The sequence below is a fragment of the Nuphar pumila genome, chromosome 7 (assembly GCF_984573655.1).
Source record: "Nuphar pumila chromosome 7, dmNupPumi1.hap1.1, whole genome shotgun sequence".
Classification (NCBI taxonomy): Eukaryota; Viridiplantae; Streptophyta; class Magnoliopsida; order Nymphaeales; family Nymphaeaceae; genus Nuphar; species Nuphar pumila.
Window position 1 is genome coordinate 10,569,128 of NC_143255.1, and position 66,483 is coordinate 10,635,610.

The 66,483-nt window shown below is 38.3% G+C and overlaps 1 protein-coding gene across 1 annotated transcript; it reads left to right on the forward strand.

Annotated features, from left to right (window-relative positions):
* The first annotated feature begins 8,122 nt into the window (after window positions 1–8,122).
* LOC149831114 (senescence-induced receptor-like serine/threonine-protein kinase) lies at window positions 8,123–53,669 on the forward strand. Its single transcript, XM_090013673.1, has 13 exons — window positions 8,123–8,232; window positions 15,217–15,751; window positions 17,687–18,156; window positions 18,248–18,386; window positions 19,239–19,310; window positions 19,395–19,466; window positions 19,545–19,625; window positions 20,111–20,238; window positions 22,940–23,139; window positions 23,240–23,363; window positions 24,638–24,709; window positions 24,818–25,010; window positions 53,010–53,669. Exons 1-13 carry the CDS (start codon window positions 8,151–8,153, stop codon window positions 53,374–53,376), a joined length of 2,535 nt encoding a protein of 844 aa, XP_089869799.1. The 5' UTR covers window positions 8,123–8,150; the 3' UTR covers window positions 53,377–53,669.
* Window positions 53,670–66,483: the final 12,814 nt, after the last annotated feature.

A 66,483-nucleotide genomic window follows, 5' to 3' on the forward strand; every position in this document is an offset into this window, starting at 1 on the left:
TAGTAGAAGTTCTATAAGGCTTTGCTTGGGAGCTTGCCTTGGGATGGTGGAAACGTTCAAACTCGTGAAATAGGCTCAACAAGCTGAATATGAGTGCTCAACAAGCTGAATATGAGTGAGGTAGTCTTTTTCCAGTTATTGAAAACAAATTAAGCTCCAAAAAGATAGAGAGCCTAGGTTAGGCCCAGACCAAAAGTATGTTCAAGCTCAAATTAAGGAAAAAAGTTAACAGTGCTAGCACAGTCTCTATGCAGACATTATGCATCACTAAGCCAAATTTCTTGAAGTAGATCCAGAAAAACTAGGCCTAGGTTTGAGCCCCCATGAAGATGGGGTGCAGCCTGCCTTGGTTCTGATTTTGCCTGGTCTCGGTTAGGCTGTTGGAGGATTCAACCAAACTTAGCCCAAGCCAACATGTTCAAACCAAGGCACCCTATTTGATGGTTTTTGGATGAAAACGGGCTGTGCGATAGGATTTCATACCTTGGCATGGCTGGCTCGGGCTCACGTTGCACCCATCCGAGCTCGATCAACAGGCTATGAAGCCCATACCAGCTCATATCCAGCTCGAGCACTTACCAGCAGAGCCGGACCTGTAAAGAGGCCAATGAGGCTTGGGCCTCAGGGCCCCTGGTCCAAAAAAAATTTAGGGGCCCATTTTTAAGACGAATGAGTATTGTCTAGGTAGTTTATATAAATATTTTATATATTTTTATTTAATATAATATAAATATTTGAAATATTATATTTGTTTAACGTGAATGCAAATTTTATTGTTATTTTGATTCGGAGGCACTGCCCCCAGAACTCACTATTAATAGGGGGCCCATTTTTTCCCTCCGCCTCAGGCCCCATGAAACACAGGTACGGCTCTGCTTACCAGAAAACACCTTCAATATTTATGCGAGACCGTTGGGTAAATGTTTGCAACTATTGAAGGTACTGTACCATTGAGCTGGAAGTCATAGGTGAAAGTTATCAATTTAATTTGGCAACTACGTGATAGGCCCAGTTTGTTTGCTACCTTGAATAATGTTCTTCCAAGGTACAAAGCCAAGTTTTTGGGCCATGGAATTTTCGTACATTGTGGGTTTGTTGATTTTTGAAGTCATTGGGAAAACCTATTTATACATTTCAAACACATGATCCAGTCTTCTGCTAAGTAAACCGTGTAGATTACATCTACAGGGCCTGATTAGGTGACAAAAGGTTTACATGAAATAAAAAATATTTGCTATATCCTCTTGGGCAAGAAATCTTCTAGATCATAGAGAGATTGTTTTGACCAAATCTAATCCATGGATGTGTTCAGCATAGTAAAAAAATAGTAGAAATTGACCCTTAGATTGTATTTTTTTCAACGTAAAAATATAATTTTTGGATGGTTGAAAATCCAGTACGCTGTTCATTTTTTCAATTTCCCAAAAAAACAACATACAAATAAAAAAAAAAGCTCCCAACACTGGTTTCTACTAGATCAAATATCAGTAATGATGTGGTGCTCTCGGATCACCTAGTCCCACCTAATTGAAGCTTTAAATTTTTAAATCTACGATCATTATTTAGTGGAAAACAAGTTTTGAATCATGCGATTATGGTATACATGTAGGTTTTTTAAGATCTTCAAAAATCAACGGCTCACAATGTACCAAAATTTTATGACTTGAAAAAACCTTTTTGATGTCCAAAAAATATGATCTAAAACATAATTCCTATCAAATAAACTGTGTTAAATACATCTATAATTGATAAGATGCAATCGACAACTATGATTTCTTGTAGGTGGGAGTAGGTGCTCTCGGCGTAGCATTGCTCATCCAATATATAGATCACATTTAGAGGATCGGATGTGCAAAAAAAAAAGTTATGAGTTTTTCATTGGAAGCCTTACACATGAAGGCAGCAAATATTATGAGAAAGGAACAAAGGGAGAAAGGAAACCTTATGAGATTCAAGACTTCGTCTTGAGTCAAGACGCAAAGCCCTTTGGTCTTAACTCCTGCATGTTCGTTAAGTTCAACGGAACATGAAATCCCCATACTCATGTCACCCTGTTCTTAGATGCTTGTTCATTAAGGTGCATTGAAAACCTGCCTGCATAACACATAATCAAGGCTCAGGTTATGCTGGGTCATCGACATGGAGGGTAGATGTAATTAAAAGTTATTTACATCATACACTTTGTTTTGAATTATAGCTGCAAGCTTATAAACCTACCTGAACATATTTTAGGTTTAGGTAGATCCAAATAAAATTTATCGTTTTTCTACTCACACTGCAATTGGATTGGATCGGATAATCAGCACATATCTGATCCATTTATAATAGTAGGCTCCATGCTTTTCCCAGCAAATAGTTTATAACATCATGATGATTGATAAAGTAACAAAAGCTACCGCCAGCGTAATAGAAGAAACCGAAAAAGGTTAAGAGCCTTATTAAGGGTGAAAAGATCAGGTACAATATTATTGCACAAAAAAATTGTGCATTAAGCACCTGATCACCGTCCAGTAAGGTGTGGGGCCCAAGACCTGACGGAGGGCGATCAGGTGCTTAAGACACATTTTTTGTGCAATCATATTGCACCGACTCTTCCTAAGGCAACAAGACTGGACTGGAGCAAAGTACACATCGAAGTCAAAGCTCTCTCATATACACGCACCGGACCTCCATTACTTGTAATTATATAGGGGTGTCAAAGAGTCCGTTTTACTCGAACCCGACTCGAATCAAACCCTATAGAATCCGAGTATGGTGATAAATAAGAGGACCCCATCAAGACTCAGGTCCGAACTCTAAAGTCAGATTAATACATGGACCCAGGTATAGTTTGTGAAATTTTATACCAGACCTGGACCCGACCCGAATTTTGATTCAGACCCATATTTTTTAATGAAAAAATGATAAAAAATATAGTTTTACCAGGTCTGGTTCATTAAGTTCTTATCAGGTCTGGGTATGAATTTTCTTATAGTAGACCCGATTAGACATGAGTCTGAACCCGATATCATGTATACCTAAAAATTTGGTCCAAGTCTGATTTCACCTGAGTCTGAACCAGATATCATGTATACCTAAAAATTTGTTCCATGTCTGATTTCATCTGAGTCTGAACCAGTTGACACCCCCCCCCCCCTACTTGTAATACGGGGTTAAATTCTTTGTATTCGAGTGATTGAGCTTGCCAATATTTAAAAAAAAAGGTGTGATGGCTGAAAAAGGAGTGAGACAAGGCATAGTAACAAACGGTAAAATCTCGTTTTTCAAAAACTTGCAAGAATTTGAATTTTTTTTATAAATCTTGCATTTTCCGCAATTTCTTGGAAATAAAAAATTTATTTTTTATAAAAAAAATATTTATAAAATTTATTTAAAAATAAAAACACACGGTTTCCACAATAATTAGCCGTTTAAAACGTAAATATCTCATGGTATTTTATGTTTTTTCACAAATCTCACTATTTTTAAAATCTCACAAGAAATTATCGTTTTAAACTTTCAGACAATTTCTCACGGCGAGATTTTTCAATAAATATCGTGATATTTGTACACAGGTAGAGGTAGAATGAATGTAAGTTATATAGGAAATGACGTGAGCAGCCCTCTCATCAGTATCCTTGCCCGCAGCTACGACCATCAGAATTTGGACCAATTGCAAAGATTATTAATCCTTTCAGTGCACCAAAATTTCAATTTGGTAGGACCAATCCACGCATCAAGACGGAAGGAAGGAAGAACCTTGGACGTGAATGTCATTCATCGTGAAGATAAAAAGCACCCAGAACCTCTCACATGCATCCTGATTTAAACGAATATCAGCCATCTATTCCTCAGCCAATGATGTCAGTCCCCGTTTGGAACCCGTGTTGGAGGGGAGGAAGAACAACTATTAGATTTTAAACAAAATGAATTTGTGAGGAGTTGTGGATTCTATCAATTGTTTGGAAGCATAAACAACTACTTTAAGGATTCAGCCTCGCAACTACTACTGATTCCTCACCATGTTTTGAGAACCCGTAGCTATCATATGCTTGTTGGAGGGAGTTGCAAGGAGGAAGAACAACTCTTAGATTTCAAAGAAAATGAATTTGAGAGGAGTCTTGGATTCTGTCTTTTGTTTGGAAGCATAAACAACTATCATATGCTTGTTGGAGGGAGTTGCAAGGAGGAAGAACAACTCTTAGATTTCAAAGAAAATTAATTTGAGAGGAGTCTTGGATTCTGTCTTCTGTCTTCTGTCTTCTGTCTTCTGTCTTCTGTTTGGAAGCATAAACAACTGCTTCAAGAATTCAGACTCGCAACTACTCTTGATCCCTTACCATGTTTGAGAACCAGGTATTTGAATAGCAAAGAATGTAAACAACCATGACAAAAGGCTTGCCAATATTCAAAAAAGAAAAGAAAAGTGTGATGGCTGACCCCAGCTTGCCAATAAGAAAAGAGTGAGAGACAGGCATAATGACAAACGTTAAAAACGGCAAAATCTCATTTTTTAAAAGCTCGTGAGAATTTGAAAATATTTCATAAATCTCGTATTTTTTTGGCAAAATCTTGTCAATAAAAGATAAATTAAAAAATACAAAAAAGTTTTTTATAAGAAAATATTAATAAAAATTATTTAAAAGTAAAAACACATGGTTTTTCATGATAAATAGCCATTTAAAACATAAATATCACATTTAAATCATGGTATATATATATATATATATATATATATATATATATATATATATATATATATATATATATAAATCTCACAATATTTTGAAAATCTTGCAAGAAATTACAGTTTTAAACTTTCAAGCAATTTCTTGCGATGAGATTTTCATAAATCTTGCGATATTTGTCACTATGGACACAGGTAGAGCTAGAATGGATGTAACTGAACGATTGGTTATATAAGAAATGATCTGTGCAGCCCTCTCGTCAGTATCCTTGACCAGCTACGACCATCAGACTTTGGACCAAGTCATGCGAGACTTCATTTTCAAAGATTATATTAATCCTTTCAGCCATCAGTGCACAAAAATTTAAATTTGGTAGGACCCGCCAATGTTTACCAATCAACGCATCAAGACGGAAGGAAGGAAGCTTGGACATGAATGTCATTCATCATGAAGATAAACAGCACCCAGAACCTCTCATATGAATCCTGTCTTAAACGAATATCAGCCGTCCATTCCTCAGCCAATGATGTCAGCCTCCCCTCCCTTGGAACCATTGTTGGAGGGGAGGAAGAACAACTATTAGATTTTAAACAAAACGAATTTGGGAGGAGTTGTGAATTCTATCAATTGTTTGGAAGCATAAACAACTACTTTAAGGATTCAGCCTCCCAACTATTACTGATTCCTCACCATGTTTTGAGAACCAGTAGCATGGTATTTGAGAAGCAAAGAATGTAAACAACTATGTTTCCAATACTAAAGCATATGGTATTGTGTCAATCCAGATCATAAGACATCAAACTGATTGAGAGACAAAAGTGTGGCAATAAAAAGTAAACCAATGTCACACAGACATGAGGATGCTTGAGGTGGCAAAGTTGGATTTTTTTTTTAAAATAGGACATGAGGACACGGACTTTTTAATTTTTTAATCAATAAAAATACGTCTTGGTATTTTAATATAAAAATGAAATTTTATTGAAATAATACTTTTTTTTTTGTCACCCTGTTCTTAGATGAAATCACCATACTCATGTCACCCTGTTCTTAGATGCTTGTTCATTAGGGTGCATCTAAAACCTGCCTGCATAACACATAATCAAGGCTCAGGTTATGCTGGGTCAACGACATGGAGGGTAGATGTAATTAAAAGTTATTTACATCATACACTTTTGTTTGAATTATAGCTGCAAGCTTATAAACCTACCTGAACATATTTTAGGTTTATGTAGATCCAAATAAAATTTATCGTTTTTATATTCACACAGCAATTGGATTGGATCGGATAATCAGCACACATCTGATCCATTTATAATCGTAGGCTCCACGCTTTTCCCCAGCAAATAGTTTATAACATCATGATGATTGATAAAGTAACAAAAGCTACCGCCAGTGTAGTAGAAGAAACCGAAAAAGGTTAAGAGCCTTCTTAACGGTGAAAAGATCAGGTGCAATATTATTGCACAAAAAATTTGTGCATTAAGCACCTGATCACCCTCCAGTGGATGCAGATCCGGTCATGCTGAACATGAGTTTTTTTTGCTCATGCCAACATCGTGGCCGTCCGATTTGTATTTTGAAAAGCTAAAAAGTCAGCAAAACTACGTACGTGGCATTCATCCAAAATGCAAACAGACGGCCACGATGTTAGCATGAGCAAAAACGCTGATGTTCAGCATGACCTGATCTGCTTCTCCCTCCAGACAGGTGTGGGGCGCAAGACCTGATGGAGGGTGATCAGGTTCTTAATACACATTTTGTGCAATCATATTGCTCCCGATCAGGACTCTTCTTAAGCCAACAAGACCGGAGCAAAGTACACATCGAAGTCAAAGCTCTCTCATATATGCGCACCGAACCTCCATTACTTGTAATTAAGGGTATCAACGGGTCTACTTTACTCGAACTCGAACCAAACCTTATAGAATCCGGGTATGGTGATAAATAAGAGGCTGACCCAATGAAGACTCAGGTCCGAACTCGAAAGTCATGGTTCCAGGTATAGTTTATGAAATTTTATACCAGACCCAGACCCAACTCGAGTTTCAATTCAGACCTGTATTTTTTAATGAAAAAATGATAAAAATATGGTTTTACAGGGTATGGTTCGGGTCTGGTTCATGAAGTTCTTATCAGGTCCGATTAAGATTTTTCTTATAGTGGACCCGATTAGACCTGAGTCTGGACCCCATATGATACCTAAAAATTTGGTCCAAGTCTGATTTCACCTGAGTCCGAACCAGACCCGACCAGTTGACACCCCCTACTTGTAAAACGGGGTTAAATTCTTTGTATTCGAGTGATTGAATATATTGTGCCTAACGAACTTGCCAATATTAAAAAAAAAAAAAGTGTGATGGCGGACCCCAGCTTGCCAATAAAAAAAGAGTGAGACAAGGCATAGTAACAAACGTTAAAAACGGTAAAATCCCATTTTTCAAAAAACTCCCAAGAACTTGATTTTTTTTTTTTTTATAAATCTTGCATTTTCGGCAAAATCTTGGCAACAAAAAATAAATAAATAATAAAGAATTTATTTTTTATAAAGAAAAATTTATAAAGTTTATTTAAAAAATAAAAACACACGGTTTTCCACAATAAATATCTGTTTAAAACTTAAATATCGTGTTCAAATAATGGTATTTATGTTTTTTCATAAATCTCACTATTTTGAAAATCCCACAAGAAATTGCCGTTTTAAACTTTCAGGCAAATTTTCACGGCGAGATTTTTCATAAATATCGTGATATTTGTACACAGGTAGAGGTACAAAGAATGTAAGTTATATAGGAAATGACGTGAGCATCCCTCTCAACAGTATCCTTGACAAGCTGCGACCATCAGACTTTGGACCAAGCCATGTGAGGCTTCATTTGCAAAGATTATTAATCCTTTCAGTAAACCAAAATTTCAATTTGGTAGGACCCGCCCATGTTTACCAATCAGCGCATCAAGACGGAAGGAAGGAACCTTGGACATGAATGCCATTCATCATGAAGATCTGGCGTGCAACTACTCCTTTGAGACCCATAGTGTTTGAGTAGCAAAGAATGTAGCCATCAAATTGATTGAGAGACAGGTGTGGCATTAAAACGTCAACCAATGTCATAAAGATACATGGCCATAAGATGCTTGATGCGAATTCCACCGGCAAGTTGGATTTTTTTTTTTTTTAAATGGGACATGAGAACATGGACTTTTTAATTTGTAATCAATAAAAATATGTTTTGGTATTTTAATATAAAAATGATTTTTTATTGAAATAATACTTAAAAAACATTAAAATTTAAAATAATAGTAAAAATTTAAATTGGCTCTTAAGTCATGGAAGACAGTGGTTTTGGGCATTTGGTCCCCAAAAAAAATCTCTGACTTTTCTCTTCAATTGTACGTTTCAATTATCATCACTCGGTTCTCTTGTTTATATTTATATCCTCCACATCTCCCCAAGGAAGGGGAATACAGAATTCAGGATCAGTGAGGATGATGATGACGATGAATAGATACGGCCTTCTCTTTCTCCTCTGCTATGCTGCCCTTCATTTTCTAGTAGGAGGACAGCAAGGTAAGGACACGATCACCATCCTTATTCACAGTCTAAAACTTCTGCTTGCGTTTTTATTTTCCCATTAAAACTCATTTTGCATAACAAACATCAAGTCTACTAGGAAAAAAAAAATATACAGATGTGGGGGTGACCGGAGGTCGCTCCAAACGACAGTACGGCAGAATATATAAAGACAACAAATAGGAAACAGAGAAGTTTGAAACAAAGAAGCCGCTCTTCTTCCTGCCAGCGACGCCGGAGGTGGAGACTGCTCCGATGGTGGTGGTGCTGGTGGCCGAGGACGAGCAGGATGTCTGAATGTGGATCTCGTGGACGTATCACTTTACTCTGTGGTGGCCATGGGAGAACCACTCATCCTCGTCACTGGGCGAGTTTTGAATCATGTTTTTTCGACAAAAATATATATTTTTATGAGCCAGAAAAAATTGATGCCTTCATAGCTATTGATTTTGGATCACCGGAAAACCCAGATTACTGTGATCCGAAAACTGGTTTCCAATAAACAAAACCTATAGATCGCATCTATGATGTTAGATGTGAGTAAAAAACACAAAAAACTATGATTTTTGAAGGGGCTAAAAGAGCAGAATGAGAAAAGGGTGCAGCACCAGCACATTACTATATAAATATAATATTGGGTACTTATCAAGGTAATGTAAAGGTGCAAGGTGTATCGACTCAATCTAACCACATAGATGTTTTCAGCATGATTGTTTGTTAAGGATCAAGCCTAGGATCATATGTAAAAATGTGATCTTTCGAGTTATGAAAATTTGGGCCGTTGATTTTTTTACCCTTTTAAAAACTTAATTACTTGTTATAATTACATCATTCAAAACAAGTTTTTTACTTAACAAACCATGTAGATCACGTATAATTTCTAGCTCATTAGTTTTGCCAATAAATATATATATAATGTGATTTTGTTGATAAGGCCCCCAAAAAAACAAAAAAAAGTATTCCATGAGCTGTGCTCAGCTGGGAGGGTGACTTGTTAACGTCACCAAGTTGACAGCCATGGGTGGCAGGCATCCCTTGTCATAAGGTCAAAGCTGGGTGTACTATCTGGTGGGTAGGGGTCCTTAATGGTTTCACGAACCTGAGGCCAGCCAATGTGTGGTCAATGATGGGGTTTTTCTCTGGCATTATCCAAAAAATAAAAATTTGTCTATCCAGGTACCCATGCAAATCGAGAAAACGAAATGGGTAGTTGAATAGATGCTATCACAAAGTTGGCACAACCATAAGTGCAAAATTTCAAATTAATGGTAATTTATTGTGCATGGATTAATTATGCTATTTTGAAATTATTGTTTTTTTAATTCTTTATAGAAACTAAATTTTTATAAAAGACAAAATTTTTCTATATAAATAAGGTTAAAAACAACAATAGATTAGAGATGGCCTCTTTTTATGTAGGGAAAATGTCGGCTACCCTAATGGGTTATAAACCCTCTAATCGAAACCTACACGGTAGGTAAATCTGACCCTATGGATGTGTTTGTGATGGTCAAAATGATAGGAACAAACTGCTGGATTGGATTTTTTTTTTAAGTAAAAATATGAATTTTTGAGGGTTTAAAATTCAATACATTTTAAGGTATTGAGTTTTCAACCCTATTCTCAAAAAGGAAAAAAAACAACCCTAGGAAAATCTGAAATACATGATACAAAAACATACTAAAATCTGACTTGTGAAAAAAACATGATCCCAAGGCCAGTTTCTATCAAAACAAACATGTAGATCACATTTGGAGGGCCAGATGTGCAAAAAATAATCAAAACTTAAAAAGGAAAATCTCACTATAGGGTTTGGAACCCAAGAGGGTAGAAAGCATTTCCCCTTTTTATGTTTTTCATGGTTCAAAGAATACGAAATAAGGGAGAAAAGAGATTCATGAAAACAGGGCAGGACTCTTTTTAAAAGCTAAACTTTAAAAATGATGAATCTTGGTTATACTAGCGACGTTACACTGACTTGACAGCCTGGATTGGATTTTTTTTTAAGTAAAAATATGAATTTTTGAGGATTTAAAATTCAATACATTTTAAGCTATTGATTTTTCAACCCTAGGAAAATCTGGCATACATATCACAAAAACATAAGAAAATCTGACATGTGAAAAAAACATGATCCGAAGGCCAGTTTCTATCAAAACAAACATGTAGATCACATTTGGAGGGCCAGATGTGCAAAAAATAATCAAAACTTAAAAAGGAAAATCTCACTATAGGGTTTGGAACCCAAGAGGGTAGAAAGCATTTCCCCTTTTTATGTTTTTTATGGTTCAAAGAATACGAAATAAGGGAGAAAAGAGATTCATGAAAACAGGGCAGGACTCTTTTTAAAAGGTAAACTTTAAAAATGATGAATCTTGGTTATACTAGCGACGTTACACTGACTTGACAACCTGGATTCTAATTCTGCTGTGCTGGCTTTTCTGCATACTTGTGATTGTCATACCCCATATGTTCAATTTGGTTTTTGCTAGTATGTGTATGGGATGTGATGTTTGCAAGTATAAAAAATCACATGTCTTGATTTGAGTATGATGATCCAATAGTCGATTTATAAACTGGTATGAACCAAGATTGTCACAGGTTTCTTGCAAATCTAACCCATGCAGATGCATTCGCTGTGATCCATTTGCTTGAAATCGATTATTGAATCATCATAATTAAATCAAGATGTGATTTTTTATACTTGCAAACATCACATCCAATAAACATACTAGCAAAAACCAAATTGAACATATGGGGGTATGACAATCACAAGTATGCAGATATATGTATGAGAATGAGATTATGCTGTCACTTTTTACGTAAGGTTACCATTAGGACCTTCCAAAAATCATAGCTTTAGATGTTTTATGTTAGATTTAGACCATTAGATGTGTTTATCATTGTTTATTTATTAACAAACAAACTTTGTTTTGAGTGGATGTGATGTAAAAATGTAAATATTTTATCATCAAATTTTAGTATAATATCAAACATTGATTTTTTTTACCTCTTTAAAATACACAGATGAGCATAAAGATGCTTAATCAAAAACATGTTTTCTATTAAATAAGCAATGAGAAACACATCTAATGGTTGATCAGACCTATCATAAAACACCAAAATTGTGATTTCTGGAAGGTCCTAATGGAGACATAATGAAAAAACTACAGCATAATCTCTCTCTCTCTCTCTCTCTCTCTCTATATATATATATATATATATATATATATATATATATATTTATATATTTATATATGGGTTAATATTGGCTACTAATGAAGGTACGGTACTTATAATGAGCTAGAAATCATAGGTGCAAGTTGTATTAACTCAATCTAACCATATAGATGTGATCTACATGATTTGTTTGCTAAGGATCAAGCCTTAGATCGTATTCTTTTGATGTAAAAAAATGTGATCTTTTAAGTAATGAAATTATCAGATATTGATTTTTTGACCCCTTTAAAAACGTAAGTACTTGTTATAATTACATGATTAAAAAATATTTTTTTACTAAATAAACCAAGTAAATCACATCTTTGTGGCTAGATTGAGTTGATACAACTTGCACTTATCATTTCTAGCTCATTAGTACACTACCTTCATTAGTCGCCAATATTAGCTCTATGTGGGTTAATATTGGCTACATATAGGGTGAATATCGGCCACTAATTAAGGTATGATATTAATGAGCTAAAAATCATAGGTGCAAGTTATATCAACTCAATTTAACCACATTTGTTTGCCAAAGATCAAGCCTTGGATCATTTTTTTTTTAATGTAAAAATGTGATCTTTTGAGTTATGAAATTTTGGGCCATTGCATTTTTGACCCCTTAAAAAACTTAATATATATAAGGGGGAAACGTCCAAGCTAATGAACGTCCAAACCGTGCAAACCACTTTTAAAAATCAATTCTAAATGCCTAAGTGCTTGAATGTGATCTACATGGTTAAAAACCTAAGAACCATCACTTGGATCAAGTTTTTTGATGTGTAATAGGATTTTATAATTTGCTAAAAATCAAGGGTTGAGAATTTTCAAATTATTTTGGACTATTAAAATCCTAATTTTGAAATTAAAAAATTGGGAAGACCAAATTCTACTTTCTACCTCACGTTAAGAGTGTGGACGGTAGAGTCGTGCACTGTTTAGTCATGTTTTTAACGTTTCCATCAAATGTTTCCTACATGGATTATGGTGGTCTTCTGCTCATTAGCACCTCCTAAATTAGGAGAGCAAATCCAGTCATTGTGCAAGGTACTTGGTCCAATGAAAAGTTGCCATGCGTGCTTTTTCTAAGAAGGCATCTCTCTCTCTCTAAGCGTCTATGTTGGCAATTATTTCTTTAATTTTGAAAGAGGATGCTGCCACTGATATCTCTAGGTTTCGCCCGATTTCTGTTATGAGTGCTCTTTATCGGATGATTGCTAAGGTATTGGCTAATAGGTTGAAGGTCGTGGCTCACCAATTTTTTTTGAACTCTCAGTTCGCCTTTATCCACAATAAGAGGATTCACCACTCATTCATCTTGGCCTCTGAAGTCATTCACTCCTTACATCTTAGTGGTCAGCCCTATTTTTCTCTTAAATTAGATTTTCATAAAGCCTTTGATTCTGTGCATTGACCCTTCTTATTTCAAATGTTATCCAATTTTGGCATTGGTCATCGTTTTTCTGGGTGGGTGAGAGAATTGGTCTCTAATGCTCATGCCATGATTAAGATTAACAGCACTAGAGGTGGCCGGATCAAGTTGGGGCAAGGATTAAGGCAAGGCTGCCCTCTCTCGCCTTTGTTGTTCAATGTCATTGCTGAGGGCCTCGTGGTGTTGCTCAAGCGTGCTGCGGAGAAGCGCCTGATAGATCCTCTAGATGTTCCAGACTTTTCGGACCATATTCTTATTTATGCTGATGATATGCTTATTTTTGAGTGAGCAAACGTGCAGCAAATGCTTAGATTCAAGCTTATTCTCCAGTTCTTTCTTTCTCTTTCTGGGTTTTCCCTAAATGATAGCAAATGCTCTCTTACTATGTTCAATGTTCAGTCTCCTATGCTTGCAGTGGGTCAACAGATTTTTAATTGTGCAATCTCTGAGTTGCCGATGACGTATTTGGGTCTGCCGTTACAAGTGAAGCGCCTCTCTTCCGCTGCTTGGGCTCCAACTATTCAAAAAGTGAAAAGCAAGTTTTTTTCGTGGCAGGCGTCTAATCTCTCTATTGCTGGTCGTTTGACTTTAATCAAACATGTTCTTTCTTTTATCCCTGAATTCTTCATGTCAATGTTCGTGATGCCTGTGGGCGTGGAGAAGCAAATTTGTCGTTTAATGACGGATTTTCTTTGGTCTGTGTGTCAACTTAAGAGTAAGCGCCATTTGGTTGGTTGGCGAATGGTGGTGTTACCTAGGCATATGGCTGGCTTAGGTGTTTTTGCTCCAAAACAGAGGAGTATTGCTCTTGTGGCCAAGCAATGTTGGATGGCCCATCAACCAGGCTCTCCATGTGCTCGCTTGCTTCATGCTAAATATGGTGCTCCTGATTCATCTCATTTTTACCATAGAACCCGGGGGTTGGCGATCTCGCACTTGCGAAGCATGTGGTTGAGAGCCTTATCGTCCTTCAAAGATCAAACTGGGACTGCTGGAAATTATGATCAGTGGTTGCAATGGGCGATTGCACCAAATGATGCGTTCCACACCCACAAAGTGTATAGATCGTTGCTCCCCCTAGGGGCAGATTGGTTTCCTGAGTGTGCGTTATGGGGTAAGGGCCCTTCACCAAGATCTCGGGTCTTGGCTTGGTTAATTTTGCATGATAGGGTTCAGACTCACAGTTATTTAAAGAAGTTGGGCTTTCAGTTTCCAAGTTGGTGTGTGTTGTGTCAAGCTACTGAAGAAACTACTTTTCATTTATTTTGGTCCTGCCCAATCTTTGTGGCCCTATTTAATAGGACGTGGAGATCTCCGAACGTAATTGTCAAAGAGGAGTCTTTTGCGCTTGATCTGCTCCTGGGCCTATTGAAATTAGACGATGCAAGCGGTGGAGACTGATCTGGAAGACATGGTTGCTTACTACTTGGTGGTTTGTTTAGATGGCACGCAATGATGCTACTTTTCGTCAAATTTCGGTCATCCTTAATCATCTTGTCCATAAAATTCTGGTTGACGTATATGCGATTTTATGTATGCATCTTAGAGACATCTCCTTTCATCTGAACAACGTTCACTCAACGGTGGTTTCTTCTAATCCAGAGGATCCTGGTTGAGCTGGCTTTGTTGTTTGTTGCTAGCTGTCTGTAGTTTCTTTTTCTTTAGCTTTTGTTTTTTCTATATTTTAGTTTTGTTTTCTATTTTGTTTGGTTCATGGGTTCAACATTTTGTTGATCTTCATGAGTATTAATGTTGATCTTCTTTCGTGTCTCTCTCTCTCTCTCTCTCTCTCTCTCCTAAACTATAATTCTTTGTAGATAACCAGGTAAAACCACCCCCCTCACTTGGAAACTCATTGGTGGATGAACCCCAGGCCCCTTGTCAACCAGGGATTATACGCCATGGAAGGGATACACATTGATGTTTTTCGAACTCGTGGCAGCCCTTCAGCTTTACATCAAGACTTTATGACATCTAAACATGTTTTTTAAAACGTTAAAATTGAATGTCTCGTGATGCATTTAAAATTTTAATGATACAAGGTATTGTGGACGTTAATTTTTAGCACTTAAAAACATCTAAATATCAAAATATCACAATCTAGAACGTGTTGCTTACTAAATAAATGCTAAAATCTAACATATATATAGAGTCCAATCGGTGAAAAACTCGAATGTATCATTGATTGATTGATTGTGTGTGTGTGTGAGAGAGAGAGAGAGAGAGAGAGAGAGAGAGAGAGAGAGAGAGAGAGAGACGAATTAATTTTCATACCTTTAAGCTAGCTTTCTTCCTTTAAAAAAGAGATATATAGGATTGGCTCCCTTCTGCAGGATTTATTAGCATTGACTGTGGGTTGCAAGGTGACAACAGCTATAGGAGTGAAGTGGGTCTGGACTACGTTTCCGATGACGATTTCATAAGCACGGGAGAGAAGAAACCGATTGATTCTAGTGTTGCGAGCAACATCCCAAGGATCTACACGACAGTAAGAGCATTTCCACAGAGCAAGAGGAACTGCTATAAGCTACCTTTGGTCGTGGGGCAAAAGTACCTTGTCCGAGCTTTATTCATGTATGGCAACTACGACGGACAAAACCAAGTGCCCAGTTTTGACATCTACTTGGGCATCGACTTTTGGCTTACAGTCGAGTTGGACAACACAACGCATGCCCTTTGGGGGGAGATCATGAGCAACACCAGTGCCCAATCCATGAGTGTTTGCCTGTTAAATACTGGCAAAGGTACACCTTTCATCTCTGGTTTGGAACTTCGACCGATTGAATCATGGACGTTTTACCCTGCCAACCAGACAGTTGCTCTTGCAACAGTCATGCGTGTTGATGTTGGTGCAACCAAAGAGACAAGGTGAGTCATTGATTCATTTGTTTTTGAGATCTGAGTGTTGCGGGTGCATGGATCCACTAATAGAAGTGATCACCTTTGGAGGCGATCGCGGCCTTGGAGATAATATGTAACGTGATTACACAAAAAAATGTGCCCATTTTCCTGAATGATACCTGTCTGATGGAAAACAGGTCATGACCAAATCAAGATGCAAGACTTAGACCTGGGAGTAGGCCTTGGAATGAACTGGCTTGGTTGGCTTAGGTTGGACAGATGATGGGCCTTTTGTGCTCAATAAGAAATCATGCCCCGGTCGAGGCCAGTAGAAAACCTGGTCCAATCCAGGCTTGCCAACTACCAAGTTCAAGCCTGGCCCATGCTGTTGGGCCCATTCAAAAGAATATACAACCAAATTTGGATGAAGCCTAGGGATGGCTTAACAGGTTTGGGTGCAAACCAGTTGAGGTCCAAAAGAGTGGGGTCGATCCAATAGTTTGGGTGAAGCCTAGGTATGGGTTAACAGGTTTCGGAGTAAACCATGTCAGATCCAAACGAGTGGGGTCTTAAACGGACTTGTTTACCTAGTTGGGATTAAAAGATAGACCTGAACCCAAGCCAATTTGATTTTGGTCTGGTGTTCGGAAAGGGTATGGTTAAAAATTGCAGACCTATTTGGGTTAATGGGTTCGGATGCAAACCAAGCACAGTTTCAAATGGGACGGGTCTTAAGTAGGCCTATTGTAACCTTGCCCAATGCAAATTGGGCCATCAGCAGATCCATGCATGTTTGGAGTCCTTGAGTCATACAGATTGGAATACATATAATAACAAGACATGCCCAAATAAGGTAGAGTCTGTTTGGGCCATTACGTATTAACTCAGTGCAAGTTAAGCAGAAAACTGGACTTGTAGTGCAGGCCTTAGGATCTACTCACACTTTGTCTAGGAGTTCATACCGTCTATTTGGTTATACAAATTGAATCAATACGTTGGATTCTAAATACTATCTAAGCTTAGTGATTAAGACAACATAGTAATTTATGTTTAACAAGAAACATATTGTACACAACTATTTGGATTGGATATGAAAAGGTCTGGCATGATACACAGTGTAGAACAGTCTGCATTGGGTATGAAATGGGTTCAGGTGCATATCGAGTTTGGTTGGAGATGCTTCAGCAATAGATTGCATAGAACCATTTGGATCAGGTATAAAAGGGGTTAGATCCAATTTAGTTTGAGACCATTATTTTCCATACCTAGGGGTGGCAATCGTGTCGGGTTGGCGGGTCGACCCGGGGGTTGGCGGGTCAGCATACCTCAACCCGAACCCGACCCGTTTATTAAACGGGTCGGCTGTGGCAAACACGAACCCGACACGACCCGCCAACCCGTTTAATAAATGGGTTGGATCGGGTAAACGGGTTCGCGGGTCGGGATGGCGGGTTGGCATACCCGTAACACGAACCCGACCCATTTAATAAACGGGTTAGGCGGGTGGACCCGTTTATTAAACGGGTTCATTTTTTCCAAACCCGAACCCACCTAAGAGGCGGGTCGTGTCAGGTTTTGCCACCCCTATCCATACCCAAGAACCAACCCGTTGTTGCAACAGGCCTGAATTCTATACTGGACCTGAACCAATGGGTCCATCAAGATCAGGCCCGGCCAGGTTGGATCTAATCAATTCGGGGCATCGGTTTTCCCTGATATATCTGACCCAATTATACCCCTACTTAGAAGTTGAGGCTTTTTGAGGCATCGAGGTTGGGCCATTGCACACCCATTCAAACATAACAAGATTCAGAAGTGGTTTCTTGAATCCAACAAACGAGCTAATTCTTTCTACACAGGTATTCAGACGATCCTTTTGATCGCTTATGGACACCAAACTATGACACATACGGTATTCCTTCCAGCATAACTACAACAAACGAGCTAATTCTTTCCACACAGGTATTCAGACGATCCTTTTGATCGCATATGGACACCAAACTATGACACATACGGTATTCCTTCCAGCATAACTAACAAAGTTAAGGAAGAGAGGAGCTTTCGGCTTGGATTACCATCCACTGTAATGCAGACCGCCGTCTATGCACCCTACCCAAGCAACATAACCATCACTTGGGCTACGGAGGCCACTGCCAAATACCACATCTTTATGGACTTTGCAGAGCTATTGCAGCTTCGAGCCAATGAAACAAGATCCATCATGATACAAATGAATGGAAAGCAATGGGGCGGTCCATATCTTCTTGACCACCTGAACGGCTTTGTAGTGTACTCAACGGTGCCTATGACTGAAAGCCAATTTTCATTCACAATATCTGCAGCTCCCAATTCCACCTATGTTCCAATGATAAATGCCTTTGAGATATACAAAGTAATTCCGGTCTCTTCGTTTGCTACATACAGCCAAGACGGTGCGTTAATTGGAACTTCTAATCTTTCTTTTCAATCATCTGCCAGTTATTCTCACCAACACCACAATTTTTTTTATTGTTTGGTTTGTAGCCGAAGCAATCAAGGCGATAAAAGATTATTACCATCTGAAGAAAAACTGGATAGGTGACCCTTGCCTTCCTCAGGGTTTCTTTTGGGATGGCTTGACATGTGGCTACGATAATGCTTCAGCACCAAGAATAATTACTCTGTGGGTGGCATTCCTCACTCTTCCTTTTTTTTTTCCTACACAGAATTGTTTGCTGTTGTGTTCTTTTTTTTCTTAGTTTATTCACGTAATATAATGGAACTTTCCCATAATCATCTCTACCTTATGAACAATGACAATAACCTAAAACATTCCTAACCTATTTAAGGGCACGTTCACTTTTTAGGTGAGGCCCACTTACTAATCAAACACAACATAAGTTCTCCTCACGCGACTTTTACCCCCCTCAAAAGTACTACCCCCATCTGCCACCCTAACACCCCCCCCCCCCCCCCCCCCGATCCTGAATCTTGTCGGGTTACTGTGTCTTGTTTTTTAGTTTAGTTTTGTTTTCTAGGCTTCTAGCCATGTCTGGGGCCTTTTTTGAGTTTCCGGGTTCAATGTTGGTTGAACCTTTTTAGTAATGTTGATGGTTATACTTCGTCTCTCTCTCTCTCTTGCAATCTCTGTTTTCTTTTTTTGTGTTTAACAATCAAACACCAGGGAGTTTTTTTTATCATGAAAAGGTTCATCCAGGGAAAGTTGCCAGGGATTCTTTTATCAGGGATAACTACTCCCGGCTGTCAAACGCACCCAAATATTCCAAAATCATCTTTACATTTTAAAATGTTTGGACAAATGCATCCTTCTATCTGTCATGTGAAGTCTAATTACCTTAGGGATGGTTTTGCCATGGTTGGCAAAAAAGGAGGGATGATTTTGAAAAATGAGATGAAGGAAGCATGGCTTTGTGTTTGCCTTATAAAGGAAGAACTATTATGGAAAAAAAAATCTAATATAATCATCCACATCCGCCAAAAGCTCATTAGCTTGACCTTTGCACTCATTCTGTAGGAATCTTTCTAGCTGGGGACTGAATGACTTCATAACAGATTATATAGCTGATTTGGATTCGATCAAAACGCTGTAAGTACGCCGGGAACATCCAAAGATTGATATTCTAAGGCTTTGTTTACTTGTATTTCTCATGCCACGCTCATGTTCAAACAGGGATTTATCAGACAATAACCTGGAGGGTCCCATCCCTGATGTTTTGGCGAAACTACAGCACCTATCAACACTGTAAGTCTAATTCTGGTTACGAAGTAGAACTTGTGATGGAAGCAAATAAGAACTTGGAAAATCATGATATGGATTCAGGGACTTGTCGGGCAACTATTTGACTGGATCAACTCCACAAGCCTTGCTTGAAAAAGCAAACAAAGGTCAGCTACAATTAAGGTCTGGTTTGAACTCCCACAGCCATATACTGTATGCATCTTTTGCGATGTTTTCAAAAAAAGATACTATACTTACGATAATAAAAAACATACCTAAGTTTTTTATTTGTTAAAAAATACACCTAAACTTTTTCATGGTTAATTAGAAAACTAAGGTTTACTTCTGTCAGAGTTGCTTTAAATGTAACACTGTGTATTTTTTATTATCACCAAAATTTTGGGTGCGTTGTTTAAATCCTTTAATAAAAATCCTTGTTTTGAGGGTTAATCATTAACTTTTATTCCATTAAGTCACCTTGAGTTAACGATAACCCAAGTTAATTTAATCAAAATGTGTTTTAAATTAATAGAGCATAAATTTTGCTGTGTTTTTTATTATTGCCAAGACTGTAGGTGTGTTTTTTAGAATTTCTTTTTCTTTTTTCTTCTTGGACCAATACAATCTAAAAGATGAGATTACCTACTTATCTGCACTGTGTGCTGCAGAGTTGGCAACCAAAAGCGAAAAAAGAAATCTCGTGTCTGGATTTGGATCCTGGCGACTACCGTTCCGATTGTCATCTTAATATCTGTTCTGATAATCGCAATCAAGTTAAAGAGCAAAAAGAAAGCAGGTTTTATGCTCATCTTAGCCTACAGCCTTATGGGTGTTTGAACGCATTTATTTGATTATCCAAATTGCCTTATATTTCAAAAAGTTGGGACTAGGGGCGGAACTAGAAAATTTATAGAGGACGGTATATATATATATATATATATATATATATATATATATATATATATATATATATATATATATATATATATATAACTGATAGTTAATTATTCATTCCCTAAGACTTCAAACACCACAACTTGTTATATTTGAAGCAGGGCAAGTTTGGTTAAAAAACATTTGCTTTATAAAAAATACAAAAATGACTAAGAAATCCTTTGGATTATAGTGATATTAACTTATTTTATCATTAAATTAGGGTATCTTCCTCCATTTTATGAACGCAATTTTAATTGCTTGAGAGAAGAATTTGCAATCCTTTTTCGAAGGCTAGTAACTATTAAAGCATCTAATGTGAAAGAGAGAGAGATATGCCCCAATAAAAAAGCTGGATAAACCACTTTTTTTTTCCTGCGGGGATAAAACACTTACATCTCCAAATTTCTTTTAGAAAATAATGAACCCACACTGATTCAGACATCAACAAAGAACGAACAGAATGGCAGACACCAACAATAGAGAACGAGACAAATAGGTAAAATTCCAACGAGAAGTAATGATTTCTAACTCGTTCTAATGTGGCTAATGCTAGGTACAGAAACACCACAAAAACAATGTCAAAGAAAGAAGCAAAAGGGAGATACACCTGAAATGGGAAAATTCTAATAATCCATTGCAGTTTCAATGATAAAAAATGTTCTCAATCTTTCTAATTTGACCGTGCAAAGATGGAAATCAAAACCAACAATCCAATAGGCACCAACAACCAAAAACAGAATAAACCAAAAGAATTCCCCCCAAAAAAGATTATTTCTCGCTGGTTGAGTTGGCTTAGACCCATGTAACTTATACGGGTCCAGGACCCATATAAGCTATATGCATATCTATATATTTTAAATTCTTGGGGGCAGGGGATCCAGGGCTCCTGCCTGCCACCACTTGGTTCTATCCTGATTGTGACAAATGCCCTCTTCTATCATGTGATTTTTACTCATGTTAAGGAAGGTTTTGCCATGGTTGGCAAAAAGGGAGGAATGATCTCGAAAAATGGAATAAGGAAAGAACGGTTTTGGGTTTTGCATGATAAAAAGCGTTTGCATAAGCTTTTAAGATGCGACAACACACTGAATTTAGTTGCACTCAAAATAATACAATGTTCTTCCTTGCCCCATTTTTCATGGAGAGCAGATCCGGTCATATCGAATACGGAAAATGAGTCCTTGCAAAATGGCACGCTTTTAGAAATGTCTACCAATTTGATGAAATCTCTCTCATATTCAAAATTTTGATTTTTTACATTTTTTTAGCATTTTGTCCCTATAACACAAATAGGGGTGGCAATGGGGTTAGGTTGGTGGGTCGGCAGGTCAGCATACCTCAACACGAACCCGACCTGTTTATTAAACGGGTTGGCTGTGGCAAACACGAACCCGACCTATTTATTAAACGGGTAACACGACATGGTTAACCCGTTTAATAAACGGGTTGGGTCGGGTAAACGGGTTAGCGGGCAGGTTGGGTAAACAGGTTGGAGGGTCAGGTTCGGGTAAATGGGTTGACCCGCCCGCCTAACCCGTTTATTAAACAGGTCAGCCGGGTTGGCATACCCCTAACATGAACCCGACCCGTTTAATAAACGGGTTAGGCAGGTCGACCCATTTACGACAAGAACCCATTTAAGCCAAACCAGAACCCGGCTAAGAAGCGGGTTGGCGGGTCGTGTCAGATTTTGCCACCCCTAAACACAAATATGTGAACGTCTTTTAAATAAAAAAGAAACACGAGTCTGCAAATATAACACGACGATCTTAACTCATTGTTGTGAATGTCTCCAAAATGTGCATAACTCTTTTTACTAAAAAAAAAGAACATATAAGAAGCACAGGCAACAGGACATTCACAAGTATGACATTGTGAAAGTCTCCAAAATTTGCAAACCTCTTTTTACTAAATCGCATATGTTCACAAATGTATGGGGGACATTCACATGCGAAGGTCAGGCTTGATCTTGCTTGTACCAAGCATGACAAAATGGGCGTGAGGTCAGGTGTAGATGTTGTGCTCACCTCCTAGATGGGTCCCCTAAACTTTTTTCAGTTCTGTTGATGCACTACATGAACGGCATCTTGAGAAGGCATACTGAAAATAAAGCTAAATGGTGGTGGTGTTTGGGATGCCGTTAATCACAAGGATCAATGGCATCATAGTGACCTTTTACGGCAATGCATCAGGAGTACCCCTGACCTGATCTCGAATTTTAGGGTTGCAAGTTATTTGGTTTATATTTCGAATGGAGCAAAACTTTTTAATTAACTGGACTGCTGATTAGACAGTGAGCAAGAAAACAATATACTCAATAAAAACCCAGTTGTGGCCAAATTCAAGAACAGTCCCAAGACTGATTAGGTCATTCTGCCTGCACTTGAGCCATGTAAGAACAAACACAAGGACAAGGAGGTAAACGAATCTGGGTGTGCTATGAGTCTCAATCTTGTGCTTGAGTCGGATCTGGTTGTGGTCACGACAGATCCAATAACCCAGAAATATTTCAATCATTTTTATATGACATTGGATTCACTTATGTCCCTATTCATGCCTAGAATGTCCTCACATGGGAAGCACAAGCTACGCAAGAGGTAGGAATTTCACTTACTCGGAAGTGGTGGAAATGACCGATAACTTTAAGACAGAGATCGGTAAAGGAGGGTCTAGCACTGTCTACCATGGATGCCTCAAAGATGGACGTAAAGTTGCAGTTAAGAAAGTGACTAAAGATCCAGAACAAGAATTTGCTAGTGAGGTTCGTATTGCTATGAAAATGCATTTTTATTAAAATAATGAACATCGACAAAACACTCATGGATGGTGGACAAATAATGAAGCCTTACATGTCAACGCAGGTTCAGTTGTTGATGCAAGTTCATCATAAATACATAGCCCCTCTTGTTGGGGTATGTGACCAAGAAAATCATCTGTTCCTCATTAATGAGTACATGCCTAGAGGAGATCTTCGGCAGTTATTAGGTAAGTTTGCAAATGCCAACTCTGGTTCTCAATCTTGCAATTGCAAATGAGCAAAGATAAACACACAATGGGTTGCAGGATATAAACTTCTAACAGTGGTCTGCACGTACATCTCTTTTTCGTTTAATGAGTAGCTGAACAATCTGGTAAATTGTATCGGCATGTTTTTTCCTGAACCAGATCCAAGGCTTGCTTGAGTGTCCATCTCTATGTGACAGACTAAACACATGACAGCATGCCATGGGTCCCACAGGAATAAAATGCAGTCCCCACTCTCAGAATGCTGTGATGTGATTGGCCGGTGTCATAAGCCCGCACTTGAGCCATCCTTGTATCCCTGCATGTTTTTTTCCTTCATGGAGGACACGGATACCCCCGGACGCCAGACCCTGTAGTGGGTACACGGATGCCACACATCTCACCCTCCGCACCCCTCTCGCAAGGGATGTGTTGTATGCAGTGGTTGGATTGAGTACCTTTCCAAAGGTACCCCGTCCAATCGTGAAAAGATCAGGTGCAATATGATTGCACAAATATTTGTGCATTAAGCACCTATATTTTTTTCAAGGCCACTGATGCTGACATCTAAGGTTTTCAAAATGAGCGGCTGAAAAAATAGTTCCTCCATGGTATTTGTGATGCTGTTCATCACATGGATAAATGCTATGAACGGCATGTGAGCAAGCTTTGCTCAGACCTGATACGCACTGTGCTTTAGCTGGTTGGCTTATAGGAAAGTTTAAATTCCACATAACTTTAGCACCAAGCAATTCTTAGGGAAAACTCGTTTGTTGGTATCAAATTAGGTGGTCCTCTATCGAAAAATTGATGGCAAATCTTCTCATGAATATTCTCGGTTACCTTAGTAAAGAAGTTGGAAAAGAACAAGCATACGGCCAGGACTTCATAGAAAGGTTATCTAATATGCAAGCCACTGGCTTGAATTTAAAGCTAGTATAGACAACATGAGCAATACTCCAACAAGTTGATTACTGAGAATTGTCCTACCGAAGTATCAAACTAAAACTAAAAGAAAAAGGAAAATGGCATCCTAAATTCATTTGTCTATGCAATAACCAACCTAGAATAAAAATCTGGCTTCGGCTTGGGAGACAGTTCGAGTATCGTATCCTAGCAGACTCGTATCAAAAGGATAAATATATTCTTTTAACAATTTGGCCATTTAACTTGTTTGCATGATGCTTGACATAATGTGAGAGTCAAGAAATCCAATTTCAAGCTTTCAAAAAAGTTGAGTACAGTACATTTTGCAGATAAAAAAACAGAAAGGCCCGTTCTGTTGAATTGGCAACAACGATTGAACATTGCTTTGGGTGCAGCAAAGGGTCAGTATATGATTACCTTAACGATTTTATCTTTGTCTTTCACTTGATTTAATCTCCGTTTTCCTTCTCTTACTATGACATATTAATGGGTACTAATTTGGAATGCAGGGTTAGATTATTTGCATTCAGGATGCAAACCAGCAATCATTCATAGGGATGTCAAGTCTAGCAACATTCTCTTGAGTGAGAATCTTGATGCAAAGATAGCAGATTTTGGTATATCCAAGACAGTTATCTCCGAAGAAATGACACATATTACAACTAAGGATATTGTCGGCACTTATGGATACTTAGATCCTGAGTAAGTCACTTTTCTCCCACCAACAAGATTAATTTGTTATGAATACTCTCTTAGATATGGGCAAAATCAGCCATGTTAGCTCTCAACGAAGGTTTAGACAAATATATCGTGACTGATGTATCTGATGATAGATCCTAGAACACACTAGGCTCGATAAAATATTTTCAATAAGCAGTTCAGATGAATAGTTGCATAGTGTTTGGTTAACTCGTATAGCAGATAAAATGATAGAGGCATGAAACTGTAAGCTCTTTAGATGTAGACAGTAGGACTTGTGATGTCATTGCTGACATTGGAGTCGGGTGACTCGAACCAGCTTGCAAGCTAGTTCACCTATAAAAGACCAATGAATGGCTATATGAGCAGCTTGTTTATCTGCTGTTTTTGTTGACAAAACAAAAGGCCAATTAGTGGCCACGTCAAGCAGCCGGATAAGCTGCTTATAGTCTTGGTGTTAGTGAAGTGCTGGCCAAAGCAACTTGGTGAGCTACTTGAGTCTTCATGGTAGTGCAGGCTACTACATGGTCAAGTTCTTTTTTCTCTTCTTTTTTTTTTTATTTCAGCAGCATTGCAAGCGGCTTGTGTTCTCATGCAGTTTGGATTAAAATGAATATGGATAAGCTGCTTGTGTTTTTTTATAGGCAAGCTGGGGTTAGGTGGACTACTACCAATTCATTTCTAATACAAGGCAAGGTCAAGCCAAGGTCAACTTTACTAGCCAGCTAGCTTATTTAGGGGAATTGATTAACTGTAAAAAAAGTGAGCAGAAATGAATAACAAGAATGCTTAATGCATCCACAAGGTCCAATAATGGACAAACACAAACCCACAATGGGGAACAAAGAAATAGTCCACTAAAAGACAACAAAAAAAACCAAAGAGGCAAAACATAAAATAAATACTCTTTACTGGATGAGGGCTTAAAAAGCCATAAGTTATATAGGGGAATACCCCTCTATTTATAAGCAAAGGAGTGAGAGAGAGTGTGAGAAAAGAGTGGAGAGAGAGGACATTGGGAGGCCCAAAGAGGACTCGTTGGGCCCCCAACGGTCACATTTGTAACCGTTGGGGGTCCAACGACTCCTTTAGTTGGGACCCCCAATGCAATGCATTTTTTAGATTTTAAATTTAAGAAAATAGAAAAATGAAGAATAAAAAAAGGAAAAAGAAAAGGAAAAATAAAAGACAAATAAAAATACTAAAATGCCCCTATTGGGCAAAATTACAAAAATACCTTTTATCGAGTATGATATATATATATATATATATATATATATATATATATATACATACTATGTCACAGGAATTCTGCCAGACAAGTGCCGCACCCGCATCGACGCGACGCGGGTGTGCGTGCAACACCTGGTGCGGTCAACCCGACTCTGGGTGCGGTCATTTTGGTCTATTTTTTGAATTTTTAAAAAAATAAATAAATTCTGCCTGATGAAATGGGCTACGAAAATAAATAAAAAAACTTGGGGGGTGGGGTGGCAGCCCCCTTATAACCCCCCGCCAGGGGGGAACCCCCGGACCCCCCTTCTATACAACAACAACAACGCCTTCATCCCAAACAATTGGGGTCGGCGATATGAACCAAAAGGAAAATCATTTTGGGTCCTCCACTTGAATCCTTCTCCTCCAATCATTTCTATCCAATGTCATGTCATCGGTGAGGTTCAAAGCATTCATATCCTTTCTTATCATCTCCATCCAAGTCTTCTTAGGCCTACCCCGACCTCTTTTAGCTACAAGATTTTCCCATTTCTCCATCCTTCTAACCGGACCCCCCTTCTCTCTCTCTCTCTCTCTCTCTCTCTCTCTCTCTCTCTCTATATATATATATATATATATATATATATATATATATATATATATATATATATATATATATATATATATATATATATATATATACACACACACACACACTATGTGGGCTCATGGGTTGGGTGGCTGAGAGTCAATGTAACTACAAGGGTAAAATGAGAATTGTACTTGGGCTAAGGTGGCAAGGGTAGAAGGGATGAGGTGGCCATGGGTCTATAAATAACAAAGTCTTTGTACTTGTAATTCATTCATGTGTGTAATCTCTTTTGAATTCTCAATGAAAATTGAACTCCAAGCCACATTGGCTAGAGATTTGGCTCTAACTGAATTGGTTAGAGATTCTCCTCTCCCTAACCACCCTCCATAACTTCTTAACCTCCCCCAACTCTCTCTCTCTCTCTCTCTCTCAAAGTAGCCCCCCACTCCCTTCCCATGCAAACCGCCACCTTGTCTTCCATTGCTTCCATTCAATACCAATCTTACCTTGGGTAGGTATCATGTTGGTATCAGAGCTACAGATTCCAAAAGGACTGTGGCTTCCCTTCATTCAGTTCTCCGAAGGTGCCATTTGGAGATTAACACATTGATGCAATAATTGTTCTTTCACAACAATTAATTGTTAAAAAAAAAAACACATTGGTGCAAATACACCATTCAAGCAAACCGCCAACCTCCAAGGAAATTTTGGTAACATAGCATCAATTCTAGCCTCTACAATCTTCAATTGCTGAGAAAAGCATCTCATACCATCAATCTTGAAGAAAGATCCGAACCCAAAGCTCTTGAGTGGTGGTGTTAGTGAATTGAAGCATTAAGAAGCCGATTTTTCAAGAAGTGATCAAGAAGCTTTGTGGGTGCAAGAATCTGGTAAGATCACACTTAAATCATGTTTGGGTCGTGAATTTGTGGTATTAAGCATTTAAAGGAGTGTGAATTTTGACTGAGATCAAACCCATTCTTGTTGAGATCCATGATGAGCCTACCAATCTCACGTGAAACTCCAAGATCTTCTCTCTAAAGTGGCGATAAGTGGGTGTAGAAAGATTACATTTTGGGTCCAACATATGTTGCAAATTTGAGTGATTTACATGTTTGAGAAGTGTTAGAAGGGTTGAGTTGTGATTTGAAACTACTTGAGTGTGATTCTTGTTGAGATTCACGTGAAAGAATTTTATTCCCACATGATACTCCAAGAACCCCATGCAAAGGTGGAAATAGAATCCGAGTTTGAACCAACGGGGGTTCCACTTGTCTGGTAGGATAAGTTAGTGTTGTAACGCCCCAAAAATCCAGGACTTGTAACTTTTTGAATAGTTTAGAAAGCTTTAAAAGCATACAATAATCAGAGTTCAAATAGTACTTCAGCGGAAAATGATATTTTTAAAACCACAAGTCGATGGACCTTGAGCGCATTACAGCGTAAACTTTGCTTTGTCAAATTCCGCACAACTATTGAAAACAAATGGTTTCGAAATGCATTTTCAATAATTGAGAATTTGTTCATGGGATTTTACAACTCGTTGTATTTGTTGAAACTAGAAGAAGTTTACTAAAACAGTTTTAGTAACTCAAGGTTTAATAAAAAGAGAAATTTTGAAATACACTTTATACCAAATTTACCAACATGTCCTCAGGAGCGAAACGCCAGGGAAAGAGCTCTATCTTGATCTCATCACGTCATCGTGCCATCGCAGAGTGTATCACCTATACATCACCTGCCCATAAAATGGGCTAGTTTCACTAAAAACTGGTAGGTGCACATACAGGACAATATTGAACATAATTAGGCAGAATATTTTAATATGTCAAGTAGACAGGCAATTATATAACAATTTAATTCCACCAGATTCACGGAGCAACTATCATGAGCACAATGCTAAAATTAGTACAAGCATTTTACTGGCACAAGTAGGCTCACTGTTACAAGCAAAGAACTGCATAAGAAATTTAACTAGCAAAATACAAGGCTTCATTAACCACACACACATAATTCCATAAGTATTGAACCTGTTGTACACTATAACTTTCATACGCATATAACTCAACAAATTGTGTGATCGGATTGGAATTATGTTTCGATATTAACTGGCCAAGTGGGTACGCACAAGGCACGACTCTAGAAACAACCTAGACTGGTCCGGGGGTTTATTATGCTATGTATTTTATGATAACCCGGATAGTTGACTGAGTCCGCACCTAAGGGGACGGTCGGTGACCAAGAGAGAAATCCCCAAAGCAGCATAAACAATGGATGCATCCCAAACATGGAGAGCTACCACCTAGGATAATTATGGTAGTACCATTCCCCTAACTCCGATGACTGAGGAAGCCGAGTCTTTTGCTCGTAACTGCCATTAATGGCCTGTCCATCAAAGTTTTGTACCTTTCTGTCATCTCTCCTGACAGGAGTCAGCGATTCGAATGAGTACATCAGGGGTAGTTAACTGAAGACCCATTCTACATACTCTGGTCTTTCGACCAACTCGAGTATCTTGCCGGTGAAGGCGAAAACATCACTTATTTAGGTGATCACAACATTTTGTTATTTGCACTCATCGAGGTTGCCACAACCTACTCATCCAATCATCGCAACGTAAGAAGACGTACTTGTCAAAAAGTACGGTCGTACTTGTCAAAAGTACGACTATGATGAAAGGGAAATGGTTCCACAAAAGAAACCCCAATAGATATTATCTGCAAAAGAGTTAATATAACACAGCCTGGCAAGATAAGTCTTGAATTCACTTCAACAACATTTTTCATATTTCATGATGCAAGGTCATCTCGGATCTCTCGTCCGATCAACAAAGTACTTAACATGTTGTGCATGTCTAAAAGTACGCTATACTGAACCAGGGAGGTGTGTGGGCTTCTCAAAAGGAACACCCAACACACAACTTCATAACGATCCAAAAAATAAAGGAGTGCTCATTTGACATGATTCATCCTTAAAAGCCATAATACCACATTAAGTCATTCACGCAGGGCACAACACTATCAATCTTGCATCCAAAATTTATCTTAATATCGACATGATTCGCACGACACGCGACGCTAAGTTTAATAAATGAAGAATGGGTCCTTCAACAGAACCTCACTCAATCATAGGCTCCTGCCCCCAATCGGGGTTCTTCAAATTAAGCCGCAACTTGAATCAAGGTTATAAAACATTTCTCCCAAGTGTGTGGACTTGGGAGGGGCCAAATATGACTTCACAATCCTGCAAAACTTAATCATACTTTGCAAAAGTTGTGCATTTTGAAGAGCACCGGGTTCGCAGAAGGAAACTCGTTTTTAGAGAACTGAAATGCACAAGCACAACTTCTAGTGTTTTGAAAACAAGTGAAATCAGGATGGGCACAAGACTACATTTATGTAGGTACATATTTACCATAAGTGTCAACATATGCAGGTTATAATATGACGACAAACAACTCTCGACTTGTGATGCCGCACCTCAAGCAAAAAGCACATAAGTAACACACGAGGTACCAAAACCATACCTTGGCCACTTAGATAGACAAACACATAAGGTCATAAGTAATACATGAGACCCGAAGTCGTACCTCACTTAAAGGAAATGTGCAGGCAAAAATATATGCAATCAAACAATGGCATAGGTATTGCAAGAAGTACGAAACCACACCTCAAATTCATAAACAACTACACAAAATAATAATCGAAGAATGAAATTGTACCTCGACCCATGAGCATGCAAACAAGAAAATATGAACTGCAGAAGCAATATAACTCTAAACATGTCTAGCATGGGCATCTTAATTATTTCAACTTAATTAAGTTCATCTATTACCCTTTGTGCGACTTTACCCTACCTCGGAATGTTGTGTAGCTGCGTACGCCTATGCGTGAGGATAATACGAGAGTCCGGCCGCGGAGCACGAACGGGACCTATTGCGTAAATCTGCAAGAGTGTGAGAGTTATGATGACGTAGTTGACAAAAAGAACAGAAGGGCAGTGGTAAGACTTGCCCTGTCGGCGGAAAAGAGAGAGGCAGCAGGGGTGTGCCCCTGCTGGCTGAAAACAGACAAGCGACAGGGGACCAGCCCCTGCCAGCCGACAATAGCGAAGCGATAGGGGATGAGCCCCTGTCGAAGACAGCGTGGCAGCAGGGGGCCAGCCCCTGCCGACAGCAACGAGGCGACAGGGGTCCAGCCCCTACCGACAGCAATAAAGCAGCAGGGGCTGAGCCCCTGCCGACAACACCGAAGTGGCAGGGAGCCAGCCCTTGCCGACAACATGAGACGGCAGGGGGGGCCAGCCCCTGTCGACGGCCACGAAGTGGCAGGGGTTGAGCCCCTGCCGAAAGCATAGGACGGTAGGGGGGCCAGCCCCTGCTGACGGCCACGAAGCGGCAGGGGGGCCAGCCCCTGCCGATGGCCACGAGACGGCAGAGGCGAGGCCCCTGCCGACAGCACGAAGGTGGCAGAGGCGGGGGCCCTGCCGACAGCACGAAGGTGGCAGGGGCCAGGCCCTGCCAACAGCCGAGAGGCGACAGGGGGCCAACCCCTGCCGACAAGGAGAAAGAGATCGGGACGGGAGGTGACAGGGAGGGCAACCGACCTCCCTTCGGTTTCCCTATCACCCACAGGGTGAGGGGGGGGGGGGGCGCAGGGGCCTCGGTCCCCTGCCGGCACTCCGGCGAATCCCCAGATGAAAAAGGGAACGACAGGGGCCCCATAGGCCACCTGTCGGGCCCCTGATGGGCACAGGGGAGGCCGCAGCAGGGGCTGTGAGCCGCCTGTCGGCCTCCCGGCGAGGTGACGGAGAGGGGGGGTGAGGAAGAGAAGAGGGAGGAGAAAAGGGAGGAGGAGGAATGGCGTACCTGGGAGGCGGTGGCCGGCGTCGGCGTGGGGCGCAGCGACGGCGGCAGTGGCGAGCACAGAGAAGGAGGACGGGGTCGTCGCGAGGAGATCGAGGGCGGTGTGCTGGGGGCGAAGGGTTGTGTGCCCTCCCCCACCCCCCTACAGTGCTTTTAAAAGCCTCAGGGGGGCGATGAATGGGGAAACCCCGATGGGTTTCCCCTAATCTCCCCGAAATCGAAGGTGGAGGGGGGCAAGGTGTTGCGGCGCTCGGGAAGGGGTTTTCTCAAAATCCCCTTCTCGAGTCGGGTTATCTTAAAACCCTATCGATGGCGGGCCCGGGTCAGGTCCAGACTCGACCCGGGCCGGGTCCGATAATTTTTTTTTTAAACGTGGGTTTTACATCCTACCCCTCTTAAAAGAATTTCGTCCGCGAAATATTTATTAAAAGATTATCTGTAACAATTTGGTTCTTAGTTAATCGCTGTTAATAAGGATGTACTATATGTGTGAGTGATCTGAAACACGTATGGTATTAAAGTCGTCAGGACAACACATAAAAAAAATTCCTGAGAAAGGTTCGAAGCCAACAACTCGATCGAACAAAATGTGAGTGATTTTGTTAATAATTTATGTCTTCGCAAGAGTTTAAATGGAGTCACCGGGAAAGAGAGAGCTAACTAAAATGAGACCAAGAGAGAAAAAGAGGGCAAGAGTTAGAGAGCTCATGGAAGAGTGAAGAAGAGAGAACTTGAGTTGATAGAAATGAGGAGGGCCTTGGGTATATATAGGCCCAAGCCCCAATCGGCTAGGTAATTAAATGCCAACAACCAAGAATCCATGCACCTAGGTGACAACGGCTAAGGGGCTAGGCATGGTCAACGAAACATACAAAAAGGATAAGACTAGGATCTAAAATAACCATGTTGAGATCAAGAATGTCCAAAAACTAAGGTGTTGGTCAATAGTCAATGAGTCAAAATTAAAAGGGGTGACTACTGAATATTTGGCCATAAATGTCTGCATGGAAGGACATTAGACCAAGTCAAGGGTGGCTCTCTTGTAAAACATCTCATAGTTTAGAGTTCCTCTCAAGTACTTTAGGTCTTGATGGACATCCTAATACTCCAGCCCTAGCCTGCTAGTATATCAACTCAATTTACTCATGTGAAAGGTTATGTTTGATCTAGTTCCATTCATAGCATACATGAGGCTTCCAATGATACTTGCATACTCTAGTTGGGTTATGCTTCTTCTATTGTTAATTGACAATTCATCTATAAGGTCAAACAAAATTACAACAATATTATAATTATAATAATTATATTTTCTCAATATGGTAGGATTGTGTTATTGCATAACCATTTTCATGTTTAGTCAATTTAATACCAGTATAACATCAACTAAGCCTATGTTTTTTATGTTAGAATTAGATGAAAGAATACTTTTGGTATTATTTACGTATTCTATACTATTGCCTATGATTAGCATATCATCCATATATAAGCAAATAATTATATTATTATTTTCTACTTTGCTTTATATGTATTTATCAAAGTCATAAATCTTAAATTTGTCTGATATGATCACATTATCAATTTTTTTATGCCACTACTAAGGTAATTATTTTAAACCATACAAAGACCTTTACAATTTTCAAACTTTTTCTTGGTTTGATCCTACATAGTCTTTAAGTTATTCCATATATATCTCATCTTCTAGCTAAAAAAAACAATTTTGACATTCATTTGATAAATCTCAAGTTTGAAAATTGAGGCCAAAGAAATCATGGTTCTCATAAATGCAATCTTACTTAGAAGATCATAGGTGTTAAAATAAAATAGTCCAGGTTTTTGCTTAAAACCTTTAGCAACAAGTATAGCTTTGAACTTCTCAATAGAACCATTAAGAATAAGTTTTCTTTTGAAATTTATTTTGCATGACAAAGGTTTAAAACCAAAGGGTAAGTTTACTAAAATCCTAGTTCTGTTTTAAAAGATAGAATCCATTTCACTCTCTATAGTCTCTTTCCAAGAAGGGGCATTAGGAAAGGTCATAACTTCTGAATGAACTCTATCTATCATGGGTCTCTATCTATTATGTATGAATGAAAATCACGACCAAAATCTTTTATTTTTTTCAATCTATTTTGTTTTAAATTTCAGGATTTTTAGGCTCACAAACTCTTTTCCTTGAAATTTGCTCATTTCCAATGTCTTTAAAAATTTCAAGAGATTTTAAAGTTAAATCTTCTCTAAATTCAGCTTAAATAAATTCTATAATAACTTTGGTTTCAATATCCATAAATGTATAGGTTTTGATATTCTGAGAATATCTAATGAAAACATGTATAGGTTTTTGGACCAAGTTTGGTTAATTTTGGTTTGATTAGCATTGTATAAGTAATGCAACCCCAAACTTTCAAATAACTCAAATTTGGTTTTCCACGTTTCCAAAGATATGACAAGCACTAAGCAATGCATCACTCCATAGATTCTATTCCATTCAGAAACTTATAAGAATGGTATTAGTCATAGTCTTATTACTTTGTTCAGCTACACTATTATGTTGAGGAGTATATGGAGCAATATTTTGTCTATGTATCCCATGAATTTCACAAAATTCGATGAAATCACATAAAAAATGTTTACCACCTCTATCATATCTAATAAATGTTATTTTGCAACTCTAAAAAGTTTCAACCTCGGCTTTGAAAATCTTAAACTTTTCAAAAGATTCATCTTTACTTTTTATCAAATAAACATAGGCATATTTCAAAAAATCATTAATAAAAAATGTAAAATAATTGTTACCCCATGAGTTGGAGTATTTTTTAAATCGCACACATCACTATATATTAAACTATGTAATTTTGAATTTCTTTCAACAATTAGAAAAGGTCTTTCTACAAATTAGGCTTGAATGCAAACATCATATTTTCATATATGCTCAAATTTATACTAAAAAAGAAGTCCTAAGTCACCAATTCTTTTTAGATATTTATAATTAACATGTCTATCTTAGAAAAAAAATCACCCATTTTGTTGATCACTTAAAGAAAGTCAACTTTCAAAATAAGGTTCATAAATACAGGGCAATACAATGCATCAACTATTAGCTCCTCTCAAAAAATACATCAACTATTAGCTTATCCTAGGAAATCTCATTGTGCTTCTAGGTAGAGAATTTTAAAGGGACTAATAGTCTATGTCAACACGTCATGTAGGCAATTCAAGAAAACTTGTTGATGGCCACAACAAATACAGTTGTATTTATACAAATAAGTTTTAGAAATATAACATTATAATAACATGCTCACAAAATAGTAACCTGAGTTCATGCACTTCAAATCAATGCTCGATGTTGTTTTCTTCTTTCCTTGTGCATGTATGCACACGTGTGCATGTCCTTGTGATATGATGATGATGTTGCATAGCTTTTAATTGAAAATGTCGTATAGAAACTATAGTTGTTGTTGTTATGGAGCAGTATTAATACTGATAGTAAAGTAGTAGTAATAGTAGCAGTAGATGGGCATTTAGAATAGAAGAGCAAATACTGCCCAGAAAAGCAACTAATTCCATTGCAAAGAGAAGTTCAAGTCAATGCATTGGTTTCTTATCACAATCATTTTGACGAATATAATAATTTCAAAACTATTCGTATGAGTTTTTTGGCAAACATACTGCACAAGCACTTATAGTTGCAGCATATTTTAACACATGAAACTAGATTCATCATAGTGAATGACTAAATAGATATGTAAATTCAAATCAAACTAATTTGGCACAGATCTTAATGCATATCAAGCAGAATGTATGCTACAACTAAACCTACAATTATTGCAGCTAGAATAATCTGAGCACCTATATATATATATATAAAGATCCATGTACAATTACGCAGCAATAGGGAAAAAATTTCTTGTAGTTTACTTTGTGTGTGTGTGTATAAACTGTGCTTAAATAAGGAACAACAGAAAATGTTATATTCAATAAACAGAGAAAAAAACAAAAAAATTTGAGCTAAAATATGAAAAAGAATACCAAAAGACTCAAACACCAAACTTTAGAGGAAAAAACGTGAAGAAAATCAAACTATTGGTGGGAATAGAACAAGCCTTTGTTATAAAAAGAATGGAAGAAAAACAATCTAGATAAACTCTAGGCAAGCAGAATTTTTAGCACTCAGAATATCAGCTTGTATTGTCAGCTATGAATTTTCATCAGATTCTATGATGAAAAGGAGAAAAAGGCAAAATGTGAGAAAAAAAAACGCACCTTACCTCTAGTGAGATAAAAAGAAGTAGTAGATGTGCAGTCCTTGACATCCTTAATAACACTTTTAATCACGATTCCGGCTTCTCTCTCAGAAAAACTGATGGAGATTTCTTCTTTTGATTAGAAGGAAAATCCTAGAAAAATGATCTGGTTAAAAAGGAAAGTCTAGAGAAAGAGAATTGAGTCAATCAACAGATAGAGAAGGCAAATATAACCAATTCTCCTCTCTGAATGCCTTCCAACAATGGAAGAAATGTCATATTCTTGTTCTGCTATAAGAAGAAATCAGAGAAATAGGCAAATGAATTCTTCCTAACCTGAAACATATGAAAGAGGCAAAGGAATTCTTCCAGACTTCAAATCTGAGGCAGAGGAAGAAGAAAAAGTGAGGAAGAAAGAAGGGAGAGGAAGAAGAAAGGGGGACGATGATGAGACGTCAGCAATAGGAAGAAGAAGGGAAGAGGGTACCAGGGGTTCATGGGAGAAGAAATGAGAGTTAGACCACGAAGAACTAGGTTCATTTATTCTCTCTTGTTCCAAAGCAGGTTATATGTCCCCCCCCGAACATGGCCGGTACTGAGATCTCATGTTCGGGGCTTCCAAATAGCGCCACGTATACGATCAAGACCGGCATGGTTCCCGATGACAGTCTGCATCATACTGCATCGTAATTTGGTGCCGCAACAAAGACTTAAGTACCCTTTACCGCCATTCGCTTCATCTTCCTCGAACGAACATAAATGCCCTCCTTCTAGAAAACTGAACCGTCGGTTCGTGAAAAGGACAAAACTGCCCTCCATCGTTATCGCGCCAAAACGTTCCGCAGAGTTTGCGTATGTAGCAAGCGTTATGTTGTAGGATTCAAATAGTTCGAAACAATCCATTCTCGCTCTAAGCACTCTACCGGAGATTCTTTGCTTTCATCTGGAGTCGTCGGAGCATCCTTTCCCTTTGTTCCGGAGCATCTGTTTCCGTCTTACCACTGCTTACTCTAAAGTTGGAATATCTAAATTCCCATCGTTTTGGTGAGTTTCGTGTAAGGTTTCTTTCTTCAATCTGAACTTTGCTTCTTATACAACGATTTGTTTCTTATGAACCAAAATATTCTGACAATTTCTAATCATGATGATCGTGTAATGTTTTGTGCAGGTTAGCAATGTCTGCGCCTCATCAGATTAGAGATACCCCGTCGTTCTATGGGTTTTCTATTAGAGAAGTGATCCGCCAGTCCCATCTGTCTAAGGTTTTTGAAAGATACCAAAATATACTTAAGATTGAGAACGATAAAGACAGGAAAAAAGCCTTGGAATCGTATTATGCGGAGGATTATCCATCAGATATCGAGGGTGCGGATCAAAGGAAGAACTCTGAAGGACGAAAAATGCAGAACAAGGATGACGAAGAGAAGGCAAAGGCAAGAAATATTGCTGAGAATTTGAAAAGAAAGCTGAGGATTGACGCACTGGCGAGCGAAAAGATGAAGAAGAATGAGGAGCAGTATCAAAGTTATGTTAGATATTTAATGGATGAAACTGCGGCACAATGTAAGAGGAGAGACTTGGAGCGTAGTGCAATACGAAACAAGGCAAGGCTACTGGAGGAGGAGGAGGAGAGGCGATGGCAAATGAATAAGGAGGATGAAGAGAAGGAACAGAATATTCCTCAATATGAGGAAGAAAAGGAAAGGCGAATGAGGGAGACGGAGTTTGAGGAAGCTAAGGAAATGCAAAGGCAGGAGAAGGAGAATGAGGAAAAGAAGGAAAGACAATGGAAGGAGAATGAGGGGGAAGAAGAGAAGGAAAGCGAAAGGAAGAAGCAGGAGGAAGAATTGGAGGAAAGAAGGAAACAAGAATTGGAAGAGAAAGAAAGGCGGCGGAAGGAGAAGAAGGAGGAAGAAAAGGAAAGGGAAAGAAAGAAGCAGGAGGAGGAAGTGCAGGAAAGGTTAAGGAAGAAGCAGGAGGAAGAGGCGAAAAGGCAGAGAGAAAGGAAGCAGAAGGATGAGGAGAAAAAGCAGAGAGAAAGGAAGGAGAAGGAGGAGGAGGCGAAAAAGGGGAGAGAAAGGATGCAGGAGCAGAAAAGGGAGACAGAAAGGAAGCAGAGGAAGGAAGAGGAGAAAAGGGAGAGAGAAAAGAAGGAGAAGAAGGAGGAGGAGAATAGGGAGAGAGAAAGGAAACAGAAGAAGGAGGAGGAGAAAAGGGAGAGAGAAAGGAAGGAGAAGGAGGATGAGAAAAGGAAGGATAGAGAAAGGATGGAGAAGGAGGCCGAGAAAAGGAAGGCGAGAGAAAGACATGCGATGGTGGAGCCGGTAGAGATGGAGATTGAAAGTCAATTGGTGGCAGTGGACCCACCAGAAAGTCCCAGGTTGGAGGGAGAACGAGAGAAAATAGCGACCAAGGTAAATATATCCGTTCTCTGTGAAGATTTAATAACATGTTTAGCGATTTTGGTATAGCGATTACTGTGTTAGGTATTAATATGTATAGTGATTGCTGTGATAGTCTGTCTGCAGCCAATATTATTTATAGCGGTTAGTATAATAGTATTTATAAGTACAAATGGAACTAAATTACAATTGGTAGGAATAATATGTTATTTTGTGTTACAGGCAATTCACAGGAGAACTAGAGCACCAGGTGAAAAGCTCGGAGGTCAGTGTCAATGACCTGTAGTTCTGTCGTGGTATGGTCAGCTGAGTGCATATCAGAAGGACCGATTACGAAATATGCACTTCGGTGGCCTTTTGGACCAGCAATATTTTGAAACTTGCTAGAATACCATGACCCACCTGGTAAATAAATGGAATGATAAGACGAACACATTCCAGTTTGATTCTTTTGAGATCACCATGACTCTAGAAGATGTGGCGAGGATCACTGGCCTTAAGTGCGATGGCAGTGCTGTCCTGTTACGGCATTCAAACTATAACGCAAGGGAGAAATGCACGGCCCTGTTAGGAATGTCGATGAACGAATAGAGTCAATGTATTTCTGGTGGAATAAATTCCACATTAATGAAGGTCTCATTTTTTCGTAATAAATGGGAAGGCCACTCCGCTACTTGTGCATCTGAAATAGCTGACCAAGAGTTGTGCGGCTTCCTTCTATATTTTTTTGGTCTTACATTATTTTCCGATTGTTCTGGTTCGAGAATAAGTTCCATGTGGCTGCAGTACCTGGCAGACTTAGACGAAGTCGATAACTATGCCTGAGGTGCCGCTATGCTCGCACACTTGTACAGTCAACTCCACCGTGCGAGTAACGGTACGAAAACAGTTGGTGGATTTTGGCCATTTGTTCAGGTATTTGTTGATTACATACTTAGTAATTATAGAACATTCTCATTTCAGGTTGTGGTGATACTAATAATATTGTTTTTGTTAGGCCTGGGCGTTGGAACATATTATCCCATTGCGTCCTCGTTGTGGCCCTCCGATTTGTGGTTTTCCAAAGATCGGTCGTTGGGCTAGAATAAGCGTCGCAGTTTATAATGCTAAGTCTATTTTAGATGGGTTGCAACTAAACGAGGTAAACGTTCTAAAATTCTTTACAATCGCGTCAGCATTTACCATTGAGTATTATAAATTGTTGTAATGTTCAGCATTCTTAAGTATCCATCATTGCAGGATTGTCTTCTGTAGTACATATCGTTGTTGCCATATCATTAAGTAAATAAATGTTAATATATTTATCATTCGTTATTAAAAAGAATTAGCAATATACAGGTTTTATGGAGACCTTATGGAGATGGGGAGGACGATAATGAAGACGTTGTTGCGGAGGCTGCTAGATTGTCTTACTGCGATTTGTGGCTATTCTGCAATTTTGAAGCCGAGTTGCAGCAAGGTAGTCGAGTTCTTCTACAATCTGGCTTCGGGCAGTCTATCCCAAATAAGCCTTTGGAAGTGAGAAGGAAGATGAATAGTGGTGGGGGCAGGAACGTGAATTGGCCCGATCACTATAGGGACGAATTATTAAATTGGAACTCAGGTGGTTTGATCCCTTCTATTTCGAATCCACGTGAAGGACGACAATTTGATCCCTTCTATTTCGAAAGGTATTGGGAACCAATGCGGCGAAATCTGAAGATTGAAAAAATTGTGAACCCATGCCTCCCAACTGCCCCTTCTCATGTTGCAGCCCAACCTCTACAACCAAAACGTCGTCTCTCTTCGGTTACTACGACTGGTCCCTCAGTAACAAAGCGCGAGGAAGAGCGAACACTTGCACTAAAAGAGAACATTGTCTCTACCGCAAGGTTCGAAGTTATGGAGAGGGAGAATAAGAAATTAAAGGCAGAAGTAAGCACTATGGGGATTCAATTGAACTCAGTGGTAGAGATGATGACCAGTTTTCTTAGTAAAGGTCTCGCAATAAAGCTGCCACCCAGGATAGACAGTGCACAAATAAAAAGTGAGAGACAAGTCTATGATATTTCATCTGATTCGTCAAGTGCCTCGGAATAAATCGTAGTTTTTCATTTTTATCACGCTAGGTTATTGTTGTAATTGTATAATGAGTGGTAGTAACGTGACATTGTTTTATTGTTTAATTCTTTATTATTACATCTTTTCGTCTGTGGATCTCGGTAATAAATAAACTTTAATCGAAAATAGATATTTGTTCAAAAATCGTGGCATTGCCTAACCTCTCTGGCATCGCTAAGATATATCATTTATGTTTAGCAATCGCTTTATTTGTCTCCGCCTCGAAAGAATATCGCATTAAGGATTGGCGATGTAAGCCGTGAACAATAATTTAACGAGTTCTGACGGAGTAAATGATAACAGTCAATAGCGATAATAAAAGGGTTTGTCGTTGCATGAATATATCGATGTATCCATATACGATAATCAATAGAATAATCGTGAAAGATTATTCATACCTAAAAGCTTGTTATAATGCGACCGACAAACGAGGGCTTTTTTATTATTTAAAATTGAATAATTAAATTTCCGGGGTGTTTCCGAAAAAGTCTAGCATGTGAGACAACGTATTTTTAATTATTTCTATCGAAAAAAGGGCGGTTTGTGGAAAGACGTATTTTTAATTTTTTCGAAAGCAAGCATTTAATTTGGCGGCGGCTATCGAAAAAAGGGCGGCATGCGAAACGACATATTTTTATTTATTTAAAACGCAATCATTTAATTAGCGCGCTGTTTTTCGAAAATGTCCGGCATGTGAGACGACGTATTTTTAATTATTTCTATCGAAAAAAGGCGGTTTGTGGAAAGACGTATTTTTAATTTTTTCAAAAGCAAGCATTTAATTTGGCGGCGGCTATCGGAAAAAGGGCGGCATGCAAAACGACATATTTTTATTTATTTAAAACGCAATCATTTAATTAGCGGGCTGTTTTCGAAAAAGGGTTTTCGAAAAAGGGCGGGACGTTAAAGGACTTTACCTTTGTATTTGACTGAGGATGGCGTTTCCGTATCTGCGTTGCAAAGGTGCCATCGATATCTCCGTCCAGCCATGGCGCCGAAGAAGGGGACAATCGGAGCAGTACGACCAGCCATGGCGTCCAAGAAAATGACTACTAGGCCAATACGACCCGGCACGACGCCAAAGACGATGGGAGCACTACGACCGAGCACGGGGGCAACCGAGGGGACGATGGTAGCAAAACGACCACGCACGGCGCCAATAGAGAGGACAATGGGAGCAAAACGACCAGGCACGGCGACAACGGAGAGGACGATGGGAGCAAAACGGCCAGGCACAGCGCCAATGGAGAAGACAACCACATCCACAGTACCAGCATTAGCGCTTAAGACGTATATTTTTTGAAACGCCTCAGCGGTTTAGTCAACATTTGCCTTTTCATGTCGTATTTGGACTATTGTTGTTTACTGTAGACATTAATTTCAATGTCGAATCCTGAATACCACGCTCATGGTGCACACAGTTCAACATCCACAGGCAAGGTTGGGCGGCAACGCCCTGACAAGTGCGTAGATGACATCGAGCAGATGCAAGATGAATTTGAAGTTGGGAACACTATCAGTAATTTTGTAAGTATTTAACCACTATCAATTTCTAGGTCGTTCCGGTTTGTATGTTTTGAAGTTCATAAATTTGTGCAACCAGACAATGTGTGATTTTGTCAATTACATCCAGAGCAACCCAAAGAGCAATACAGTTCGCATCATCAGCCATTATTTCATGATATGTCTGGTCCGTTGGTTTTTTGTTTGCTTTTATGACGTACTCACATTTCTTGGTGGTTAAATCTTACTATTTCGTGCAATAGATGTACGCCCGTCAAAAGCCATACAACATTGGATTCAGAGATGCACTACCTTGTTGGAACAGTGATGATGAGTGCCTAGACATTTCAAAATTTGGAAAGCTAATTGAACAAACCTCTTCTCCAAGGTTTAGTCGTAACATCCCCATCACGATATGTCTGCGAAACATGAAAAATTATTTTATCGATTCGCAGATTTTACTTCCTACACTCAGACAAAATCCTGCCCATTGGGTCCTATACGAGATGAATTTTCTTGAAAAACAACTATGGTGCTACAACTCATTGGACTGCGACATTGGCGTAGAACGCGACGCTATGCATTTGGTATGCTTGTGCCCATAGGTGAATCTTAGCTTTTCGAGGTGGACCGGACTGTAATATATTATCCCTTTATCACAGGCGGGATTCCTTAACGGGCTTGGTGTCGACATTGCCGAGTGAATGTTGCTCTGTGCTGACGATGCACATTTACAAAGTAATGGGGTCGATTGTGGCATCTTCGTAATGAAGCATATTGAAGCAATATACAATGGAGAAGAACCTTGTTTCCACGCTGTATGAGCTTTGTATCCGATGTTATTGTTTATTCCTGTTATATATTGGTTTCACATTACATGTTTTGTTGCAGGATCATATGCCGAAAATACGCTACGAAATATGCCAACAATTGATTGAGTTTAAAAAGAACGACAGACAAAATATGTGAAGTGAAACATATCGATTGTTCTGTCTGTACAACCTAACGAGCTCCGCCATCACCATTCTCTCCCACATCCTCGACAACAACCCAGTCGGTGCAGTCGCGCTGGGGATTGCCAGCAGAAGCTCCACCATTGTTGTATACGCATAACCAATGCTGGTAGAAGTTGTTCTTCTGTAATGAAAAATACTGTACGGAGATAGATATTTCTAAAAATCGCATTCAGTGAACGTATCAATAAGAAAGGTTTGTTCTCAGAAATCGGTGTTTTGCTGAACCTACGGTAAGGTACGCCTAAGGCGATTTCTTGGGACGCGTGTGTACGTACTTTTGGATTTATTTGAGATCGAAAAATTTGGTCCAATCGCATTGATTAATATTTGGAATAGCCCCCACATTGTTCAATTTCATCATTTTTAATGAAGATTTGTTTTTGGTTTAATGAAACTGACGTATATACTTGATTGACGGAGGGTGATGGGACGTTTCATTAATATTTGGATGACACAACACACTTCCACTTTGCTTCGCGAATAAGGAACCGACAAATCGGTAATTCCTGCGTATTTGACGCAGTTGTCGTATCCATTTATACTTTTTTCATGTCTGCAAGATCATAATTGAAGGAAACGTCATTTAAAATTCAAGAAATTTTCTAAGTCTTTCACAAGCTTTCATGGTGGTACCAGTGTAGTTGACGGTAGACCACTAAGCGTATGGCTTTGTACTATTCGTAAAATACGAAAGCTACATTAATGACCCTTATTCACCACTTTTTTCATATGCTAGCAATAAAGTGATGTTTAAGCATACAACATTTCATAGCGATGTTGAATATTATCATTTCGAACATTAGAAGTCTTTGTTCATTAAAATACATCGCAGTCTCACTCAGCGACTTTAACCACTCCGGTTGAGCGCACATCAATTATCAATTGCAAGCCTTTTAGATGCTCGCGAGGGCGCCTTCACTTTCTCCTCCGCAATTAGAAAGGACGTCAATTTTTTGCAGAGTTCTTCGCGGAATCCGGGTATATCAACCTGCAAAAACAGATTGTAAGGTAGAAGCAATAGACATGCACTTAATCCCCAATAACAGAGGCGAAGAAATGGCATACAGCGTCCAATAAGGGTTCTGCACCATTGTATATTGCTTCAATGTACTTCATTACAAATACCCCGCAATCAACGCCATTATCTTGTAAAGGAGCATTGTATGCCGTGCGATAGATCCACTTGCTAGCATCGACTCCCAAAATGGCTTTGAGGAAACCGATATGAGAATAATGCGACAAACAATAAATTCATGACCCCAGTACACGACTTGTTCCTCATATAGATATTGAAACTTACGAGATGGGAAATGTCTAGCCGTAAACCACTGTGAACTTCCAACGAATTGTAACACCATAGTTGTTTTTCGCGTAAATCCATCACGTATAAGACTCAATGCTTTTCAGATTGCCATAGTGTAGGAATCAATATCTGCAATTAGATCGAAAAATTGATGTTAGCACTTGTTATACTGTAATATTGCACTGTAGGTTTGTTTGCTTACCTTTTCACTTGACAAAGGGTCTCTGCAGTGATTACCGTTAACCCAATAAGGTATGCCGTCTTGAAATCCACTAGAGTATGGCAAACAGCGTAAGATAGTCTGCAAACCCAAACATTGCTAACAATAACGATAACATACGAATCAATTGGAATAAATCAAAGACGGAAAACAACATTAAATAAAATTGATATACCATGAAATACGGGCTTACGACGCATACAGTCTCGCTTGGTGCGCTGCTTTTAATATAACTGACTAAATCGGATATAGTCTGTTTGCAGCAAATATGTTGTTGTTAACGGACGTACACATGGCTTACGTATATAGACAACTGCTACTAGTTTTATACTAACAAAATTACTGATCATGTTGTAATGTGCGAATTCACTCTGCATTCTGTTGATGTCCTCCAGGAGTGATTGACTAAGTTTTCGCCCAACTTCGTCGGTGGATGTTCGACTGAAATGAATGCGGACATTGCAACGAACGATATTGAAATTACATTATACAGTACACAAAACACAAATCGCGAAAAACGGCATGAAACAGACGGATTTTGATGAAAATGTAGACGATGTGTAGAAAATATACCCATGATTCGCCATTGTTGATCGTGTAGCTATCTTCATCTGTGTAGGTTTGTATGTATGAAGGAACCGTCTGTTTGATTGTTGCTGGTTCACGAAGTAGAAGACAAACCTAGCTTCTAGTACTCGTGCGACTATTTATGACCTAAAAGATGTACTGCTCAACCAACATGATCAATGAATACTGTACGACAAATCAAACATTTAATGTTATCCGTTTTAACTGAGTAATTCCACTTCATATTCGCTGCATGGCGATTTGTGGTTATCGTTGAATAGCGATTTGTGCAACAATACTCAGCCTTTGTAAAGGGTGTTAGTCAGCGCCGATTTGCGGTGTTAAACGATACTAGTATAAATTGATAGTGAACGTTTGTCCATAAAAACCCCACGGATCTAAAAAAAACCCACGGGTTGAACCACATATCTTAAGAAATGAAGTGAGGAAGAGAAAAGACACATTGACTAGCCTTTTATTTATAATATATGGATACAACATTTCACAGAATAACAATAATGATTTCAAAAGGCAATTGGAGGTGTCACAGGAGTCTCGTGTGGGCCATTAATTTAGTTGTTATGCCTCTTTGCATGCCCCGATCTCCACAATGCCGGATTTTTTTTTGCGTTTATAGTCATTTGTCACTAACATCTTGCGGTCCGTGGTTGGATTTGCTTAAATCGATAGATAGCGATATTTTGCTTCTGCATGAAGTCAATCGATGACATCATTGTATGGCGATCTGTGGTTATCGAAGATTAGCGATATGTGGGATCGCATCATAGCGATTTGAGGGCATTGTTTGACTGTCGATTTAAGCGCGATGACAATGGTTGTTCAAGTAAGCTTTTTTGGGGCATTGACCAAGGTTGCGCTTCATTTTATGGTCCAAGTAGGCTTTCAACCGCGCAGGTGATAGCATACTTAGATCATAAAATGGAACGCAACCTTGCTCATTGGCCGAAAAAAACTTACTTGTACAACCTTTGTCATCCCGCTTTGATCGACATTCGAACAATACACTCAAATCCCTTCGCTGTGATGCCACATATCGCTAATCAACGATAATCACAAATCGCCATACAGTGATGTCATCGATCGACTTCATGCAGAAGCCAAAAATCGCTATCTATCAATTTAAGAAAATCCAACCACGGACCGCAAGTCGTCAGTGACAAATGACTGTAAACGCAAAAACAAATCCGGCATTGTGGAGATCGGGGCATGCAAAGAAGCATAACAACTAAATTACTGGCCCACACGAGACTCATGTGTCCCATACCTATCTGTCGATTGCATCAGAGCTTGTCATGAAAGAGAAAATATTAGACACTGAATTAAGTTTCACAAGCAATGCATACCTCCTCGCAACATTGATTACATACCAAAAGACTTGTAAAACTGTAGTGATCGTTGCCGGAACTCAGGTCGGGAGGAATGTAGGTTTCAACGTTTGGTGGTACTTCGGTATGGTATTGCTGCATGATGGACATTACACGAGTTAGCTATTTGACAAGCTTATCGCAATGGGAAGCAATATAATGTTTTACATACCTGTTCATTGCAAGGGCCTTGTTGTTTTTTATTACAGGTAGGTTGTTTCTTAATCCTCTTCTTGCCAACCAATTCTAATGCACCCTTTGCCCTCCGACGACTGCGATCAGAGGCAGGTTTTCTTTTGATACCCTTCGCTTCATGAATATGTCCATCATAATCAACAACGTTCACTACTGACTTGTTGAAGATAATGTTTACGCTTCGGTGCAACTTCTCAGGAGTGTCAAGCGAAACATGATTTTGACCTACGCTTTTCGATCCCATTATCTTCGTCTGGTATTCATTCGCTGCAACGGACTTAATGTGAATTAACTCCACGTTTTCAAGTAACTTCGTTGCAGCTTTTCTCACACATGCATAGCCTTCTTCACTTCTCGATGCCAAATCAGCAACATGCATGAATGACCTACACAGTTGTTGGTAACGAGAGCCTATGTGGCACTTCTCGTCAACACCAGATTTACTCGCATTGTCCATAACGAGCATTTCAATCTTCGCGCGTCTGGTCCATCTTCGCATTACGTAAGACTCAGGTATTTCTTGTATCTTCTCTTGATTGAGTTCCTTTAATGCATGACAACATAGAATGCCTTTGAATTCATACATTTTGCACGAGCATTCTACCCTTTCGTTGTCAACATTGTACGTGACATGTGCTTCTTGCCTTTCCTGATGCTTTTCGCCCTGACAAAAAATATGGTATTTGTGCATATTCTCGGTTTGCACGAGTCCTTCTATTTTGCAATTCATGACATGCAACACCTCTTTCTTGATCCATTCAAATACAGTTAGTGTATACAGAGCTGCAGGTCGCATCAATATTTCCATGCCAAAAGTTTGAGGTCGTGTATTGAAGCATTTGACGTCTTGTTCAAGCTCATTTTGTCTTAGACCCTCTACAAATAATTCATATTGTTCCATGAAACGAAACATTGTTAAACATGAATACAGGATTTTCTTCAGGGTGGCATGCATAGATTCGGCTCTTTGTGTGCTTATCATACCTGCACAAAAGTATTGTCTTCCATATGCCAATGCCCACTTCTCTTTTTCTGCATATAAATTTTGTAACCACAGACAGTCATTAAGGTCGTATGTCTTAATCATTTTTGTCCCAATCCGACTTAAAAGTGACCTCGTCTACGCTATGAAGTACACACCTTGTAAACATTTTGTCAAACCCTGTATTCTGATTAAATATGTGTCCTATGTTCTTTGCTGCATTTTGAAAGATATGCCACAAACATAGGCGATGATGTGCATATGGCCACACATGAAGCACTGCAGCCGCAATTGCGTGATCACCATCTGTAAGTACAATTTCAGGATGCTTCCCGTTCATTGCCTGTGTAAATACTCTGAACAACCACTCAAAGCTTTCCTTGGTCTGGTCATACACAAAAGCACTGCCTAATATACAACTCTGTGCGTGATGGTTCACTCCCACAAACTGCGCAAATGGCCACTGTTCAATATTAATCTTTACTGTAGTATCAAACACAAGCACATCATTGAAGCATTCATAATCTACTCTAGACTTTGAATCTTCCCAAAACATATTCGCAGCATATCCATCTTCGTCCACTTACATTGCACTAAAGAAACCATGTTCATTGCTTGATTTATTCTGTGAGTAGCGAACCAAACAAATATTTCTTCGTTCTTCATGTTATCTGTTCTCTTCCTTCTCAAGTGGTTTTTTAGATCCAAAGGAGTGAATGGCACATTTTCGCGACCACCATCTATGCGGGTAAACAAATTGTATGTCTTCCTTGGTGCAATGCCGGCGCTATCGGCTATTTCAGCCATTGCAACATGCGCTACAGTTACTTTACGATGTGACCTTAGCATAGCAGTCACAAATATTGCAGATCAATCATGATTATGATCACTGATTAAAGTACGCACGATAAATTTCCCATTCAGATGTCTTCTCAAAACCAATCTCGCCTGACATCCATATCTTGATTCTGGCATGCTCCTTGTTGGATTTCTCATTGATTTCTTCCAACCTTGCTTAGAACAGACATATGTCTTTCTAACCAAGACACCCTGTGCATTTTTTGACCAAGAAAACCTTCTCACACTAAAGCCAACTTTTAAGGCATAATCATTGTAAAATTTATATGCATCTTCCTCGTTATTAAACTGCATTCCTTCTACAGGAACATAGTCACGTGTAATTCCATGTACATTCCCAGTTCCTACTATATGAAAATCTACCTCATTATTGAATTGCATTTCTTCTCCTGAAACATTCAAGTCAAGTGTACTTCCGTGTACATTCCCGGGGCCTACACTTTTATTATGTGCACTGTCATCAAAATCTACCTCATTATTGAATTGCATTTCTTCGCCTAAAACATTCAAGTCAAGTGTACTTTCGTGTACATTCCTGGGGCCTACACTTTTATTATGTGCACTGTCATCAAAATCTACCTCATTATTGAATTGCATTTCTTCTCCTGGAACATTCAAGTCAAGTGTACTTCCGTGTACATTCCTGGGGCCTACACTTTTATTATGTGCACTGTCATGGTAGTCTAACTCATCATTGAATTGCATTTCTTCCGCTGGAACATTCAAGTCAAGAGTGGGTCTAATGCCTGCACCCTTCTTTTCATGTGAATTGTTAGTGCAGATGTTCAATACTTCAGTTGCGTCATAAGTATAGATATTCAATTCTCTAGATCTTTCGATGGATTCAGCTACATCGTCTTTATTACAACCTGATGATAAGCTCAACAATGTTTTAAGCAATATATCAATTTGTGTTTTGCAGCAAAATAGCAAACAAATCGAAATTAACTAACAAAACGGGAGTCTGTTACTAATACAACGGTTTGAGATACAATGCATACGATGAATGAATGTAGGATACCTGATGGGGTAGAGGCCCTTCCTAGCATCTGCAAACAAGCATTCTTGTCAATAGGTCCCAACGTCTTACAAATATCGATAAGTTTCCAACCTTCGTAAGAACAAGATCTACCTGCAATAACCAGACAATGCCTTAATGGCACATAAGATGACATGCCTTCTTCATCAATCGCATGATGAGATGAAAATCTACTCACGCTGCCTTAATGGCACTGGTTGGAATGTTTGTGCATCATTGCTTTCTTCGATAATGCCTAACAACAACGTCAAATAAAATAAGACAGTGGAATGTTTTGTAAGCAATATATCAATTTGGGTTAGCAAGCGGCATAGCTTTACTACGATTTAATCAGGATGCATATAACAACGGATACCACTAGGGTTAAGCAAGTCAAAGCAACGATTTAATGCATGACAGTATCAAATCAAGTGCAGTTTGATGTTTGCTTATACTAAGCATCGACTTATCGCTTACCATGCCAATAAAATACACATGTCGTACATGTGTGTTGACGATAACGATCTCATAATATCCACGAGGCTCTAAAGCGAGTTCAATAGAAGTCGCTGAGAGAGCAGCGATATGCATGCGAAAATCGCCCCGTCATTCGTGTAACGATGTGTTTCTGTATCCACATGTTTTCAAAGTCTGTGTACAAATATCTTACAAATACATATTACATGAAATATAATATCTTACACAAACGATATGTATGCATAGCGATTTGTAAGATATTGAAAATCGATGCGGCAGTTTAGCATAATAACTTACAAATTGACGATACAAAACCATACTATCTAAAAGGTTGATAAATATATCGCACAATAAATTACAAATCGATTAGGAAGAACTTGAGCATAATAGCAAACAAATCGATATTAACTAACAAAAATGTATCTCACAAAAACGGGAGTCTGTTACTAATACAGCGGTTTGAGATACAATGCATACGATGAATGAATGTAGGATACCTGATGGGGTAGAGGCCCTTCCTAGCATCTGCAAACAAGCATTCTTGTCAATAGGTCCCAGCGTCTTACAAATATCGATAAGTTTCCAACCTTCGTAAGAACAAGATCTACCTGCAATAACCAGACAATGCCTTAATGGCACATAAGATGACATGCCTTCTTCATCGATCGCATGATGAGATGAAAAGCTACTCACGCTGCCTTAATGGCACTGGAAGGAATGTTTGTGAATCTTTGCTTTCTACCATGATGCCTAACGACAGCAAAAATGAAGAGAAGACACTAGAATGTTTTGTAACACAAGGCAGGCACGAGAAGGCGACAGTGTGTTGTACAACAGGATAAAAAACAAGGCGGAAAGCTAAACTGGAAACGAAAGCAAAGTTTTGGTTGATAATGGGAGCAACTGTTACAGCAGATGGTGCAGGGGTTTAATGAATAGGGAACGTCTCCACTTTAAATGGTTAACATCAAACTTTCTGGATGGAGGACTTTTTTGTCTTTTTATCGACCGGTCGTTTCACAACTTTTGAATGGAGGATATTTTTGTCATTTCCTCGAACCGTCAATTCAGGGCAGGAAAAGCAAGTAAGGGTGATTCAGTCTTTGCAACAGCACCAGATTCCGATGCAAAGTTATGTCAACATACACGGGAATACGAGCCCCATGTGCATGAATACGTGGCGCTCATTCGATCCCCCGAACACAGACGTGGGATTCAGTGAATCATCGGGGGCGAACATACACCACCCTCTCCTCTTGTTCAGTCTCGCCCTTCACGAGGGCGTTTTAGGATTCAGATTTTTTTATTTTATTTTAATGAATAGCGTCTATAGCGATGGAGAGATCCGTCGGTAGAGTGCAAAGGCCGACCATCGCTATTTTCCACTTTCCTTTCGGTGATGGAAACCAAAAAATCATATCGAATTTCTCAAAAATCAACTAGATGGAATTCCATAATCACAGGCATGATGCTAAGAGGTGAACACATGCACAGACATGTAGTCAGATCTATCAACATTGAATCGTGTAGTTAGAAAACAATTGCAACGAAAGGACCAGATGCAGAATTAAGGTAACACAAGAAGCACTAATTTAGGAGTTCGAATACAACCTCCGGAGGAGGGGATGTTAGGGATCGAGTTGGACCCGTATCCGAGGTTGCCATGGAGGACCGGCGGACCCTGGTGGGGCCCACCTGGGAGGACGACTTTCCCTATTTGTGGGAGAGTGGAATGATATAGACTGATTTATGAGGTGCCTAAAAGTAGGCTTGGCTAATTTTGACCAAGTCAAGTCAATGAGATCTCTACTAGATTTAGCCTAAGCCAAAAAAATGGCTCATCTATAAATAGCTTTAGTTCAAGTATCTATTTTTAGCTTATGTTAGGTAGGTTTTATTTCAAATTAGATTCATATTTAATTTTAACTGGGTAACTTATGTAGAGGTTTTAAGGACCATGAAGCCTATATATAGGTTATATAATCCCATTTTGAGAATCATGAAATGAATTGAATCTTTACTTTTCCCTCTCAAAATAGTTTCTCTTTTTCTCTCTCTTTATATATATATATATATATATATATATATATATATATATATATATATATATATATATATATATATATATATATATATATATATATATATATATATATATATATATATAGATATTCTAGAAACTCTCTTTCTCATTTTGATTCTCTTAGTCATTAGAGAGTAGGCCTCTAGTAGGTCGTGGCACTTAGTGGGACATTGACTGCAGCCCAAGACCCAAGTACATGTGGCTAAATCCAAGGAGCTGGTGGCCTAGCTATCTCGAACTCACCTTAGTGGAACCGACTTGACTAAGCCTAGACAACCTGAGTAAGTCCACTTATTCGTTACCTTAGCCCTAAACCGATGTTTGAACTCACTTAACCCGTGTACAGCCCAAGACTGGCCAAATTCTGTTGGTGTTAACATGATTTAGTCTGACTTGCGTTAGTCATAATTTTCGAATCACTTGGAATCTATAGTTGAGATTTTAACCCTAGACCCTCCCTGACTAAATTTCTCGATTTATAGTCATCCCAGTAGCGAGAACTGATTTTTCTATTACAACTTGTCTAAGTCAAATCTCAGTCTAGAACCAGTAAAATCCTAGACCCAGTTGCCACTTCCTGAACCTGTAACCCTATGAAGTTTGGACCTGAATTTTTTTCAGAAACTAGATCCATGTGTTTAAAAACTTCTCTCAAAATTTGGCATTTTTCTCTGCATCCGTTTGGGAGATCTGATTTTTTTTCCCAGACCTTGACAGAACCTAAAAGAACCAGCTTTCCTGTTTACCCAAGTTGACCCACTTGACCCTAGTCCGAACTCATGGGCCCAAGCACGCATCAATAGGAAATGGGAAACTGTTTATGTCTGCTGCATTCCACTTTGTTTTTCCTTTTTTCTTTGTTATTTGTATTCTTTGTTCTCAGTAAAAAAAAACAAAACCAAGAAAAAAATGGCAATGTATGAATTGGCATGGTGCATTTTACTGAAATCCGTTTACCGCTGATCCTTTTCCTCTGTTCAGGTATTGTTCAAACAACAAACTTACTCAGAAGAGTGACGTTTATGGCTTTGGAGTAGTCCTCCTTGAGCTGATAACAGGCCAACATGCCGTAACAATGCTTGAAGGACAAGCAACCCTCCTCGTTAAACAGGTGGAACCTATGATTAATAGGGGGGCCATCCGCGACATTTTGGACCCCGTGTTGCAAGGGCAACATGATATCCGCTCTATAGCGAAAGTTGCAGATCTAGCGATGACATACACTGCAGTGACATCATCGATGAGGCCCACTATGTCACAGGTTGTGAATCAATTGACAGAGGCCATGACATCTGGAGGGAAAACTAAAAGTCTCAGCATCGAGGGAAGCTCCACATCCATATCATAGCTGGCATGACATCAATGTCAGCAGGTAATCCTGCTCAATTGGACACAGATCCAATTATTCATCCATCAACAAGGTAAAGGCAGGCATTTACATGTCATCATGGATCTTATGACAACATTGGTTCTCTAGCAAGGAGAATAACCCAAAGTACTTTTCTATGTAGTAAATGGTGTGGTTTGTTATTCATACTATTAACACTTGCTCAAGCATTTTCGCATGGATTGGTAAACTAGTTGTATTTGTTAAACTGGGAGTTTTACTCGATTAATTAAAAAAACAAAAAAGATTCCACAGAGGTCTCCAGTGTAACTATCAAGCCATTCCAAATCTTAACGTGCCATGTTGAGGTGATCAGTGATCGGGCGAACAGTGAAGTCTAACGTGAGACGTGGTTATGTGATCATGCTTCGTTCGGATTATTTATAGCAGCTTTCGGTAAGTGGCTCTTCCAAGTCCATTTAAGCTAATATTGTGTTATGGGTCCACACCACACTTTTACTGTGCACATTCTGGGTATGGGTGTGTCTGTATCAATGCGATGCTCACCAAAATTTCATAGACATTATTCACTTTTCTATCGTAGGACTTTTGTTTGATTTCGAGAAGTCGGCGATGAGAAGGGAGGCATTGATAGGCGATACACCGCCTGCAGGTGGATAACACTCATTGTCCTCACTCAAGTAATTAAAATTGGAAACATACCTCTTAACTAAATCTTCTACAATACAAGTAATTTTGAGTGGTCCTTTAATGACCTCTTAACTAAGTATATTTAAGAGAAATAAAGATTGAAGGTTGAGAAAGTGACTTTTCATCAAAAAAATTTGAAGGATGAGAATGATTGAAATTTAGTATAACCTTTCATCCTTAAATCGATAAACAGTTAGAGAGAACAATTAAGACACTCAAGGACATGTTGCAGGCATGTATCCTAAAATGGGCAGGTGATTGAAGTAAGTATTTAAAACTCACAGAGTTTGCTTATAATAATAATTATCATGTTAGTATTTTCATGGCATCATATGAGGTGACTATGTAGATCTCTCATTTGTTGAAGTGATGTGGGCAATAAGACAATGAAATCATCGATTGTACTTCAACATTATTATAAGATCCATATTTTTTTAATAAATTTTTAAATAAGAATAAGAAGTATTTTTATGTAGTTTTATCGTATTGACCTAGAATGTAAGACAAAGAAATTTTGCAAAGCTAATTATACTCAGGATGCATATATTCTCATAAACATATGCTCAAACATTCAAGGAGTCATATTTCACTCATTTGACAAATTTGAGAAAATTTTGTAGAGCCAATCTGAGTTGTCTCGTCAAGACGAAGAGAATGACATACTTATTTTTTTTTTTGCAAAAAATATCGACGAAACCTTAAAAATGTGCATCCCCCTCAAAAATAACACATGGACCTCATATAAATATCCCGCAAAAATATCTTGTGAGCCCCACATAAATATCTCATGAAAATATCTAGTGGGCCCCACAGGAATATATATATTATTTTAGCCTTAAGTTTAGATATGGATCGAATGATCTGAATGGATTGAATTCAGTCCCTATCCACACTCAAGATCCATAAACCTTGGCTATAAATATAATGAGACCCTTTCTTTTAAAAAATCGTCCACAATCCTCTCTCTCTTATTTTTTCTCTCCCCTTTCTCTTTCATGGTTCTAGCCTTCTCCAAGCCTACTTGAGGTGAGCCTGGACCTGCTTGACCTGGCCTAAGCCCACTTGGGTCAAGACTACTTGACTTACCACGTTATCTTTTCTCTCTCTCTCTTCTTTTGTTTTTTGTTTTAGCTTGGGTTAAGTACACTTGACCTACACCGAGCCTAATTGAGGTAAGCTTGGACCCACTTGACCTAGTGTGAACCAAGTTGAATCAAGACCCCTTGGTCTTGACAGCTTGACCTCCTCTATCTTTTTCTTTACTAGGTTCAATTCATCTGACCTTGACTTCATTTGAAATCAATATGCAAAACACAATACGAGACCTTGGCCTGTTACAAAAATTCAATAATGCAATTAATTCAGAAATCAATAAGTTTCAAATGGTTTTTGCAATACATAAAATAAGACTTAAAGCAACACCTGCTCGTGACCCATATGGCCTAAAGTGATCCACATTCAAATCCTTGATGCACCTCAAGCAAAAACCACATTGAACATGTAACTATGTGATCATTCATCATGCCCACACATGAATATTCAATCACACACAATATGAACATGTAAAACAAATTACATCTGCTTATAAACAAATGCTTGCAACATGCATTTTTCATGATCCATTTTATGCATAACATTCAAACATGTACATGATCATGTTAATGCAACAACAATATAATTTCAGAATTCTCATGTTCATAATATGCATATTTATGCCAACATAATGTTAGATTCACAAATATATGTAAACAACAACATTTTTGCCAAATTTGGGTATGATCAGGATTCAAAACATGAGTACCAATCTTGAGGCTATGCTGCCCACACATGGAACAACACTAAGACTCTATTGGCAATCGATTGGGCTTAGACAAAACAATCTTGACTCATCTGATGACCATATACAGTCTTAGTTAATTTTCTGCATGTATGTGATGATTCTTTACAACACTAAAACATAAAAAAAAATTAGTAACATTTTAGAACACATGAACAATCACATAGAAGCATGTATAATCAATCACATAACATGTATTTTTATAACATTCATAAAGCATGGCAATCCAATAAAAGTGTGCATATTATCACACGAATATGTATGTTAGTGACGCACTATAAAGTATGAACCAATCTTATATAACATGATTTCCCGTAACACTTTATAAACATAAGCAGTCATATCTAACATAATTTTTTGGTGACATTTAATAAACATGAACAGTTGTATGCGACATGCCTTTCGGTTATCCCTAATAAAGCATAATAGTCACATAATATCATGAACTTAGTGACACTTTATAAAGCACACCAGTTATATATAAACAAGCATATGACAGTCCAAAAAACAATCATATGTTAATCCAATAAGCAATTATATGACAGTCCAAAAAACTGTCATATATATACATATATATAGTCTCAAATAATAGTCATATGGTTGTTCAAAAATCCAGGCTTATAAGAATCCAAAAATCACACTTATAACAGTCTGATTTTCATATTTATAATAGTCCAAAAAATTATATTTATAACCGTTTGAACTTCAAACTTATAACAGTTTGAAATTCATCCATTTGAGAGTCTGATAACTAGTCATTTGACAGTCCAAAAACAACCGTTTGACAATCCAAAAAAAAGTCTTGTGACTGTCTGAAAAGTTGTCACATAATTTGCAGTTTGAACTTCATATAAAACTGCATATGTATTGAATCTAAATATGCCTATTTAATCAAAAAGCAAAGCATAAAAAACAGAGATTGTGTATATATCAGATCTGAATATGCATAGCAGAAACTGCACATATATCTAAAAAGGAATTCGAAATCTCTCTCTCTCTCTCTCTCTCTCTCACACACACACACACACACACACACACACACATATATATATATATATATATAACCCTACAACAGTCCTGGTTTGGGTCAGATCTAACCCCAAACTGTGTCTGTGATTTTCAAAAGGAGGGTCTATTCATGTATACAAATACATATATATGTATTCATGTATATATGTATTTATACATGAATAGCACACAAATGACCTGATAAAAATTTACAACGATGGGCTTGGGAAAAAGGGACCATTTAAGCATACTTATATTGTCATTTAGATCCATAGATTTGGACCAGATCTGTGCGTCTACAATGCTCGGCAGATCTGTCCACTGTTATAGTTGGCAGATCTATCTTCACACATGGTGGGACAGATCCGTCTTTGTGAATAGTGAGACTGATGCACATAAATCGAAACAGTATGCACATGTCAAAGTAAAATTTATTGATTGATTTATCATTATATATATGTCAAATTTTTGTTTTTCCCATTTTTCTTCTTCTTCCTATCCAACGAAAACATTACATTAAATTTACGCTATTTCTTTCTATTCAAATCGAGAGAGAAACCCGTACCTTTGTTGAAGTTTGAAAATTATCGGATGATCAAATAAAAAGATGATCTTCTTCTCTTTTTCTCTCTTTCTCCTCTCCCACAATTTTCCCTTCTCTCTCTTTCTTTCTGCCTCTCTCTCTCTCTCTCTCTCTCTTTCTTTCTTTCTTTCTTTCTTTTTTTTTAGTTTTTATAACAGAGGGGGGCCTCTAGAGAGTGACCCCCCCCCCCCCCCTAGATTCCCATATAGGTAGGGAGATAGAGTTTTCCCATATGGGACTCTATCTTCAACCCTCCTTTCCAAATTTCTCTTTGTTGACTTTTTTTACTTTTTTATTTATTTACTTTTTTCTTTACTTACTTTTTTTACTCAACCAAATTGGGCTTTTCTAGAGACCCCAACTATTTTGTGACTATCATATTTGACTAAAATTCAGAATTAATTATTTTTAATAATCATTTAAATATTTTTTATTTATTTATTAATTAATTAATATCTAAAAAAATTAGAGGGTGTCTTACCCCTCTGAGAGTCTTTTTAACTTTAAATTTTCTTAAATTAAACCTTTATATTGAATTTAAAATTTTAATTTCGTTGGACCTGAATTTTAAAATTGGATCTGGATCTAAGATCCAAATCCAAATCCATATCTCATATCCATATGAATCTTGAACTGGATCATATCCTAATTAATATGGGTCTTCAACTGAGTCTAGATCCATATTATCTTAGATCATACGAATCAGATCCGGTCTAATCCAACCCAGACCCGATCCCATCGAGATAGGCTTTTTTAAAAGAAAGCAATTTTCAAGCCAATCGTAGCCCGAATTAAGAAAAATAAAATATTATTGAATTTAGAATTTCGAGGCACATCTAATAATGTATAACTTGCATTTTGCCTCTGAATTTTGCTTGATTTTAAATGTCAATGAGACCTAGGTCGGACCCAGATTCAATTAGTGCCACATAATATCGAGTATTTATCGATTTTTCTATAACACAACTAAATTTTCTGAAATTTTAGAACTTAACATAGTATAAAAAAAATACATGATATTACAGAGGCTGATGGATATTGAAGACCCTCTGCAAAACCCCTTTTTCAGTTTTTTTTTTTTTTTAATGAAGAGAGGTTGTCGGATACCCACAACCCTTTGCAAAAAAAAAAAAACTTTTCTTGTTAATCAAAATGAAAAAGGAAACAAACCCCTTTTTTTTCTCAAGGACAACAAAAAAATGGAGGTTTTTAACTTTGGGGCTCGTTGGTTTTTCTTTTTCGGTGTCCCTTTAGCGACTTAACGCAGACCCCGATCTGGGGTATGTGTTCTTCCTTCTTTTTATTTTTTTAAAGCAATATAAAAAAAAAATCTGCAGGGTTTTATTGCAGGGGCTTGCTATTTTATTTTATTTTATTTTATTGGATTTTAGTGGGGTAGGTCATCGAAAATTGGTGACCTATCAAACTTTAAAAAAATGATACGGTTAATAGAAAACACCCATTATTTTTTTTATGTGTTGTCAACCGCTGGATTTCCACCGTTTGAGGTTGGAAATCTGATCGGACTTGGTTAGGTGAATAAAAAAACAACCCTTTCAAAAGAACAGACAATCATTGATCTTTCTCGTGCTTGTTTTTTGGTGATCATTGATGTTCTGAGCGTCAAACAGTAATCGATGATCGACGACTCTGAATAGTGAGGTGGAGGAGGACTGCACACAACAAGAACATGTGCTCTGATACCACTAAAGGGATCTTAATACCTTAAATGTGCAGATGGAGGAAAGAAAAGAAGAGAGGTATGGTCATAACCGGTATTCTTTAGGAAGGGGTCTGCTCTTTCACTTTTCGTATGTGATTCTGAGTGAACCTTCTCCCTTATGAGAGATACATGCTGGTAGTTTCACCCTCCTAGATAGTTGTTACCTAGCTTTTTGAGACCTATTGATTTTCTCTCTAAGAAAAGAAAATCGATAAACAGTTTTCACCAAGTGCTTATCCAAATGAAGAACGTTCAAATGTGCTTCTGACACCAAGTGAATTTGTTGCGGCAGCTACGAGAGGAGGTCGGTTGTGTCTCCTGACACGGCTTCAATCAGCAGGCCCGAGCTCGGGGGAGGGGAATCCGAGGGTTAGAGTGAGAAGAGAGTGAGAGAGAGAGAGAATGGGATGGCGAGAGAGAGAGGAAAGAGAGAATGGGATTGAGAGGGGTGTGGGTTGTCCAAAACCCAAATGGGTCGACTTGCAAGGGGAGGGAAAATCTCTAATGTTGGGGTTGTCTGTCACCCCAAACTGAAAACCCCAAATTTTTAATTTGGGGGTTTCAGATTTCTGTTTTAGGGATCGAGCATGTGTGTGTGTGTGTGGGGGGGGGGGGGTCAGATTATTATGAAAAACAAAAAAAATAATAAAATAGATAAAAATAAAGAGGGGATTGTCCGTGTTTCACAGTTTCGTAAAGAGATGACTTTAGAAGTAGCAGTGGATAAACCCAAATTTGGAGGGGTTTCTTCCAGGCTTGTGATGATGCAGGTTGATTTTTTTTTTAATGTTGTAATACAAGTTAGGCTTATGAAAATCTTGTTTAACATATCATATTTTTCTTATTCTGAAACACATATCATGCTTGTGTTGATTTATGCTGGCCGATTGGTACAGCTGTTGCTTTGTGATTATAAGTTTTGCATGTTAATTCTGATCACCCACTTGATATTCTGGTTATTGCTCAATGTTGATGGTTTAGTTTGTAAAGCTATGCCGAACCATCATAGTTTATGACTGTCTGAGGTTGATTACTTTATTCTGTAAAGTTATGTTGAACTTAGCATAGTTTATAATCAGCCTATGTTGATTAAATCATTATGTAAACCTATGTTAAACATAACATAATTTATGTTGACTGATGCTGATGGTTTCATCCTGTAAAATATAGCATGTTTATGCTGGCCGATTGGTACAGCTGTTGCTTTGTGCTTATAAGTTTTCCATGATTAATTCTGATCACCCACTTGATATTCTTGTTATTGCTCAATGTTGATGGTTTAGTCTGGAAAGTTATGCTGAACTTAGCATAGTTTATAATCAGCCTATGTTGATTAAATTATTATGTAAACCTATGTTAAACATAACATAAATTATGTTGACTGATGCTAATGGTTTCATTCTGTAAAATATAGCATGTTTATGCTGGCCGATTGGTACAGCTGTTGCTTTGTGATTATAAGTTTTCCATGTTAATTCTGATCACCCACTTGATATTCTTGTTATTGCTCAATGTTGATGGTTTAGTCTGTAAAGTTATGTTGAACTTAGCATAGTTTATAATCAGCCTATGTTGATTAAATTATTATGTAAACCTAGGTTAAACATAACATAATTTATGTTGACTGATGCTAATGGTTTCATCCTGTAAAATATAGCATGTTTATGCTGGCCGATTGACACTATTCCAGTACGTAAACCCTAACTTGTCTAGGTAAATTCCTGTTAGCCTATTTTTGTCTATGTATTATGTTGGGAGATATGGCATGCTTATGATAACTCATGTTAACTATTGAAGATACTGGTAGTTACCAGGTTTGTTGGAAATTTTCATAGTGAGACCCTACATGATAATAAATTATGCTGAGCATACATAGAAGCTGTTACATATTAGATGTTGATTCAACACATAACTTGGTGTACGCTGCAATCTTTAGACATGTGCCTTGCCTAATGGGAAAGACAGATTGGATTACCCGATACGGGTTAAGTACCTAATGAAGGTGTGTGGTCTGGTTCAAGTATATTGGTAAGGAAATTAAATAATAACTTGTGTGCTTGACTGGTTTAAAGGCACCAGGGCACTGTGGGTGGGTTATGCAATTAAAATGACAAATGACTGAGACTGTTCTATACACCTGGGTAAAATGACTAAGGTTGAGAATCCTACTACTATGATAGTAGAAAGAAGTTGGGGAAATGCCCCATACTTCGGGAAACTAACTAAATGAAAAGATTAACCCACTCAGATTCGGGCTTACCTTCGAGAGGGTAAGTGGTACAAAACTCTGGGGACATGTGTTTGGTTTCGAGCGTATAGCGACTCGTTGGTCCCAGTCCTCAGAGTCGGGGGACCTGGACTACCAATTGTGTCCTAGGCGGTAGTTCCATGTTCTTCAGAAGAAGTTAGGGATGCATCCTGTTTTGGTTTTGGCCTTTGGGAGTTTATCTCGGTCACTGGCCGCTCCCTTGGGATTTCAGTCACAGTTAGAATGTTCGGGTTAATAAGACAACTTTGAATAATATACCCCCGAACGTTCTCTTCTGTGATGGTTGCCTTGGCCCGTGTGTACCCGCGGGATAAGAAAAGATAAACATCAAGTAGAACAGTTAGGTATCACTGTGTTGGAGTCATTAAAAAGACATTTGCATACTCTTTCATCATGCTTTATATTTGGTGCTTATGATGAAACAACTTTCTAAACTGTGCATATATTACTTAATTGAATTCATATTATGAATGTTATATAGATGTTATTCATGTTAGTGTAAGTTCTGCTTTAATTGCTTAATACATTGCTTAATTGTTGTAGTTGAAATGGACATTGAACCTCTTATAAGAGTCAAGATGACACCTAATAGAATGTTCCCTCTTGAATTTACACACGTGAATGATGTTGCTTTAATTGGCAAAGAGGATGAGCCGTCACAACTTTGGCATTTAAGGTATGGCCATTTACATTATAATGGGCTGAAAATACTAAAAACCAAAAACATGGTTTTGGGGTTGCCTAGTATAACATGTAATGATGGAATTTGTGAAGGATGCGTATATGGGAAGCAACATCGTTTATCATTTCCCATCGAAAAGGCGTGGAGAGCCAGAAAACCCCTTGAATTAGTTCATGCAGATCTTTATGGTCCCATGAACACTCCATCCTTAAATAATAGTAGATATTTTTTATTGCTTACTGATGACTTTACTCGCATGAGTTGGGTGTTTTTTCTCTCTAAAAAATTAGAAGCATTTAAAAATTTTCAAGAGTTCAAGGCTTTTTGCAGAAAAGGATAGTGAGCACGTCATAAAGTGTTTATGTACAGATAGAGGGAGAGAATTTCTGTCTAATGATTTTGAAAAGTTTTGCAAAAGGAATGGAATTCGCAGGCAGCTAACAGTAAGAAAAACACCAGAGCAAAATGGTGTAGTTGAGCGAAAAAACCGTACAGTCGTAGAAATGGCAAGGAGCATGTTGACTGAAAAATAACTCCCGAATGAATTTTGGGCTGAAGCCGTGAACACAACAGTATACTTACTTAATATATCTCCAACAAAAGTTGTGTGTAACATGACTCCATATGAGGCGTGGTGGCAGCGAAAGCCAAATGTAAGTAATTTAAGAATTTTTGGTTGTGTTGCTTATTCCTTGATCGATTATAGTGATCGTAGCAAGATGGATAAAAAAAGTGAAAAATGCATTTTTGTTGGTTATAGTGACACAACAAAGGAGTATCGATTATATAATCCATCTAAGAGTTTAATCATTCGTCGTGATGTTATTTTTGATGAATTAAGCTCTTGGATTTTGAATCAAGATGCAAATAAGTAAAAAATGGAGGTCTTTCCCCTTGCATCTGATAAGACATTGGAAGCTTCAACAAGTATGTCTCAAAACAATGGTGATACTGAGGACACAGACTTGCCACCTAAAAAGGTAAGATCCATAAAAGAGATTTATGAATCATGTACTTTTGCCTTGTTGGTTGAAGAACCTATGTGCTACGAGGATGCTAGTGAGAAACAAGAATGGGTAAAATCCATTGAAGGAGAAATAATAGCCATTCAGAAAAATGATACTTGGGAACTTGTAGATTTACCCACAGGTCAAAATGCTATTGGTGTGAAATGGGTTTACAAGGTTAAATATAATGCAGATAAGAGCGTGCAAAAATATAAAGCAAGGTTAGTCGTTAAGGGGTATGCTCAAGAATTTTGAGTAGATTTTTCAGAAACTTTTTCTCCTATTGCACGTTTTGAAACTGTTAGAATTATTTTGGCATTAGCAGCTCATATGAAATGGTCAGTTTTTTAATTTGATGTAAAATCTGCATTTTTGAATGGGTTCTTGGAAGAAGAGGTATATGTTTGCCAGCCTCAGGGATTTGTTGTTAAAGGGAAGGAAGATAAGGTGTACAGGTTGAAAAAGGCGCTTTATGGCCTTAAACAGGCACCACGAGCTTGGTATGGGAAATTGGACTCATACCTAATGCAAAGAGGATTTCACAAAAGTGAGAGTGAGCACACTTTGTATGTAAAAGGATCAGGTATTGACTTTCTTATTGTCTGCGTTTATGTAGATGACATAATTTATACAGGCTCGTCGAGTACACTTTTTGAAGAATTTAAAGAGGACATGATGCATGAATTTGAAATGTCAGATCTAGGGTTGTTACACTATTTTCTTGGACTTCAAGTTCAACAAAGTGTTGATGGTATTTTTATTTCTCAAGAAAAATATGCTTTAGACTTACTTGAGAAGTTTAAAATGGTGTCATGTAAGTCGTGTTCCACTCCCATGAATACTAATGAGAAATTATCAGTACATGATGGTACTATGAAGGCTGATGAACAGTTGTATAGAAGTTTAGTTGGAAGGCTAATGTATCTTACACAGACTCGTCCAGATATCGTGTTTCATGTTGGCCTAATTTCAAGGTTTATGCAGTGTCCAACGATACATCATCTTGAAGCAACAAAACGAATCCTTCGTTATATTCGAGCAACCACTAATTATGGGATTTGGTACCAATCAAATCCTGAGTTTAAATTAACTGACTTTACTGACAGTGATTGGGCTGGTTTTGTAGATGACAGAAAAAGCACAAGTGGATTCATTTTTAATCTTGGATCAAGAGCCGTGTCATGGATGTCAAAGAAGCAAGCAACAATGGCACTTTCATCTTCAGAAGCAGAGTATGTTGTTGCAAATGCAATTGTACGTCAAGTTATTTGGATAAGAAGAATTTTGGCGGACTTGCATCAAGAACAGGCGAATGCAACAAAAATCTATTGTGACAATCAAGCAACCATTGCCATGACAAAGAATCTGGTGTTCCATGGACGAACCAAGCATATTGAGTTGCGTCACCATTTTATCAGACAAGATGTTGCCGATGGAGCTATAGCAATGAAATATTGCTCTACAAATGACCAAATTGCAAATGAATTTACAAAAGCACTTAGCTATTCAAAGTTTGTGAAATTCAGATCCACTTAGGTGTATCGAGTTTTGCATCAAGGGGGAATGATAGAGTATAATGCAAAAAGGGGGTTACGTGAATGGGTAACCATAAGTCATGGGTTAATGGGTATACGTTAGAGACGTTTTGGAATCCACGATTGTGTTGTGGTTCCTAAAACTTAAGGAGTAAGTTATGTAATTCATGGTTAATAATGGGTCCTGAGTAGTGGCTATTAATGAGGAAGTGACATTTATAGGTTTACCTTTTTAGCTATAAATAGAGTCTTGGAGGTTGCACGAGATATGTAATCTCTCTCCTTTTGCTTTTACCTTGTGTTAAAGATTTTCAATATTTTACTCCATTATTAAGTTAATATTTTATATTGTTGTTGTGTGTATCTTTGCTTTATTCCAACAGAAGCAATCAAGGGGATCAAAGAATATTACTATCTGAAGAAAAACTGGATAGGTGACCCTTGCCTTCCTCAGGATTCCTTTTGGGATGGCTTGACATGTAGCTACGATAATGCTTCGGCACCAAGAATAATTACTCTGTGGGTGGCATTCCTCACTCTTTTTTTTTTTCCGATATAGAATTGTTTCATGTTGTGTTCTTTTTTTTTCTCAGTTTATTCGCATAATATAATGGAACTTTCCCATAATCATCTCTACCTCATGAACAATGACAATAACCTAACATTCCTAACCTATTTAAGGGCACGGTGACGCCCATACACTAATCAAACACAACATAAGTTCTCCTCACGCGACTTCCACACACACACACACAGGGGCTAAAAAAGACTGCCCCCATGACCATCTCTCTCTCTCTTACAATCAAACAGGATAAAAAAAATTCCAGGGAGATTTTTTATCATGAAAAGGTTCGTCCAGGGAAAGTTCTCCGGGATTTTTTTTATCAGGGATAACTTTTCCCGGCCGTCAAACGCATCCTATTTTTCCAAAATCATCTTTACATTTTAAAATATTTGGACAAAGCATTCTTCTATCTGTCATGTGAAGTCTAATTACCTTAGGGATGGTTTTGCCATGGTTGGCAAAAAGGGAGGGATGATTTTGAAAAATGAGATGAAGGAAACATGGCTTTGTGTTTGCCTTATAAGGGAAGAACTATTATGGAAAAAATACTAATATAATCATCCACATCAGCCAAAAGCTCATTAGCTTGACCTTTGCACTCATTCTGTAGGAATCTTTCTAGCTGGGGACTGAATGGCATCATAACAGAGCATGTAGCTGATTTGGATTCGATCAAAACGCTGTAAGTAAGAAGGGAACATCCAAAGATTGTTATTCTAAGGCTTTGTTTACTTGTATTTTTTATGCCACGCTCATGTTCAAACAGGGATTTATCAAACAATAACCTGGAGGGTCCCATCCCTGATTTTTTGGCGAAACTACAGCACCTATCAACACTGTAAGTCTAATTCTAGTTACGAAGTAGAACTTATGATGGAAGCAATAAGGACTTGGAAAATCATGATATGGATGCAGGGACTTGTCGGGCAACTATTTGACTGAATCAACTCCACAAGCCTTGCTTGAAAAAGCAAACAAAGGTCAGCTAAAATTAAGGTCTGGTTTGAACTCCCACAGCCATATACTGTATGCATTTTTGCGATGTTTTCAAGAAAAGATACTATACTTTGTGCGATAATAAAAAACATATCTAGGCTTTTTATTTGTTAAAAAATACACCTAAACTTTTTCATGGTTAATTAGAAAACTAAGGTTTACTTATGTCAGAGTTGCCTTAAATGCAACACTGAGGTGTATTTTTTATTATC

Bases quoted from the DNA above. Each gene is read 5' to 3' on its own strand.
- LOC149831114 (XM_090013673.1), top strand. From the start codon at position 8,151: ATGATGATGACGATGAATAGATACGGCCTTCTCTTTCTCCTCTGCTAT. The intron at 20,239-22,939 runs GTTTTATGCTCA...ATTCATGCCTAG, and splicing joins AAAGAGCAAAAAGAAAGCAG to AATGTCCTCACATGGGAAGC. The intron at 23,364-24,637 runs GTAAGTTTGCAA...TACATTTTGCAG, and splicing joins AGATCTTCGGCAGTTATTAG to ATAAAAAAACAGAAAGGCCC.